The 56,523-nt window shown below is 43.2% G+C and overlaps 2 protein-coding genes across 5 annotated transcripts; both read right to left on the bottom strand.

Annotated features, from left to right (window-relative positions):
• Positions 1-27,808: 27,808 nt before the first annotated feature.
• On the bottom strand, positions 27,809-33,372 carry LOC121564201 (WD repeat-containing protein 20-like). Its single transcript, XM_045215690.1, has 4 exons — positions 32,788-33,372; positions 31,864-32,046; positions 28,935-30,308; positions 27,809-28,727 (listed from the first exon to the last, which is right to left on the bottom strand). Exons 1-4 carry the CDS (start codon positions 33,235-33,237, stop codon positions 28,680-28,682), a joined length of 2,055 nt encoding a protein of 684 aa, XP_045071625.1. The 5' UTR covers positions 33,238-33,372; the 3' UTR covers positions 27,809-28,679.
• Positions 33,373-34,542: 1,170 nt separating this feature from the next.
• LOC121564169 (mitogen-activated protein kinase kinase kinase kinase 5) lies at positions 34,543-56,224 on the bottom strand. Of its 4 annotated transcripts, none has more exons than XM_041875666.2 (32): positions 56,096-56,224; positions 55,885-55,997; positions 50,487-50,544; positions 49,453-49,543; positions 49,213-49,277; positions 47,704-47,759; positions 47,527-47,574; positions 47,187-47,229; positions 47,002-47,074; positions 46,764-46,895; positions 46,258-46,320; positions 46,039-46,120; positions 42,882-42,998; positions 42,615-42,696; positions 40,850-40,902; positions 40,633-40,694; positions 40,422-40,466; positions 40,284-40,304; positions 38,748-38,793; positions 38,480-38,639; positions 38,184-38,284; positions 37,994-38,035; positions 37,541-37,696; positions 37,176-37,236; positions 36,973-37,075; positions 36,657-36,715; positions 36,372-36,475; positions 35,951-36,128; positions 35,741-35,809; positions 35,320-35,412; positions 35,061-35,184; positions 34,543-34,970 (listed from the first exon to the last, which is right to left on the bottom strand). In XM_041875666.2, the coding sequence occupies exons 2-32, from the start codon at positions 55,990-55,992 to the stop codon at positions 34,874-34,876; spliced, it is 2,592 nt and encodes an 863-aa protein (XP_041731600.1). In that variant the 5' UTR covers positions 55,993-55,997; positions 56,096-56,224; the 3' UTR covers positions 34,543-34,873. The 4 variants fall into 4 exon arrangements, with proteins under 4 accessions (XP_041731600.1, XP_041731593.1, XP_041731589.1 ...); XM_041875659.2 differs by having other exon boundaries at positions 56,113-56,224; XM_041875655.1 differs by lacking the exon at positions 56,096-56,224 and having other exon boundaries at positions 55,885-56,083.
• Between the last annotated feature and the right edge of the window lie 299 nt (positions 56,225-56,523).

Genomic DNA, 56,523 nt, shown 5'->3' with positions numbered 1-56,523 from the left:
CACTTCAGAGAACTAAAACATTGTTTCAGATCCAATAGTCAAATACTCTGACAGAGAAAATTTCCCACTTCTCTGCTGGCCAATCAGAGTAAAGGACTGAGTGTGGTTTAAACTTTACTCAGCCAATCCGTTGATGCACCCCTGTTGCCAGCCTCTTCTGTTACCAGGCATACGTTCATCATAACAACCTGTCATAGTGAGAAGAGCCAGCTCCCTTAGACATCATTCCTACGTCCAAGGAAGGTTCACAGATCACAAAGAACCAGTATAGTCTAGCATTTGGAGACACAATCCTTATCTCATTTTACCCCCTAAAACAGCTCTTCACATCAATCACAGCCTGCCAGGTGTCACAACCTACATTAGCCCAGTCAAGAATGCATTCTTTCTAAATTAGTCATCCCATCAATTTAGGAGAATAATAAATCCCCAATAATCCCCCTTTTCACACCTAATAAGGTGTGATTCAAAAATAAGAAAACACAGGGTGTCATTCATTATAATACAATACCAACAAAAATAATCACACTTTTATTAATAGGCCATAATGATACTAAAAATAAAACCCTCAGTCCATCTGCACCCAACTTGCAAATTATTACCAGTCATCAAAGAACATCAAACCATATAACACAGGATTAATAGAACACAAAACATAAAACTATTAACACATAAAACACAAACAAAGAAGTACATTTTGACTCCCTTTTGACACCCTCTAGGGTGTGATTCCAAAAATGTGAAAGGGAAAATTTAAGATTCCCTCTGTTGACACCATTTATGGTGTCACTCCAAATAACAGTTTGAACAGAATATAAACAACCCTGAGTATAACAGGATATGGAAATTAAATCACATCAAAAAATTAATAAACAAAAAATAATAATTCTAACCCTCTATTTCTCCCCTACACCTAACATGTACTGAGTTGGCTACCAGCCACCCAGGAATCATTTACCTTCACCTCAGGAGGAATAAACAATCACAGTGGTTAGTAAAAACACAAGGTAATAAATGAGCAAAAACTGAAATTAAATGCGTCTATATATTTTACTAGGCAAACCATGGATCATCCAACTTGGTCTCAGAGTCAGTGGCAGAGTCACCCGCAACTTCCTGGGCTGGCAACAACGGCATCACTCCTGACACCCGCACCACTCCTACCACTGACTTCCTGAGACAGGGAATGATACAAGCAGCACAACACATCAACAATAAAAACACAATTACTAGGGTCAGAAATCCAGTAACCACCATAGAAGAATACTTACCGAACCAGTCACTTAACCAGGAGAACAGCCCACCACTCCCCACTCCAGCCATGCTCTTCATTTCTGCTGACAACCTATCCAGGCCAACTAGGGCCTTTTGTGATGCTCCCGTCCGGGCTAGTATTGTTAGGAATAAACGTACAGCATTGTTCCCCAAACATCTTACACACACCCCTTGGTTAGCAAGCAACATGTCAAGTGCTAGTCTATTTTGCCTAGTCACCCTAGAGGTGGCCTCTAGTTGTTCCGACATTCCAGTCAGGGCAGTGCGTGTATAGTTAACAAATCGCTGTTGGTTATAATAGATGTAATTTATCCAAGATCGCTGTTTAGCAGCATCTATGGCAGGTCCTATGATTGGCAACAAATGCCACAACCCATCATTCCTGTTGAGTGTCTGGAACTGTAATGGTACTCCCACAGGCACCCCCAACAGGTTAGAGTGGATCTCCTCTCCTGCTGACCATGGGGCACTACGTTTCCCCCTCCTCATTCTCTCTCTGTCTGGGGCTAGCTGGGCGATCCCCAAAAGTTGGTCTGAGGAAACATCAATAATGGTCAGAGGTACAATCAAACTGGCTAATGCACACGTGCCCTGCCAGTCCCCCTTTAGAATCGGGGTTAGTTTTCTATTTGGTCCACAGATCCACCACACATCAGCCACCCCCTTTGTCTGGGTTTTACCCTCTATTGGCCAAGTGCTGTTCATAGTTACACTCACAGCACAGTCCCCTGGTGGTAGCCTACCATAGTTAACACCCTTACCTGTTCCAGTAATGCAACTGTAATTACCTCCATAAGCCTGAACTCCCGCAGGTGCCTTTTGTGGGAGCACCTCAGGGAAAATCAAACTTAGAGCTTTGCACAGGGTGGTGTTTGGCAGTGAATGGTAGAACTCTTCCAATATGCACTGCCATCCTTCCCCTTCTCCTAAAGCGAATGGGTGGGTTGCCAACCCAGGTCTTGCATGCCCACAGATAACACAATTCTTCCTGACCAGTGTCCTAGCCGTATACCTCATGTATGCCAACCACATATTTTCTTTCCCTTCATAACCAGTTTCTGTCCCCAATTGGTCGCTGTCCGTTATATCCCTAACATTAATCACCCGAACGGGGTTTGGTACCTTAGTGGATTGAAGCTGAGCTGGTCCTGGAGTGGTGATGTGGTTCAACTGGGTCTGTCTCTCCCCCAGCTGCAGGTTTGGGTGTGACCGCGATGGTGAACACACCCATGGTGTCTGGTCCGGATCGTACTGCTGCTAAGGTGTCACACACCTGCGTCTGTAAGTTTAATGTCTTGGATGGTTAGTAGGATTTCATCACCTTTACATGCACCCCCTTTTGACCCCTGCACACCCCTTATCATTGAAAACCTAGCTGCTTTAGAAGCATCTCCTATTACATATGGATAGCCTCTACGCCATTCCCAGAAGGTGCCAACATTTGTAATCATAAAATCCCAATATGGACACCACTTTCCCCCACACAGATATGTACCTCTCTTTAACACATGGGGATACATTTTGTTACAGTTTTCCTTCTGGTTCCAATTGCAACCAGTGTCCCCAATTCCACTAGCCCTATTCCTCCATGACCAGATCTTACATGGTTCTAGGGACATCACTTGAGATTCCCCTTCCTGTAAGGTAATGACTATATTATGATACTGACTGGATGTCACTGTTCCCCATAGGGCCAGCCCCGCTAGTAACCATAACATCCTCCCCGTCTGCAGCCAAGTCCTGTTGTACTTGATCTAGAGTTATTCCTGGAACTATATCTTTGGCACAATGTGTTCTGTGGTACCACACGTCCTTCTTACTCGTGTTTACCCTCAGCGAGTGACTTGATACCTCTTTCACCTGAAAAGGCCCTTCCCACCTTGGCTCCGTCCACTTCCTGGAATGCACCCTCACTCTCACCCAATCTCCCACCAGGATGTCTCTGTTCTCGTCCGTGGTTTCAACAGCAGGAGTGCGCACTTCCACCACCTGTTTAGACAATCTTTCAACAAGAGAAATTAGTGCCTGCATGTAGTCTGTATATCTGATTTTTGCAATATCTAGCCTAGGCATACTAAGATTGTCTGCTGGTGGCCCTGGCATTCTGCGTCCTGTCATAAGCTCATGTGGAGTCAAGTGGGTATCAGACCCAGGTGAATTTCTCATTGACATTAGAGCAAGGGGTAGGGCATCTACCCATTTCAGTTTAGTTCCGGCCATGATTTTGGCCATTTTTCGTTTCAGCGATTGGTTAGCTCTTTCTACGAGTCCCTGCGATTGGGGGTGGTATACTGACCCAAACTTGTGGGTGATTCCTAGGGCCTGCTCTACCTCCCTTAGGTGTTTATTCTTGAAATGGGTACCGTTGTCAGAACGGACCATACGCGGGACCCCGAACCTTGGAATAAGGTCTCGCCTCAGCCACTTAATCACGGCCTTTGCGTCTTCTCTTGCTGTGGGGATGGCTTCCACCCATCTGGTGAATCTGTCCACCATTACTAACAGGTACCTTTTTCCTTCCACTTTGTTGTCCTGTCCCATGTCCGTGAAATCTATGCAAATGTCTTGAAATGGTGCATCAGGTATTGGGAAGCTGCCTATCACTGCTCCAAGTGACACTTTGTTGTTGTATTGTTTGCACACTTCACAGCTCTCTGATGTCTCTCTTGCCATGTCCAACATGTGTGGATGCCACCATGCTTTCTCAACTGATTTTGCGACACTTTTCCATCCTCCATGAGCCTTCTCATGCTCTTCCCTTAAGATTGATCTGAGGAGTTTTGCAGGTCCCACTGTTTTTCCTGTGTGAGATCTCCAAATCCCATGATGGTCTTGCCTTGCTCCCTGTCTGCTCCATACGTTCTGTTCGGAGGCGCCTGCTGCTTCTTGCAACTGTCTTACTGTGTCTGTCGTCAACTCCTCCTGTCCTTGAGTGGCTCGTTGCACCATCTGCTGGGCATTGTATCCTCCTGCATCTTTTGCTGCTTGATCAGCCCGATCATTTCCTTCACGCACTCTGGTGCTTTCTCTGCTGTGACCTTTGCACTTCATTATTGCCACTGTTTGGGAAGCTGGATTGCATCAATTAACTTCTGTACTTCAATCTTGTGTTTGATGGGCTCATTTGAGCTGGTCACAAATCCTCTCCTCATCCACTGTGGTCCATCAATGTGTGCAATCCCATGTGCATAGGCAGAGTCTGTGTAGATGTCCACATTCTTTCCTTCACTTAGTTGTAGAGCTCTCCTCAACGCCCTAAGTTCAGCTAGCTGTGCTGAAGCTTCATTGGGACCAAGTTTCTCTGCTTCCATTACTTCATGTCCTCCTTCTGTGTCTTGTTTCACCACTGCATAGGCAGCAGTGTTTCCTTCCTTTGGGTCCTTTGACCTGTAGCAGCATCCATCAGTGAACAGGGTGATTTTGTTCCCCTCCAAGGGTGAGTTTTGCAGGTCCATTCGGACTTTGATCTGTTTGGCTGCTCTATCCTCACAGACATGTGGTTCTCCAAGACCCATACCATCGGTCATATTGGTTGCTGTTGTCACATATGTAATGTGCTTTGCAGTGATGGCCTTTGTTATGCTGGATTTTCTTTTACTGGACAGTGTGAAAAGTTTGGAGCCTATAAAAGCGGTCACCCCATGATCTGTATTGATTTCAAGTGGATGTCTCATCACAATGTGGGCTGTTTTACCTATAGCTTTTGCAATGGCTGCCATGTGTCTGGCACAGTCAGTCTGTCCTGTTTCAATGTTGTCCAGTTTCGCGCTATAGTAGTGTAACACTCTTCTTTCCCCCTTTTGTTTCTGATACAGGATGGAATGTACATAACCATCCTGCTCAGAAACATCCAAACAGAATGGCGTGGTGTAATCGGGTAAGGACAGTGCTTCAGCCTGTGCCAGCGTCTGTTTGAGTTGGATTAAAGCTGCCTCTGCTTCCGGAGTCCACTTAAGGACTGCTGTGAGGTTTCTGTTTCCTGCTTCTCTCAAAATTGCCCGCAGTGGTTCCACTTTAAGGCAGTATTCTGGCACGTGCGTTCTGCTATATCCAGTAAGGCCAAGAAATGACAAAAGGTGTTGTACAGTAGTAGGTTTGGGATGTTCCAAGATGGAGGTCCTCTGAGCCACAGACACAGCTTGTCCCTTCCCTGACAGCACTCTTCCCAGGAACTGGACACTTCTCCGACAACACTGCACTTTCTCTTTCTTTACCTTGTATCCCTTTTTGGCCACCAACAGGAGAAGGGACTTGGTGGCCTGCAAACAAGACTCAGCTGTGGGTGCTGCCAACAGAAGATCATCAACGTATTGGAGTAGTGTCACCCCCTCAGGTAATGTTAGTTCTTCCAAGTGGCTCTTCAGGATAGCATTGAAGATTCCCGGGGAATCACGGTAGCCTTGTGGAAGTCGGGAATACGTAAATTGCTGCCCTCTATAGGTAAATGCAAAAAGTGGCTGGGACTCTGGATGTAATGGGATGCAGAAAAATGCATTGGCAAGATCCACTACTGTAAACCAATCTTGGGTGGGTGAAATGTTCTGTAAGGCCAGATATGGGTCTGGTACAGGTCGAACATCTGGTACAGTTACTTCGTTGATTGGTCTGAAGTCCTGCACCATCCTCCATTTCCCAGTGTCACCTTTCTTTACTGGAAGGATGGGTGTATTCCACACAGAACATGTTGGATATATCACCTGTCCTTTTTGGAGTCCTGATATCGTAGGCTCAATTCCCCTTGTCTTCTCTTCACTGAGAGGGTATTGAGATTTGTGAACTGGGATAGTGAGTTCACTTTCTTCTCGAATGGAGACAACCACTGGTTCTACATCAACCAGCCCCACATCTTCAGCACTTGTTGTCCACAGTTCCTCTGGTAGTTGATTGAAAATGTTAGGAGTATCCGGATGATCAGTCATCTCCCTGCCATGGTAACGTGACCTCCTCACAACCTCTGGTTTTGACACATCATCCACATTGAGTTTAATTCTCCATACTTGATTTCCCTCAAGGAATGCGCTTTCACGTTGTAACAAGAGGTTTTGTTCCACCGTAGGCAACTTGCTGCCTTTACCGCTGGTCCCAGAGATCTTGCCTCATATCCAAATCCCACGAGAAGGGTAACATGCGGCACAGAATCACTAGGAAGAGCAAACCATTTGTCTGTGAGTACCACGTCTCCATCCATGACCATGCAGCTGGTAGCCACTCCTTCTTTGAGTATGTACATATAATTGCTGGTCACAATCGGGCGCCTATCGTCCATTTCCTCCTCCCAGGCTTCATCATATGCTTCATCCAAGTCCCTGGTATAGTTCATTGTCATGTGCGGAGGGTCCTCAGGTGGATAGTATGCATTTAAGGTCTGTATCCAGGCCTTCCATAGTTGGAACTCTCTGCATACTCGGGGAGCATCAGGGTCAGTATCCATGAGTTTCAGCCAGTAAACATATGCTTCCTCCTCATCTTCCTCGTTTAGGTGTGTTCCCACATATAGCATGTGAGGGGGGTCGGAGAGTTTTTTCATGATTACTGGCATGAGATCATCTATGGGCGTGATGGATGCATGTAGACCCTCCTGGTTACAATAGATACTACATCCCAGTTTGGAAAGCAGGTCCCTCCCCATGAGCCCCATTGAGCATTCCGGGTTGTATAGAAACTGATGGGTAACCTGTTGGTCATCCCATACAACCTCCAATGGAACTGTGTATGGCTTTCTCATAATAGCCCCAGAAACCCCAGAGAAAGCTTGTGTTTTGGTAGTGAGTTGATATGTTGCTTGTACAGAAGACCATGTACATCCTGTATCAATCAGCATATTATGTTGTCTTCCTCCAATCGAACATGTCACTATCGGCTCTGAACCTGGTGGGAAAGTGTAAATGTTGGTGGTGGGATCCTTATGGGTTTCTGGGCAGCTTCATTGGTAATTGTGTTCATCACCCAGCCATGACATGCTGGGCAGGAAGGCAGCGTTAGGCACTGCTGGGTCTTGTTTTCGGTTCTGCTGTTGTGGTGGTTGGTGCTGCTGGACTGTCATTCCTCCTCCTTGCCAGTTTCCCCATCCTTGTTGGTATCTCGGTGCTTGTCTTCTGGACTGTCCCATGTAACCCCTCCCTCTTTGTTGTCCCTGTCTTGGGTGATAACAGTGTCTTGCCAGGTGGCCATGCATCCCACAGTTAAAACACCCTTGGTCAGCGTATCTAGGGGTGTATCCCTGTTGTCGTGGTGGTATATAGGATTGCTGGTATGCGGGTGCACCATATCCAGGAGGACCAGAAGGTGCCATCATTCCCGTCATTGCCTGTATTACAGCAGTAACTGCAGCAGTAGTATCATTTCCGGGTGCAGGAGTGGTAGGATTAGATGTTGGGGTACTGGTTACCACCATTTGTTTTCCCGGCTTGTCCTCTGTCAGTTGCTTCTTCAGAACCTTTTTCTGAAGTTGTTTGAGTTCATCCTCTTCCTTTCGCTTACCCTCTCTCCATCGTTCCACATGGTGTTGTGCTATCTCGGTAAATTCCGAATTGATTTTGCGGTGATTGCCACAACTTTTTCACATTCAGCTCGAGCCTGATCCGGGAGTCCCCCAAGCAGTTTGTCAGGAAGAGGTGCTTCATGGTGTCTTTTCCTGGTTCTTCATTCCATGCTTGCCTCCAGAGGCACTTAGCCATCTTCATGTATGCTGGTATGGTTTCATCGTCATTCAATATCAGAGTTCTCATCAGTTCGGGTCTGGCCTGGGTAGGATACTTCCTCCTTATGACATCCCATACGTCACTGCGGTGGGGGTCAAATCTTGTAGCCGACCCCACTTGCCCTCTCAGTCCCCCAGAGGTCATTATCTCTCTGCATTCCTGGTCTCCCATACACCTGTTCATTACAGTAACCATATCACCTATGGTGAGTTCATCCGCTGCTGTGAGACTCTCAAAAGACTTCACCCATCTGTGTCCAGATTCTTCAGGTTGGGGGAGATTGTCCACCAGTGTCTGTATGTCTCTGTGGGACCATGGCTTGTAAACTGAGACCCCCCCTTGGGTCTCCCTCAACGGGTACTGCCCCCCTTTGTGTCCTTCTCTGGACTGGGCCCTGGCTCGGGTATGGTATGCGGGTCCATCATTGTTGTCCCATATGTCTCCATCAAAAGCTCCACATATGAGTTTTTGTTGTTTCCCTCTTTCCTCCTCACTCTCTTCCCCGTCTCTGAGGTCAATACAGTGTCCCCTTACTGGTGAGCGTTCACTTTCACTTCCGTTCTTGTTCGCTTTGAGCTCCATTTTTAACTTTTGCAATTGTGCTTCCTGGTGTCGTACTTCCTCTTTTATCATCTTCAACTCTTCCAGCCGTTCTTCATCTCTGTCTCTCAAGTCTCTCCCTCCTTTCCCCTTCTTCAGCATCCTTGTTTCATTGCCACTCCCCCTGGGCTAGACCACCCTTACGTTTCCTCCAGTTAGGCTCATTCTCTCTCTTCCTTCTCACTCTCACCGTCACCGTCAATACTCCCTCCTCCTTCTGTTCCGCATCTGTTCCCCGTCTCTCCCTCAATTCTACTCAGTTCAAACACTCCTTTTTCTAGCGCTCTTGCAGCTTTTAGAAGTACATCCACTTCTCCCCTTCTGTCAGTCATATCGCTCTTTCTGACCCACATTCCTTCTTCCCCCTCATCTGTCCTTTGTTGATAGTGGACTTTTCCCGCTATATCCAGAACCGGAGCCATTGTTTTTGGGTGGTCTTCATATGGTGGTGGCGCTGTTGGTAAGGGTGGGTATAAACGGGTCCTTTCCTTTTGTCCTGTTTTCTCCGCACACAGTTTCTTCAATTTTCCAAGCATTGCTAGGCCAATCCTCTCCTTTAGCTTTGCTTTCTCCATTGCGTCTTTAATTTTGCCACTGCGGGGCTCTCCTTCACTTTTCCATTCGCCTTCTGCTTTCTGGGTTTTCCGTTTCAACGTCTCCAGTATTCTCCCTGGTTCGCCTTCTACAGGCACTCCATCGGGGGACAGTATACAACCATCGTCTATCCATTCTCTATAAAGTTTTTCTCCTCGCCTGCTCCATTCTTTTCCATCTTTTCAAGTGTGGATTTTAGAGCCTTCAATATTCTTTCCGCTTCTCCGCTGGTAGTCATGTTTTTTTCCGTTTTAATTTGTAATATTCGTCCGCTATTTAGTTATTTAAAGTACATCTACCTATTATTCCCCCCTAATTAGTTAAACTCGGCGCCAGGTTATTTCAACCTTAATTGTTTTAAAGCAGTATTCTTACAGTGCCACACATCAAATGGTAAATTGAAGGAATAAACCCAAGTGTTTCAATTATTTAACCAATGTGGCGATACATCAAATTAAACGCCACACATCAACTGGTAAATTGAACGAATAAACCCAAGTTTTTCAATTATTTAACCAATGGTTGATACATCAAATTAAACGCCACACATCAATTGGTAAATTGAACAAATAAACCCAAGTTTTTCAATTATTTAACCAATGTGGCGATACATCAAATTAAACGCCACACATCAATTGGTAAATTGAACGAATAAACCCAAGTTTTTCAATTATTTAACCAATGTGGCGATACATCAAATTAAACGCCACACATCAATTGGTAAATTTAACGAATAAACCCAAGTTTTTCAATTATTTAAACAATGTGGCGATACATCAAATTAAACGCCACACCATATCACTTCAATTTACTTATTTAAAACCAGTATTACGCTATGTCAAACATCAAATGTTATATTTCAAATATATCAGTTCAAACGTTTTAGTTCAGTCACACTCATTCATCACTTTTCATTTCATGTTTTCGATTGTTACTGACGGGTTATATGGTTTGAGTAACCACAAATCCAATATTTAGTCCCAAATTATACCGTTTGGACAGCCACAAACGTCTTTTGATTCCCAATTTGTTTTCTATCAAGGTATACAGGTTTATCATTCACACTTTCATGCATACGACAACACTCGCACTGTCTAACTTTTATAGTACCTCCTATGGGTGTCTTTTGTTAACGTTTGCACACTTTAAACTTTATTTCCTAATTGTAATTCTCATTATTTACTGTTTTAAAATATTCTTTGTATTCACAGTCAAAAATGGTACACAGTTAAACGTAGTATACAGTTATCACACAGCAAAAATAGTACACAGTTATCGCACTCACTCACAATACACAGTCATAATCCTATCATACAGTCAAATATGTCACACAGTCATAAATGACACACTTATATTCCACACACAATCTATTTGGGCACACAGCCGCGTCTATTTTATTCAAAACACTGTGCTGAACCTAGCCGCAACCCTTAGTTACGGACCTTGCCAGTCACCAGTATTATCTAAAATATGCCGAACCCAGCCATATCCTTAAAGTTATGGACCTTGCCGGTGTAATTATTCGAACCTTAGTCGTACTGTCGTAGTTACGAACCTTGCCGATAGCAATTACTTAAATCAATTATTCCCTATATCTAAAATTTCCAGAACCTTAGCCGTATCCTCGTAGTTACGGACCTTGCCGGTGTAATTCTTCGAACCTTAGTCGTACTGTCGTAGTTACGAACCTTGCCGATAGCAATTACTTAAACCAATTATTCCCTATATCTCCCGAACCTTAGCCGTATTGTCGCAATTACGGACCTTGCCGGTAGATGTCAATATTGTCTCCTGAACCTAGCCGTCTCCCACGGACCTTGCCGGTAGATCAATACTCTCTGGTACCATGGTTTAAACATCACATTTTACCAAAGGTTTGCATGTCACAATATTGTGCTTATCTACTCATAATAGTTTCATAATTTAGTTCACTCACATCAGACAGGTGTTTCACAAAATTAATTTGGATAAAGCCAATGTGCAGATCTTTAGTTATTTAACAATAGGTATCTGCTTACCTTTTTAGAAGCCCGGGCAGTTTGTGAAACACACGGTTCGATGAAAGAGGTGACCAAATGGGCCGGACAGTATCCAGCGAAGTCCCTTCTACCAGATCACGTCGGGGTCACCAATTGTCAAAGTCGCGTCAATTCAAATCTGGTATTAGGAACAAAAGAGGTCAACACGACTTCTAAGATATACTAGTTATTTTAATTAATGCAAAAACCTTCAATGGTAAATATGATGTTTCGTATATACGGGCTCTTTGAAATACCTCGCAGGGCACTTCAGAGAACTAAAACATTGTTTCAGATCCAATACTCAAATACTCTGACAGAGAAAGTTTCCCACTTCTCTGCTGGCCAATCAGAGTAAAGGACTGAGTGTGGTTTAAACTTTACTCAGCCAATCCGTTGATGCACCCCTGTTGCCAGCCTCTTCTGTTACCAGGCATACGTTCATCATAACAACCTGTCATAGTGAGAAGAGCCAGCTCCCTTAGACATCATTCCTACGTCCAAGGAAGGTTCACAGATCACAAAGAACCAGTATAGTCTAGCATTTGGAGACACAATCCTTATCTCATTTTACCCCCTAAAACAGCTCTTCACATCAATCACAGCCTGCCAGGTGTCACAACCTACATTAGCCCAGTCAAGAATGCATTCTTTCTAAGTTAGTCATCCCATCAATTTAGGAGAATAATAAATCCCCAATAATATACAGTTTGTGAGAGTGTGATATGGGTGTTGGAGACATGTTTATTTCGACATTACAAACAAAGAAACACTTTTATAAACAATTAAATCAAATCAAATGTTATTGGTCACATACACATATTTAACAGATGTTATTGTGGGTGTAGCGAAATGCTTGTGTTTCTAGCGCCAACAGTGCAGTAGTATCTAACAATTCACAACAATACACACAAATCTAAAAGTAGAAGAATGGAATTAAGAAATATTAGGATGAGCAATGTCGGAGTGGCATAGACTAAAATACAGTAGAATAGAATACAGTATATACATATGAGATGAGTAAAGCAAAAATGTGTAAACATTATTAAAGTGGCTAGTGTTCCATTATTAAAGTGGCCAGTGATTCCAAGTCTATGTATATAGGGCAACAGCCTCTAAGGTGCAGGGTTGCGTAACCGGGTGGAAGCCGCCTAGTGATGGCTATTTAACAGTCTGATGGCCTTGAGATAGAAGCTGTTTTTCAGTCTCTCGGTCCCAGCTTTGATGCACCTGTACTGACCTCGCCTTCTGGATGATAACGGGGTGAACAGGCCGTGGCTCGGGTGGTTGTTGTTCTTGATGATCTTTTTGGCCTTTCTGTGACATCGAGTGCCATCGGCAACACTGTCATATTGCTAGGAGCATTGCTGTAGGGAAAAGGCTATAGGACACTCCTGACCTGCAAACCGATATTTAATTTCAGAATTGGTAAAAATTAGATTAGGGTTAGGGTCTAAGTCCCAACCTGGCCCTAATTTTAAAACTTTTGGAAGGGGGATCGAAACATAGAACGGTGGCAGCTAGTACTCCGGAGACGACGACCGCCGAAGCCTGCCCGAACAAGGAGGAGAAGCAGCCTCGGCCGAAACCGTGACACTAATTGACATAATTTGAGTCAATTGGAGGTGTACCTGTGGATGTATTTCAAGGCCTACCTTCAAACTCATTGCTTCTTTGCTTGACATCATGGGAAAATGAAAGGAAATCAGCCAAGACCTCAGAAAAAAAATTGTAGACCTCCACAAGTCTGGTTCATCCTTGGGAGCAATTTCCAAACGCCTGAAGGTACCACGTTCATCTGTACAAGCAATAGTACGCAAGCATTAACACAATGGGACCACGCAGCCATCATACCGCTCAGGAAGGAGATGCGTTCTGTCTCCTAGAGATGAACGTACTTTGGTGCGAAAAGTGCATATCAATCCCAGAACAACAGCAAAGGACCTTGTGAAGATGCTAGCGGAAACAGGTACAAAAGTATCTATATCCACAGTAAAACTAGTCCTATATCAACATAACCTGAAAGGCCGCTCAGCAAGGAAGAAGCCACTGCTCCAAAACCGCCATAAAAAAGCCAGGCTACGGTTTGCAACTGCACATGGGGACAAAGATCGTACATTTTGGAGAAATGTCCTCTGGTCTGATGAAACAAAAATATAACTCTTTGGCCATAATGACCATCGTTATGTTTGGAGGAAAAAGGGGGGCAGCTTGCAAGCCGAAGAACACCATCCCAACCGTGAAGCACGGGGGTGGCAGCATCATGCTGTGGGGGTGCTTTGCTGCAGGAGGGACTGGTGCACTTCACAAAATAGATGGCATCATGAGGAAGGAAAATTATGTGGATATATTGAAGCAACATCTCAAGACATCAGTCAGGAAGTTAGAGCTTGGTCGCAAATGGGTCTTCCAAATGGACAATGACCCCAAGCATACTTCCAAAGTTGTGGCAAAATGGCTTAACGACAACAAAGTCAAGGTATTGGAGTGGCCATCACAAAGCCCTGACCCCAATCCTATAGAAAATGTGTGGGCAGAACTGAAAAAGCGTGTACGAGCAAGGAGGCCTACAAACCTGACTCAGTTACACCAGCTCTGTCAGGAGGAATGGGCCAAAATTCACCCAACTTATTGTGGGAAGCTTGTGGAACGCTACCCGAAACGTTTGACCCAAGTTAAACAATTTAAAGGCAATGCTACCAAATACGAATTGAGTGTATGTAAACTTCTGACCCACTGGGAATGTGATGAAAGAAATAAAAACTGAAAGAAATAATTCTCTCTACTATTATTCTGACATTTCACATTCTGAAAATAAAGTGGTGATCCTAACTGACCTAAGACAGGGAATTTTTACTAGGATTAAATGTCAGGAATTGTGAAAAACAGAGTTTAAATGTATTTGGCTAAGGTGTATGTAAACCTCCGACTTCAACTGTATCATCAATGATGCTATTTAGGCCTATATAGCATTTGGGAAGTCATCAACAGCTATTGTTTAAATTCAGCCCAGGATTCAACAAAAAAAAGACAATACATATAGGCCTAGGGTTTCAAGCTTTGGTTGATTGCAAATGGAATCTACAAATTATGGTGGATTCACATCTCCATTGATGGGGAATATATTATCTATTATGCTGTGAGAGAAAGATCACGTATTTACCTGATTTGTTTAATATTAATAGTTAACAATTAATATGCTTGACGATAGTAGAGACATTTCTTAACTACCAATGCTGTGCTTTTCGTAAGGATGGTTCCCTCTAGCTCCCTGCAGCTGGTCTGGGCGTGTAGTCAAGGACATGGGATAGAGATAAACTTGAGGAACAGATAGACCTGTGTTGTTTCAATTTCTCGTTGCTTACACATAGTCACAAGAAGAAAACAAGGTGGCTCCTGATCTGCCAGGGAGGGGCGTGCTTGTATGAAAAGCAGAGATTGTTTTGGATACTTTGCAGAATTTATGAAGAGCTACATTTAGCTGTTGACTCTGTATTAACTTCTGCCTGCAATTGCATAACTAAAGATACATACACTCAGAAGCCGTTGTCTGTGTCATTTTCTAAAGTTTAGAGTTAGTTTAAGAATAAGACAATATCAGCACTGTGCAAAGAACCCTCTACATTTTGGCGAGCTTGCCAGGAGTGAGTGACCACCCACCGTTGGAGTGAACGTCGACCCACTGTGCTGCGCGACTAATTACTTAAAGGTAAGCAGACGCCTGTTATATCTAAAGTCTGTAATTTGAACAAAGCACTTTGTGGTTGATGACTCATTCTGACACGTAAGTGGCGCCTCACTCACAGTATGCTGTTCATTTAAGAGACGAAGCCTACATTGTGGTATATATTGATTTATTACTAAACTCTTAATAGATAAACCTGTTGGAAACTGACACAGACCACCTAGGTGTGAATATGTATATGTTGACTTGGTGATAGGATTTAGGGCAAATTCCAAGTATAAAGCCGACCACCTAGGTGATGGTTAGAAATTCCTAGGTGTGAATATTATTAAAGGCCTGCAATTGTGTACCCCGGAGTGCTAGGACGGTAAACGAGATGTTTGTCCTAGTTGTGTGAGGGACGGTAAACCAGAGGTTTGTCCCGGTTATTTATAGGACGGTAAACAAGATGTTTGTCCTAGTTGTGTGAGGGACGGTAAAGGAGAGGTTTGTCCCGGTTATTTATAGGACGGTAAACAAGATGTTTGTCCTAGTTGTGTAAGGGACGGTAAACGAGAGGTTTGTTCCGGTTATTTATAGGACGGTAAACAAGATTTTTTCCTAGTTGTGTTGTATGTTGTATAAATTGTATATATGATTATGAGTGACTGACTATCGGTGATGGTTAGGCATGTCTTTGTTTGTTGATTAATCATTAATGGCTAGATGGTGGAGCTATATTTCTGGTGTATCTCAATATGTGTTTGAACGAAGGGCATTTGCCTTGGTTGAATGGACATCAGGCAAGATGTGCCGCATTAGATCTTGATTTATATGCTAAAACTGTTATAGAAACTTACGACTTTAGATATAGGTTGTCCTTGTCTGTATTGAGTGGAACCTCTTTTGAAACTGTTTTAGGGCCATTTCCAAATGAGAATTTGCCTGAAGAAGTTAGAATAATAATAATTCAGACTAAACCTATTACTTCCCTAGGCCTAGTTCCTGTGTTTGTTGAACCCTTTACCCTAGCCTGGCTGGCGAACGGTTGTAATACCGTTAAGTTATCAGTTTGCCTGGACTGTATTACATTTAAAGTAATTTATCATCCTGTCTGTGTGGGGTTGATGAGACATAAAGCATTATACTGGTGTATACACTGTATTTCCACCTCACTGTTTTCCCAAACTATGAATAGAGGTAGTAGTAGGTAGATAGCGTTAGGCACCCACTGATATAGGAAATACATTTGCATTTTAGCCCACATTACATGTAGGACGACCCCAATAAAAACTAGCAACCATGGCAGACAACTCAACGGGTCCATCTCACACATCCACTGGACCAATAGCTATGAAATGTGTTACTCCTGTTGAATACCTGGGACAACAGTACCCAGCCTTGATTAAATACATTATATGGATATTCAAGAAATGGCATGATTGGACTATTGCCTCTGGGGAGTTCAGATTTCCAAAGGATGGGTCTTTTGACAAGAATCAATGTAATATCTTCCATGACATCATGGAGAAGAGAAAGGCAGAGAAGAAAAGCCACACTGGTATCTGTAACTGTTTTACAACTACTCCGGTCAGAGGGAACCGTGTTTTGGGTACAATCCAGGATAAACCATCTACAGACTGTAGTCAAAATGGAAGAAGAAAAAATAAAATAAAAACAGAATAAAAATCTGAAAAGAAAAGAATATCCCGCCCTCCCAACAGCACCACCACCACCTCCCCCATATGTTGATTGTTCCGGCTACAAGGGAGGTGAATTCCCTCTGAGACAAGTTGGCTTCGAACCAGAACCAAAAGTAAAAACAGTCATCATTAGGGGCACCCTGGAAGAAACCGAAGAGGGAGAAGAGAGTTCCACAAACCCTGGGTCAGGGCCCTCTGTGGCAACCAGACTATCAGCTGAACTGAATAAACTAAGCCTGGATGCAAGAACCAAGCCACTCACTGCATCCAAGCCTAAATACCCCTATACCAGGACAGGACAATCAGTGATGGAAGAACAACAAAATGAAAGAAAAAGAGAGAAGAGAGAAGAGATGAATCAGGAAAGTGAAGAACGATGGAGAGTGGACCGAGAGAGAGAGGAACAGTGGAGAGCGGACAGAGAACGTGAAGCAAAGTGGCAGAGAGACAAAGAAATGTTTGAGAGAGAGGATGCAAGACAAAGGGATAGAGAGAGAGAGAGGATGAAGAGGAAAGACGGAGAAAAGAAAGCGAATACAAGATATGATGGGAAGGAGACACAGAAGGTGCTTTCTCCCCAGGAGCTAAACAAGACATGGAAGAAAGAATAGCAGCTGAAGAGATGGCGCTCCGACAGAAATACTACGATGATGTGGAGAGAATGAAGAAACAAGAAGAAATGAGACTGGTGAAAGGTATGATAACACCCTAACCACTGAAGAACTATTCTATGACAGAGCCTGCAGGATCCTGCCAGAGTCAGTACAAAAGAAACTGAAAGAAGTAGTTGGCTGGGACCGAAAGGATGGGCCAGAAAAAGAGGACTATATGAGACATCACTGTCAATTCTGGAAGAAGACAAAGGCTGAAGAAAAATCTAAGAAAACAGGCCTGCAGACACAACTCCAGAAGGCCCAACTGGCTGCACTAGAGAAAAGTAGCAAGCCAGACACAAAGTAGCACCCCAGCACCTGCTCCAGCCCTGACACCTGTTCCACAGCCATGGCCTCCTGCAACCCCTCCAGCCCAGCAGGTACAGTTTCCACCACAGCCTTATGGTAATCCACAGCCATTCCAGCCCTATCAAACCTACCAGAGGAGGCACATAGGTGAGCCTTTAGTGTGCTGGGGATGTGGTATAGCTGGACATATGAGACACCAGTTCCCTACTGCCATGGACCAGGGAGGTTGGGCACCACAGCCAGGCTTCAGAAGAGGCCGGGGTGGAACTGGCTAAGGAACCCTACACGTGTGTACTGAACTAATCAAACTTGATGCAAAAGCAAGACCTGACCTATTTGATGAGCCTCTTGAATTGGCTGACATGACACTTTTCGTAGATGGGTCGGCCTATATTGATCAGACACCAGGTAGAAAACATGCAGGTTTTGCTGTTACAACCATAGATAACTACCTACACATAGAGCAGTCCCTCCCTGATCATTTCTCTGCACAACAAGCAGAGTTACAAGCTCTCACCACAGCTTGTGAGGCTGCTAAGGGAAAAACAGCTAACATTTACTCAGACTCTGCCTACGCAATTGGTGTATGTTTATCATGGGCAGGCGTTTGGAAGGCCAGAGGTTTCACCAATGCATCAGGGACTCCTATTAAGAACAAATCATACGTTTTGGCTCTTATTTCGACTATGAAACTTCCTGCTAAATTGGCCATTCTTAATGTCCAGGCCCATATGGGTAACCAAGATGAGGCCAGTAAAGGAAATGACCTTCTTGACATGGCTGCTAAAGCTGCTGCTACAAGGTGTCACACCCATGCTGTGTATCTGGCTTCTGCTGTGGCCTCGCCTGTTGTTGATTTGCAACAACAACAGGCGACTGACCACATGTCTCACTCCCTTTGGAAGGCCAGAAGTTGCTCCCGGGGCCCTGATGGCCTCTGGAGACAACACCTTTCAGGTAAACCTGTGTTGCTAACACAGCTTATCCCGTTGGTTTGCCGAATGGCACATGGGATGTGTCATTCGTCAAGAGGGGATATGGCAACCAAGATTTCACAAGATTGGTTTTGCCCAAATTTAACACATGTGAAACAACACTTTGTTTTATTTTACATTTACGTTTTATGCGTCACGTACATACAATACAACATTGCCAAGGGGACACCACTTAAACATGGTAATTTCCCCTCACCTAGTGGCCCATTTACACACATTGCAATGGATTTTATTGATATGACTGAAAGAGAGGAGAGAAAGCGCTATTATTTAGTAATAATTGACCGATTCACAAGATGGGTAGAGGCATTTTCCTACTACCCGCTGTGATGCTAAAACAGTAACTAAAATTCTGGTAAGGGAAATATTCCCTAGATTCGGAATCCCAGAACCTCTGTCTGCAGACAATGACATCCATTTCACTGGAGATGTCATAGCCCAAATTGCCCTTATGCTGGGGATAGATCAGATGAAAATGCGAAGCAGCCCCAATAGAGGTACTGGCTATAGCCCTCATGAGATGTTAACAGGCTGTCCCATGAAAGTCCCATCTCATAGGCCCATGACTGACAAACAGACTGACCTGACTGGACTAGAAGATGACCTGTTAGGATATATGAAGATACTAACCTCTACTGTTAGGTCTCTGTATTCTCACTCTAGGAAAGCCCAGGAGGTTCCAGACAGAGAGGACAGAGACGAATGAGAAAATACCGTGAGCCACATCCACTGGCCCATGAATGTGCTGTGTTATGTATAATAATCTGTGCTCTGTGCTCTGCTTGCTTCCTCAGTCTCGGGGGTGGAAATACAGAACAACTAATTGAAGTCAACCAATTCCTGGGTTAATATGCTGCAGGGCCTGGGTAGGAGGGCAACACCAAATGGGTCCAGAATAATGATGTTCCAAAAACTTTATCTTCCAGGAGAATGGGGTTTCATTATCTCTCTTTGGAATGTTTCCAGAGTCTGTGGGCTGGTGAGAGCAGTTAGTGAAATTCGGCAGTTTTATAAGTATACGAGTATTCGGATTAGTCCGTAGAAGGGGCGCCCAATTAATTAAGGCCTGGCCATTTTAGTTTGTTTTTACCATATGGTTTGCAAATAACCACACACAACACACTTGTTATGAATATTTGTTAGTGATGTTAATACGTGTTTGACTTACTTAGTGGACTATTTCATTTGGTTTAGTGGGTTTTCACGGGTTAGTGCCAAGGTATCTTAAAGGGGCACACACAGAATTTCTGAAGTTTTTATTTTCTGAGTGAGTTTTAATTAAACACGTAATTTATTTTGATAAGAACTGTACTGAAGACTTACTGTACACCTCGGATACGAAATGTATGAAATGTTTGACTGTTTTTAATGATTAGTCTACTATAGAATAAAACACTTATTTGAAGGGTTTGAATGACCTCTGACCTCTGTCCTGACTTTCTAGTGAGGTTTGATCACCCTCACTGGAAAGCCGAGAGACATTGGATGATGAATTTAAGGTAATTTGTAATACTGATTTAAAGGTCATTTGTAATACTGATAATTATGAAGAAGATTATAGTTCATAGCCATATTTGTAATTCGGACCATGAAAAGGACAGAGAGAGAGCGCTAGCCCTGAATGAGGGAAATTTGTCGCTAGTCAATTTTACTATTCCTTGAATTACCTTATGGGATACAATTAAGTTAAGATGTTATCAAGGGTTGTCATTCTAATTTGATTTGTTATTTTTTTATTTAACAGGCAGTGTTGTTTTGCTTTTTGGGCGCATGAATCACGATGTGAGTTGTGTGTCCAAAGGGGGAATTACCGGTCCCCTGGGGCCTTTTGGTAAATATGCAAATTGTATTAAGAATATGAGCAGTAGTTATGGGTTAGATGGAATGTTTTATGTGCAAATGTATTTGTGGCCGGAGACAAAGTACAAAGGGGGCCTGTCTCTGAAACTAGTGGACTGCAGCAGGCTGCAAGAATGTGCACTTCCTAATTTCAAGGCTTCTCCTGACAGATAAGAAAACATGGTACAGTAGCATACTGTGTCTCACTTAACACTGTTCTTAAGACTCTCTTCATGGGTGAAGGCTTCTCTGCCCAACCTAGCAGGAGAATCTGAGCATTGTCTGCGCCCTGGAGACATTGTGGCGGTAAAAGACTACAGAAGAAAGAGATGGAAAGACCCTAGGTGGAGGGGCACGTACCAGGTGTTGCTGACTACCTCGATGGCGGTGAAAGTAGCAGAGAGAGATACCTGGATCCATGTGTCCCACTGTAGGAGAGTTCCAACCCCAGAAGAGGAAGATGGTCACACCACTGCGTAGCATTGTTTTCTTTTCCTGGCCTAATGGTCCTCCACATAGATCAACAGGTTGAATTACTATGTTGAGACCTCTGGGCCTGTTTTGGTCCCTTCTGCCCACCTCTATGGGGACTAAGATTAATGGTTGTAAATCAACTGATATTTATATGAAATGTTTTCACTGGTTGGTTTTAAAATTCCTAGATTTTGTTGAGACTAGAAGTCTCAAAGAGGGGAATGATGGGGAATATATTATGCTGTGAGAGAAAGATCATGTATTTACCTGATTTGTTTAATATTAATAATTAACAATTAATATGCTTAACAATAGTAGAGACATTTCTTAACTACCAATGCTGTGCTTTTAATAAGGATGGTTCCGTCTAGCTCCCTGCAGCTGGTCTGGGCGTGTAGTCACGGACATGGGATAGAGATAAACTTGAGGAACAGACCTGTGTTGTTTCAATTTCTCGTTGCTTACACATAGCCACAAGAAGAAAACAAGATGGCTCCTGATCGGCCAGGGAGGGCGTGCTTGTATGAAAAGCAGAGATTGTTTAGGATACTTTGCAGAACTTATGAAGAGCTACATTTTGCTGTTGACTCTGTATTAACTTCTGCCTGCAATTGCATAACTAAAGATCTTGTACATATACTCAGAAGCCGTTGTCTGTGTCATTTTCTAAAGTTTAAAGTTTTTTATGAATAAGAGAATATCAGCACTGTGCAAAGAACCCTCTACACCATCTCAACCAAAAATAAAAGTTAAAGAATAGGATTAAATCAATTCAAACGTTATTTAAGTGCATTTAAAGTTTGATTTGATTTAGTCCTATTCCTCAACTTAGATTTTTGGTTGAAATGGAGACTTGAATCCAACATATCAATTATTAATTTGTAGACAAACTGGAATTAAAGCCAGACTCAGTGGCACAGATGGAGCTATCCAAGCAGAAGATACATCTTCTTCAAATGTTTATATTTGATTGAGTGGACAACCAAACACAATTCAATAACTTTTGAGATAGGGTAAATAGCCTATTAACTTGTCGATAAGTAAAAAAATAATATATTGGATTCACATCTCCATCTCAACCAAAAATAAAAGTTAAAGAATAGGATTAAGCCAGTGGCTCAGATGGAACTATCTCCTTTAAATGTTGATATTTTGTTGCGTTCTCAACCAAACACAATTCAATATTACTTGTGTAAGACAGTAAATAGCCTAATGTTAGGGCTAACTTACAAACTAATATAAAAGTATTTATTCAACCTTAAAATTAGGAATTCATCCATGGACACATTTTGAGGTTGCTGTAACAATAAATGCCTTCTTACAGTGGGGGAAAAAAGTATTTAGTCAGCCACCAATTGTGCAAGTTCTCCCACTTAAAAAGATGAGAGAGGCCTGTAATTTTCATCATAGGTACACGTCAACTATGACAGACAAAATGAGATTTTTTTTCTCCAGAAAATCACATTGTAGGATTTTTTATGAATTTATTTGCAAATTATGGTGGAAAATAAGTATTTGGTCAATATCAAAAGTTTCTCAATCCTTTGTTATATACCCTTTGTTGGCAATGACACAGGTCAAACGTTTTCTGTAAGTCTTCACAAGGTTTTCACACACTGTTGCTGGTATTTTGGCCCATTCCTCCATGCAGATCTCCTCTAGAGCAGTGATGTTTTGGGGCTGTCGCTGGGCAACACGGAATTTCAACTCCCTCCAAAGATTTTCTATGGGGTTGAGATCTGGAGACTGGCTAGGCCACTCCAGGACCTTGAAATGCTTCTTACGAAGCCACTCCTTCGTTGCCCGGGCGGTGTGTTTGGGATCATTGTCATGCTGAAAGACCCAGCCACGTTTCATCTTCAATGCCCTTGCTGATGGAAGGAGGTTTTCACTCAAAATCTCACGATACATGGCCCCATTCATTCTTTCCTTTACACGGATCAGTCGTCCTGGTCCCTTTGCAGAAAAACAGCCCCAAAGCATGATGTTTACACCCCCATGCTTCACAGTAGGTATGGTGTTCTTTGGATGCAACTCAGCATTCTTTGTCCTCCAAACACGACAAGTTGAGTTTTTACCAAAAAGTTCTATTTTGGTTTCATCTGACCATATGACATTCTCCCAATCCTCTTCTGGATCATCCAAATGCACTCTAGCAAACTTCAGACGGGCCTGGACATGTACTGGCTTAAGCAGGGGGACACGTCTGGCACTGCAGGATTTGAGTCCCTGGCGGCGTAGTGTGTTACTGATGGTAGGCTTTGTTACTTTGGTCCCAGCTCTCTGCAGGTCATTCACTAGGTCCCCCGTGTGGTTCTGGGATTTTTGCTCATTTCCACCATAATTTGCAAATAAATTCATTAAAAATCCTACAATGTGATTTTCTGGAGAGAAAAAAATCTCAATTTGTCTGTCATAGTTGACGTGTACCTATGATGAAAATTACAGGCCTCTCTCATCTTTTTAAGTGGGAGAACTTGCACAATTGGTGGCTGACTAAATACTTTTTTCCCCCACTGTATGTAATCATAGAACACATTCATGTTCAGGGTCGCAGGTCTGTAGAAATCTTCACAATTGCTATAATAATCTGCACAAAATCTCAAACGGCATTGATCACTAGCAACATGTACTTTAATGTAATCTCAACTAATTGCAATCCAGGTCATTTGGTTGTGCTATTAGATCAAGACCAGTGATAACACATTCAGTTGTACTTAAATAAACATTTCAGACATTAATTTTCCATTGGAATTTGGTTGTGCTTTTAGATGGTTGAAAGCATAGTGATGACACATTGGGAATTCAACAAACTTTTGAGTGAGTGAAAATAGGTTGGAATCTCATTGATCAACGTTTCTACCAAATATTACCCAATTCTCCACGTTGAAATGACGTGTGCCCAGTGCGTATGTATTAATCTTATTTAGGCTACTTCAAAAGTCTCCTGTAGGCTACCTGCGCACGTCCGTCCACTCCACTCTAATATAATTCCAGCATTCAAACTGATGAATATAGAGATATCCGCTACAAAACACCAAAAAGTTTAATAACATTCGGAGATTGTCAAGCCAATCCTTCAATACTTAGTACAAGGCTTGTATTTTCTTTTTGTCGAGATTGACATACAGTAGTCTATTTGATTGTGGTGTTGTAAACGCAAACCATAATTTTGAAGCGCCCAAAGACGGTAATCGGTATGCAGGACTATACTTTGCTTATTGATTGTTTGGTGCATTGGCACAGAAACCAGTTGGTGAAAAATGTGTTGCACATATTTGATATAGCATCAACATTTTGAAAATCAGATTTCCCCCTAGCTGATCATTTGTCTGCAGCCGGATCTGATCGTAGTGTAATGAGCAAGAGATGGTTTTCATGCTATTCAATGTCATTTCTCTGGACTCAATCGTTACAGCCCAGTGAAATAAAAACTCTCAGTGCAGTCTACACTTACAAGCAAACTCAAACGCAAGCATATCGGTCTACATATTGCTCTTTAAATTATAGTTTTTTTCCTACGGGATACCATTCTCTGGTATGTTTTTAATTCAACATTTGTCATGAAAACCAGTCTCTCATGACAGATTTAACAAATACATTGAGTAGCTGGCCAGCACACGTGGAATATTCTGGGTGCCCAAGATGATGAAAATCACAACAGGGTTTCAATGTTAAAGAAACATTTGCATTCTGTCATAAATCTTCACATTTATCAAAGTCATGGAAAAAAAAACTTTTAAAAACTTGGGTACAAAATAATAAATCTTGGATGACAAGATAAACCTATATTTTGTGATTATTAAAGTGCAAGAGCCTGGACAGTTTCTAACTACAAAAAAACAAAAACGGAATTAGATTCAGATATTCCTATTGCAAATCAATGAGAAGGATATAGCCTGAGAATAACAGGTAGCATTTGGGTTTAGAATTTTATTAACAGATCTCCATATACAAACTTGATACTGTGATATCATTTGCCACTAACCTCACCACCTCAGGCATAACTGTAAGTGTGTGTATAATGCACACTGAATTAAAACAACATTACATGCTATGGCTTGCTGTAAATGGTTGAAAATAAAAACAGTCAATGGAATGGATTTTCTTCCCTTGGCATAAAATGGTTAGTTCCCATTCTCTTGCAGTATTGAACAAGGCATTCGATCAGAGGGTAGTCTTCAGTTTACATTAAATTATTTGAGTATTGATGGTTTTAGTGTCACCTTTTGCTATTTCACATAACTGTTTTTAGGACATACACACTAATAAGATGGTAGCCCCTTGAACCTGCCAGAGTAAATGGTTCCGTTATCAACAGTGTTCTTATCTTAACTGGCCAGATCCTAATCACACAACAAAGTCACTTCTCCACAAATTATTTTTGTTGGTCCACCACCATTTCTAGTCTGGTGTTATTACACCGGTAGCTTTGACTCATTTGTCAGTCGAATGCCTTTCAGCATACCGAACCTCAAACCCCACACAAAATAATTTCTAGGTAAAACAATGGTTTGATGCAAGACCCACTGATCATTGTCATTTAACCAGGTTGGTAGAATATCATGGATATCACGTACAGAGAATAATCCACAATTAATACAGCCGAGTTAGAATCAGTAGCTTGAAATGTGTAACCAGAGGAAAAAAAACTCTAGACCACCTTTACTCTACACACAGAGACGCATACAAAGCTGTCCCTCGCCTTCCATTTGGCAAATCTGACCATAACTCTATCCTCCTGCTTATAAGCAAAAACTAAAGCAGGAAGCACCAGTGACTCGGTTAATAAAAAAAGTGGTCAGATGACGCAGATGCTAAGCTACAGGACTGTTTTGCTAGCACAGACTGGAACATGTTCCGGGATTCTTCAGATAGCATTGAGGAGTACACCACATCAGTCACTGGCTTCATCAATAAGTGCATCGATGACGTCGTCCCCACAGTGACCGTACGTACATACCCTAACCAGAAGCCATGGATTACAGGCAACATCTGCACTGAGCTAAAGGGTAGAGCTGCCGCTTTCAAGGAGCGGGACTCTAACCCGGACGCTTATAAGAAATCCCGCTATGCCCTCCGACAAACCATCAAACAGGCAAAGAGTCAATACAGGACTAAGATTGAATTGTACTACACCGGTTCTGATGCTCGTCGGATGTGGCAGGGCTTGAAAACTATTACACACTACAAAGGGAAGCACCGCCGCGAGCTGCCCAGTGACACAAGACTTCCAGACGAGCTAATCCACTTCTATGCTCGTTTCGAGTCAAGCAACACTGAAGCATGCATGAGAGCACCAGCTGTTCCGGATGACTATGTGATCACGCTCTCCGTAGCCAATGTGAGTAAGACTTTTAAGCTGGTCAACATTCACAAGGCCGCAGGGCCAGATGGATTACCAGGACGTGTACTCCGAGCATGTGCTGACCAACTGGCAAGTGTCTTTACTGACATTTTCAACATGTCCCTGACTGAGTCTGTAATACCAACATGTTTCAAGCAGACCACCATAGTCCCCGTGCCCAAGGACACTAAGATAACCTGCCTAAATGACTACCGACCCGTAGCACTGATGTCTGTAGCCATGAAGTGCTTTGAAAGGCTGGTCATGGCTCACATCAACACCATTATCCCAGAAACCCTAGACCCACTCAAATTTGCATACCGCCCCAACAGATCCACAGATGATGCAATCTCTATTGCACTCCACACTGCCCTTTCCCACCTGGACAAGAGAAACACCTACGTGAGAATGCTATTCATTGACTACAGCTCAGCATTCAACACCATAGTGCCCTCAAAGCTCATCACTAAGCTAAGGATCCTGGGACTAAACACCTCCCTCTGCAACTGGATCCTGGACTTCCTGACAGGCCACCCCCAGGTGGTAAGGGTAGGTCACCAACACATCTGCCACACTGATCCTCAACACGGGGCCCCTCAGGGGTGCGTGCTCAGTCCCCTCCTGTACTCCCTGTTCACCCATGACTGCCGACGGCACAACAGTGGTAGGCCTGATCACCGACAACGATGAGACAGCCTATAGGGAGGAGGTCAGAGACCTGGCCGTGTGGTGCCAGGATAACAACCTCTCCCTCAACGTGACCAAGACAAATGAGATGATTGTGGACTACAGGAAAAAAAAAGAGGACTGAGCACGCCCCCATTCTCATCGACGGGGCTGTAGTGGAACAGGTTGAGAGCTTCAAGTTCCTTGGTGTCCACATCACCAACGAACTATCATGGTCCAAATACACCAAGACAGTCGTGAAGAGGGCACAACAAAGCCTATTCCCCCTCAGGAGACTGAAAAGATTTGGCATGGGTCCTCAGATCCTCAAAAGGTTCTACAGCTGCACCATCGAGAGCATCCTGACTGGTTGCATCACTGCCTGGTATGGCAACTGCTCAGCCTCCGACCGCAAGGCACTACAGAGGGTAGTGCGTACGGCCCATTACATCACTGGGGCCAAGCTTCCTGTCATCCAGGATCTCTATACCAGGCGGTGTCAGAGGAAGGCCCTAAAAATTGTCAAAGACTCCAGCCACCCTAGTCATAGACTGTTCTCTCTGCTACCGCATGGCAAGCGGTACCAGAGTGCCAAGTCTAGGTCCAAAAGACTTCTCAACACCTTCTACCCCCAAGCCATAAGACTCCTGAACAGCTAATCATGGCTACCCGGACTATTTGCACTGCCCCCCCACCCCCACCCCATCTTTTTACGCTGCTGCTACTCTGTTAATTATTTATGCATAGTCACTTTAACTCTACCCACATGTACATATTACCTCAACTAGCCGGTGCCCCCACACATTGACTCTGCACCGGTACCCCCCTGTATATATAGCCTCCCTACTGTTATTTTATTTTACTTCTGATCTTTTTTTCTCAACACTTGTTTTTTTATTTATTTTTTACTTTTTTATAAAAAAATAAATGCATTGTTGGTAAGCATTTCACTGTAATGTCTACACCTATTGTATTCGCCGCATGTGGCCAATACAATTTGATTTGATTTGATTTGAAATAAATTAACAAAACAAAATAAAATCACAACAAGACAAACTGCCTCTAGTTTCCTTCTGTGGGCTAAAATGATGACTGTCGAATGTGCAAAATCTTGCAAGAGGCATTGCAGGTGTGAGTGGAATGGAGCTTATTGGATGCTACACTGCTTGAAAGCATACTTGGGTACAGTGTGTCACTCTGTGCAGTAATGTTAGGAACAAGTATACTTGGGAGCGGACAGTCTCAGTTGAAGAGTACAGTAGCAGCCATAGGATGATTGCTCTCCGTACTAATGCTGAAGACCCTAAATGCGTCCGTCTTCATCGACAACCCAAACCAGTTTGCTTCAAGGGACATGACAAATCAAGGACCTCTATCACACAAAAACACTACATCTTCAGGTCCCTAACTGCAGACATTCAATGTTAACTGTGTCGCTATGTACAATATAGGATCTTCATATAATTTAGTAATATTCTTTTTTTACACTCGCTTGAGTCATTCTTTCGATACTCTTTGTCCTCTGTATTTATAGAGTATTCGTATTATTTACAATATAAATTACTTAAGTCTTGTGATAAGGTAAATAAATAAATAAAATGGCCGTGGCTTTCGTAGTGTTTACAGGGTGGATATGAGTCTGTCTTCTCTATGCTTCTGGGAAAAGAGGGACGGTCCCCGTTTTGTTTTGTAGTCTTTCTAAAGAGAAGCGGTGAGAGGCATGGGGATACATCAGGGGTGCAATACTGTGATGATAGGGTGCAGATGCTGGCCCCTCTCCAGCCATGATGGGGGTTTGGTGGGGTGGGGGGGGAGGGGCGAGTGCAAAGTTCCACTTCCAGCTATACCACCGTGCCACTGGGAGAGTTCCCATTCTGTGCTGTCAAGTTCTGGAGGAGGGGGCAGGCAGCATCAGGGAGGGGAAAGAGGGAGAGAGAAAGGAAGAAAGGTTAGAGTAATGGCAAGTAATCCAGAAATACTCTCAAGGGCAGAAGTCCTATAAAACTACTAAAAGCTGATAGGACAGCCTACAGAGCATTATTCATTGATAGATGTTTTGCTGCTGTAACGTTACGGACGCTGGGGGCAGGACTCACCGCTTTACCCGGCCGTGCCCAGGTGCAGATGAGGCCCTCCTGGCACGCGGTGATGATGCAGTCGTCCATGAACACCAGCACGGTCAGCCTCTCGTGGGCGATCTTCTTACACACCAGGGGCTCCAGCAGGGGCACTTCGTGCATCCGCGGGCACAGGGTGGTGCCCAGCACCTTGGCGGCGTCCAGGCGACTGCTGCGTGGCGCTACGTTGATCTTGTCGTTTGTCTTGCTGATGTTGCCCAGGCTATGGTAGCGCTTGTGCTCCTTCTCCCCGCCCACCCCAGACTTGTCCGACTTGCGCTCCTGCAGGGAAAGTGTGGCGAAGCGGCCGATACTGAAGGGGGTGGAGTTGCCCCCTCCGCTCCCTCCCCCGCCCTCCGTCGTGCTCTGGCCCTTAGAGACGTTGGCCACGGCGGGGTGGGGGAGGGAGTTGGAGCGCGACAGGGAGCGGGGGAGTGGCAGGGGCATGGTGGGGGGCTGGTGTGGGTTAGTGGTGGGGTGGTGGTGGCCCTCTACCCCTCCTCCTCCTACGACCCCTCCACTCCCTCCGCCTGTAGTGTTGTTGATGGTGCTGCTGACAGAGGGGGGGATGGTGGGGCCGAAGGTGTTGGTGAGGGCACGGGACAGGGGCAGCCGTGGGTACAGCACGTCATCCGTCAGGTCCCACAGGCAGAACTGGGTGTCCTGGCCCACCGAGCCGAAGCGGTAGGTGACAGAGGGCGAGCCGCCCTTGGAGCTGTGGCGGGAGAGGCGTGACAGCGTGCTGCTGGTGCGCACACGGCCAAAGTGCAGCGGCCCCTGCTGTAGGTCCTCCTCGCTGCCACTCAGCTCCATGGGCTCCTCGTCCTCCAGGCTGGTGGTGAAGGGGTCAAAGGCCACCACGTTCACCCATGACTTGTGACCGTGTCCCCGGGCCACCACGCGGCTCTCCGCGAACGACCACACCGTCACCAGGTCGTCCTCGCCGCCCGTGGCCAGGTATTTGCCGTCGGGGCTCCAGGAGACGCACAGCAGGCCGCCGAAGTAGCTCTTCATCACACCCTGCAGCTCCATGGAGTCAAAGTGGAAGACGCGCAAGCAGCCGTCCTGGCCCACACACGCCATGTGCACGCCGTCCGGCGAGAAGGCAAACTCGTTGAGGCCTCCGTCGCCCACGGCCCAGCGCAGCAGTGGGTTTCGGGGCGTCTTCGTCTTGCAGGCGTAGACGGCAAAGCCCTCGCCTTGGCGGAGCAGGGAGTACTGCGGGGCGGCAGTGCCACACGGGTGCTCCACGTTGTAGAGGTAGAGGTGGCCACTGGCGTAAGAAGCCAGGAACAGATTCTCTGACTTGGGCAGCCATTTCAGACAGGTTACCTTGGACTTGTCTATCATCCTCTGAAAGGCGACATGGGGGTGTGAGGAGAATAAGATTTTGATATTAGCAACACTGGAATATTTGGCACGCTTATATGCTATGTTCAGCGACAATGGTAAGAGATGCATCTGAAAGAGGATGCCAGGTGTCACAACAACTGTAACTAATATCAGAACTGTTAGAGGTTCTAAGACTAAACTACAGTGTTACAAAAGGACAGCCTACATGAAATTATATCTGGAGTGAAAGACTATGGGTCGGCTTCCGAGACATAGATTAAGCCTAGTCCTGGACAAAGAAGCATGTTCAAGGGAGATTCTCCATTCAAAGTGCTTTTAGTCCAGGACTAGGCTTAATCTTTGTCCGGAAAACCAGACCTACAGTGCCCTCTGTAAGTATTGGGACAGTGAAGCATTTTTCCTCTTTTAGCTCTATACTCCAAAGGTTTGGATTTGAAATCAAAATAAACTGAAACACACGCTTGATGTAGTCATTGCATGCTATGAATATGGCACCAAATACGTACGTTTTTACTACTTTAATACACATAAGTGAATTTGTCCCAATACTTTAGCTCGCCTAAAATGGAGGGACTATGTACAAAAAGTGCTGTAATTTCTAAACAGTTCACCTGATATGGATGAAAATACCCTCAAATTAAAGCGGACAGTCTGCACTTTAACCTCAGTCATTGTTTCCAAACATTTTGAGTATAGAGCCAAAAGAAAAAATGCTTCACTGTCCCAATAATTAGAGGGCACAAACCTGTTTCTATGTTATCCTATGATAAAAGTGAGGCATGTTGGTATAAAGCTGAGCTAAGTGACAGAGATAAAACAGCAGTGAGAGGGGATTTAGATCTACTGCTCCGGAGGAGGTTAATTGACTTAGAGAAACCAAGCAAAGGCAAAGAGAAGTACTCTTCATCATCATTCATTCACACTCCATCTTCTGAATTTAATTAAAGGCCCAGTGCAGTCAAAATTCAGCTTTTCCTGTGTTTAATATCATATTGTACAACAGCTGATGAAAAATGTTATCAGTGTTATATCCTGATAGTTGCTGGTTGAAAATATAATCTACACAGGACCTTCTAATCAGCAGGTTTGCATGTGCGGTAGTTTCGGCTTTCCATGGTGACATCAGCATTCGGTAAATTGTTTAATAGGCCAATAACAAATAGAGTGCCAAACCTCTCTGTCAATAACTGCTAGTTTTCAGTTTTCCCCTCCCCACTCAGTCCACTCCCCAGACAGTCCTAGCAACATTCTTGCTTGAGACATTTTTTGTTGCTAAAAAGCTATTTTTTTCCCCATTTTAAGGGGTTCTTAAAAGGTACTTAATTGTTACCCAGAAATTATTTGATATTTATATAAAAACAGCTACATTGGGCCTTTAAGAACATCATTCTCCAAAAAGGCAGGCAGCTCTTTAAAAAAGTATTTGCAGTGTTCCAAATATTCATATGAAATAAAGCAAATGGCAACACAGACATAGGCTATAGCTCAACCCCCCTCCCAACACAGACAAGAAGACAGAGACAGGCGGAAAAACAGACAGACCGACAACACACACCTCCTCATTGAAGAGCTTGCTTGTCTCCTTCTTAATGGGGTCTAGGTATTGAACCTGGCCTGCTGAAAAGCCCACAATGAGGGCCACACTGTCTGCTGTGGCAGAGTACTGGTTGAAGTCATGGCAGGTGGGCTGGGTGCCCTTGTAGATACGCTTGTCTATGGGTTTACTGAGGTCCACAGCCTACACAGACAACACAGAGGGGGAGAGAGTTAGGAGCAAGCAGCTTTTATAAAGAGGGTCATAAGGTAATTCAATAGAGCCTTTTCTGTGTTCTATTTCAGTGTTTGTCCCCTTTGTGGAAGTTCAATTTGGTGCATGTTTAAAATACATTTTATGAGTATATCAGATTAGAGGAAATAAGTGTTTTATATTTAAGCAATAAGGCACGAGGGGGTGTGGTATATGGCCAATATACCACAGCTAAGGGCTGTTCTTAGGCACGACACATGTGGAGGTGTCTTATTGCTATTATAAACTGGTTACCAACGTAATTAGAGCAGTAAAAATACATGTTTTGTCATACCCGTGATATACCATGGCTGTCAGCCAATCAGCATTCAGGGCTCGAACCACCCAGTTTATAATGAGATTTCCTCCACCCCATTGAGGCATTTCTTTCATTAAAAACTACAAAATTGAGGGTTGTGTAAAACCGGATGAAAACATTTGCGGTCACAAAAATGACGCGCTACTTGTAACATCAATGCAGCTACATTCTTGCAACTGTATTTCTGAAATGTTGCAACATTGTTGCATTCCAGCCACACAGTCTACACGCCTTTACGTGCATGCAACATTTTCTATGGTCTACTGATGCTTAGCAAAACAATAATAAATGCCTCAAACGAACGTGGCTAACGTTAGCTTATAATCAATCTCAGTCGTCTATTAATTAATTGCAAACTCCGTTATTCAAATTACCTTCTTGATATTTGTGTAGGTGTAGAAATAAAGCTCTCTTCCGATGTTAAAACACACTCTCTCGGATTCTTCGCTCGGGTCCTCCGGCTGAAGCTTCACCATGGAGACCCTGACAGGAGGTAGGAAGCCCGCCGGAGAAGAGCTGGCTGCGGCATTGGAGGAAGAGGCAGCTCCGGGCCCCTGCACCAGACCTACACCACCCCCGGGACCCACCGTGGTACCTGCGGACAGACCCCGTGGTAGTCCACCTCGTTGTTGTGAATCCGAGAGAGTCAGTAGTTTGTAAAAACCCTCTCTAGTCCTGAACTGGGATTTAATCTCATTGATATCCTTCAGAGCGCCTCCATCACCGGCCATTTTTAGTAGCCTACAAACAAGCCACACAGGAAACTGACATTTTGACCTGGAAATAATACGCGAAACTACAATGGAAATGGAAGCGATGGGCATAGTTAGTGAGCCTGTAGATCCAAGAAACTAATGGGTCTTGAAGCGCATTTTTAAAAGACTGCTATTCAGTGAACAAGCTGAGAGACCATTTTCAAGCGTCATAAATCATTGGTCTGGGTAGCCTTGTTATTACAACCATCTGCAGCACCGGTTGCGCGCACCACTTCTAATAGTGCGAGTGGTGCTGCAAGTTCGTGAGTGTTGGCAAGCTGCGCTGCGCAGTCGCCATACATCTGTAATGAGGAGCTGCAGCTAGGCTACTGATGTTTGGAATTAGTTGATTTCAAGTTTTGGTATTCATCCCTCTGGCTGGCCATCATGAACTAGCAAATAATATTCGACTTGTGTTAAAACTAGGTCAAAACCACATCAGTTTGCAGCAACCTCCTGATATGATTGAAACAACCGTCATTTCCTGTTATCAGGACAACTCACTTACTGAAGGAAGGCTTCACTGCAGTCTTTGCAGACCTCAGAGAAATGGGAGCCTCATTTAGAATAGTGTCTATGGGAAATTAAACTTGATCACTCCAAAAACACTTTCATGCACTGTGAAAACAGTTGGCCATTCCAGTGCTATGAAAAATAAGTCAGACTTGTAAGATCTTTATTGGGTAATGTTCCCCATTTATTGGAATAGATTGTGATGGGAAGTGTAGGCCCCTATGTGTCTGTGAGCCTGTGGATGAAAAAAAGACAGCCTGGTCTCATAGACTAGACGTAACATAGTAAATGTATTCCCGAGACACTTAAATTACATTTACATTTACGTCATTTAGCAGACGCTCGCTCTTATCCAGAGCGACTTACAGTTAGTATGATATGTTACGTTTGGTATGGTTACATAAGACAGATTGTTACTTAAGAAGAAAGGAAAGTGGGGTGGGTGTGTGTGTGTATAACGCTGACGTCTAGCAACCCAAAGGTTGCGAGTTCAAATATCATCACGGACAACTTTAGCATTTTAGCTAATTAGCAACTTTTCAATGACTACTACTTTTGAGCTACTTTACAACTATTTAGCATGTTAGCTAGCCCCTCCCATAACCCTAACCTTAACCATTTTAGCTAACCCTTCCCCTTTAACTTAACTCTTAAACTTAACCCTAACCCATAGCCTAGCTAACATTAGTAAGCTAGCGAATGTTAGCCACATAGCTAGAATCCGTAACATCATACTTTTGTAAATTCGTTACATATTGTACATTTTGCTAATTCGTAATATATAATACGAATTGTAATTCGTAACATATCATACAAATTGGGTGATGGACATCCACAAATTAATACATACCATACCATACGAAAACATATCATACTAATTGGAGTGTCTCTGATTACATACAGAATAATACGAAATGCTCTGAGACCAGGTTGCAGCAGAGGGCAAGTACTGTAGGACTGTTACAGGATAAATAGGTATTTGTGGAGGAATGAATGCACATGTGTGTCTGAGCACACTGCTTGTGTGGGCTGGCAGTGGAAGCTGGTCCCAGATTGTGAGGGATGAATTCAGGCTGTGCTCCTTTAAACCAGCAGCACAGCAGTATTGTTGGGCATGAACACAGTGCCATGGCTGCTGCTTGGAGTGTTCACAGTGGTGCTAATTTGAGCTTGGTCCCATGTGCTAGAGTTCTCAAGGTACTGGGACATAGTTCTCGGCAATCTCCAGGATGTACAGGTTACAGAGCCCCGAATGGTCTTCACTCTGCCGCGTCTCCATGACAACTATCCTGCGGGGGGGTATTAATGGGTCAATCAAAACTATAATTACTTCATTTTGTGTGAGTGTGTATCCCATGAAAGTATACAGGCACACATACCGGTCTGATCCCACTAGGCGGAAGGTCTTCTTGGAGTCTGTGATCTCCTGCAGTATATCTGGGCCCTCTCCTCTCCTCTGCCAGCCATGACGCCACACGGCCAGCAGAGTGTTCTCAAAATACACTGAACCAGACAGACAGACAGACAGAGGGAGAGAATGTGCATTAGGTCCTCCATATCCCAATATTCCCCCCACCCCTCAAACCTCACAATGATTTTATCATGATGACCATGCTCCTCTACTCCTCCCCTTCTTACCTACAGATTCCACATCAAAAGTGAAAGTGATCTCAGTTTGAAGCATCCTATGGCTCCTCTGCGCCCCCTCCAGGCCCACTATGTGTACTGAATCTATTCAGAGGGGAGAGAGGCACACACAAACATTAGCACTTCCTACACATTTCCTTTTCCTTTTATAGACTGATAGAGACACCATCATTCAGGGGTTAAAACAGACTTGGTCTGTAACCAGCCTACTATATGTGGTCCTCTGTAGCTCAATTGGTAGAGCATGGCGCTTGTAACGCCAGGGTAGTGGGTTCGATCCCCGGGACCACCCATACATAAAAATGTATGCGCACATGACTGTAAGTCGCTTTGGATAAAAGCGTCTGCTAAATGGCATATTATTATTATTATTGTTATTCCTGAGGATGCTGATGATAATAACATGACTTACTCTCAATGAGCACCAGCAGAGTGTTACAGTCCAGCTGGTTCACCTGCACTGTGTCAGGACACCGGCTCTCTGGAACACAAACACACAGTTACAACACAACTGTCAGATTGGTCCAAACTAAGATGAAAGCTCACAACTCCATTGAACTGTATGTTCATAGAAACAAGCATGCTATGTGATGTGTTCACTTGAGTGTTCAGTTCATAGTACCTAAGCCAGTGTTGGTGAACCAAGAGGTGTTGGAGTTGAGGTTCATGTTGTTCAGTTGAATGGGCTGCTCAGGACTGGGGCCCCTGTGTACCCCGATACACACTAGAGGGTACTCCTGCTGTGGTGCCACCACCATCTCAAACACACGCAGGGGACTGGGCAGGGGGAAGTCAAAGTGCTGCAGGGGACAAATACACCGTCAGGGACTGTCAGCTGTGACAGTAGATGTGAATACAGGGTTGTGTCTAGTAGGGAGAAAACTATTTGAAACGGCGTGAAACAGGGAAGAACTATCTGAACTTATCCGATAAGATCTTTTGCTAACTGTTTTGCTACGATGTGCCCTACTGAATAGCACCCAGGAAGACAGTGGGCAGCAGGATGATGAGAAGGGATGCTGTGGGATCCTGTGTGTACTCACCTTGATGAGCATGAACTTATGCATGGGCTCGTACCACTGCAGGAGTACCACACTGGCCTCCAGGGCACAGCACAGGAACACACAGCCCCGCTGCACGTTACTGGCTGCAGGGAGCAAGGGGGGGAAAGGAGAGGACCTCAGCATTCTAGTATTTTAACAGTCATTTAGCAGACACTTTTATCTAAATCAACTTTGACTTCAAACCCACTCGTGTTACAAGCACCATACTACAACTGAAGTTCAGTGACTGAACCGCATGAACCATTAAAAAAAATATTTTCTCACCCACTGAGCAGGTCTTGCAGCCTTTGGTGTCCGGTATCTTACATGAGACAGCAAACTTCCTGCAAATAAGAAATAAAATGTATGTTGATACATCATACTAACTACAGGGGGAGAAAATGTTATAATCAACAACAAACACCAGGGTCGTATTCACTAGGAACGAAGCGGAAGGAAACGGGCCGAAACGGGGAGGGACTACCACTGAACTTAAGATAAGAAATGCTTGTTTTGCTTCTCTGTTGGGAAAGGCTTTGCTACGGTGTTCACTAATGAATAAGGCCCAGCACTAGCGTATTTCAATGGATTATAGGGTTACCTAGGCAATAGTCTGTGGGTTGGCAAGGCCACCATCCGCTGCTCCTTTCTGGCCTGCTCATACAACTCCTTCAGTAAGTGAGAATGGAGCTGGGATGACTTACCTGTGGAGGAAAACACAGGCACAGATTATTTCAGTTTATTTTATCAATTTATTTTACAGATGTTAGTATTGTAGAATGTCTATGGCTTGCTGAATCTCACCTGATATTGACATGAGGACATTACTAATGGTGTAAACCCAGCTGCACTTTCCTGGATAGAGCTGCAGGAGAGGGGGAAGAGGACATTTCAAGGGTTTTAGAAGCAAATGATTGAGGCACATGTAGAGTTAAATAGAGATTACAAGCAATATGAAAGCAAAATGCAATACTGTACCTATAACATCAATTTTACTGAATTGTACAGTCATACTGTAGCATGAGCTTCATCTCTAAGACCATACATTTAGCCTCACTGTAGCTCTGGTCCAGAGCGTTAGGACGCATTCAACTCGTTATTGTCATCACGCAATGCGACCAGATCTAGCCTCACTGCAGACACAGAAAGACATTAGAGCAGATTCTCACCAGCTCCATGGTGGCCTCTGAGCTGTTCAGGTTGAGGGTGTAGATCCCCTCCTCTGCTCCCAGGATCAGGTGGTGGTCTTTGGTTGTCGGATGGTCCCATGTCGTTGAACAATTAACTTTCAATGGACAGCCATGGAATACTTTCTTAAAGTACACCTAGACACGAAGTGGAGAACAGGACCCTTATTCATAAAACGTCTCAGTGTAGGAGTGCTGATCTAGGATCATTTCCCTCATGTCTATATAATCGGATTAATTATGATCTAAAAAACTAAAGTGATCCTAGATCAGCACTACTACTTTGAGACGCTTTATGAATACGGACCCAGGAGTCACTCTCATTGTTCATAGTGTGTGTACAGTGTTCCAGATAAAGGTGTGAGCAATACAGAGTTACAGGAACTGTCGTAAGCTGTAGAGCGGCGTACTCGTGAGATTGGTGGACAAACTTACTGGTGGTTTCTTCAGCACAGGGCTGGCACATTCAACTGGATCCTGAAATAGAAAACAGACACATACTCTAAACATGCATATTGGAATCAGTTTATCCACATTTCTGTGAGCCAACAAGTGATGCGTTTTCCTGGTCCTCCTCTCAGAAGGAAAAATGAAATGCTGTTTTAATTCCTGGTCCCATCCATACCTGGGGAGGCTGTCTCCTTCTCCTGTCTTTCTTGGGGGGCAGCTCAGGCGGTTGGAGGCCCGCTGGTCTGTCTGTTATGTGTAATGGGAAGGAGACAGGGTCTACAGTGGACACAATCATGTTGTTACTGTACATTAGAGAGCATGGAGAAGATGTGCTTCAGGGTAAATGTCACAGGTCAAAGGTAATTAATTCACTGTACATGGTATGCAATTCAGAAGGGACAACAGGGTGATCAAATGAAGATCCTATATCTCTAAGTAACAAGTAAGGATAAGAGTGGAGTTGACACTCACCGGAGTTGACGTTTCGCTGGGAGCGCGGACGGGGGACGGGGCGTGTGTGGGTGCCACTAGAGGTCCGGAGGAGGGGCGAGGGGGCGTAGAGGGTGCGCATTGTCCGGCCACGTTCGTCCTCCCCTGTCACAATCTCCTCTGAACTGGTACAAACTTTGGGCTGCATGGGCATACATGAGGTCAGGCACTGGAAATGTGGCCTTTATCAACACCATATTCATAGACACATAACAAATTGACATAGTTTGTGAAAATGTAGTTTGTTTACCTTAGGAGGGAGTGGGGGTGGGGTGTCATCTAGTGGGATTGTTTCGCTGTTCAGGGAGAAACAGAAATAGTTCAGTGTTTCAGATTGTTGTTTTCAGCCAAATCTTTGGATCTATTTTCCCATAAAGCTCTGTTATATAGATGGGTTGGCTGACAACGTCACGAAAATGATGTGCGCATCGATGTGGCCGGAAGGTGGCCGTTGTTATCATTCTGAACGGTCAGATAGTTAGCAACAATGACAAGAAGCTGCCATGTGGGGAATCGTAGGTGACTCGTTTCAGCTCATTGTATCTTGTTATTGATACCATGTCATGTTTTGAGGTGTTTTGACTGATGACATGTCTATACTAATATGGCAAAACATTTGCTAGTTAGCTAACCAACAACTGTAACGATGTATTTGAGAGACATCAAGTGCTCATTGTGCAAAACATTTGGAGCCTAAATATAGTTTACATGTTGTCAACAGTCTAAGCCAACCCTGTCTGTTTTGTCCCATTTGGATTTGTATTTATTAAGGATCCCCATTAGACGGGGTTGGCTTAGACTGTAGACAACATGTCAACAATATTTAGTCTCCAAATGTTTATTGAAAACATAAATACATTTGCACAATGAGCACTTGATGTCTCTCAAATACGTCGTTACTCTTCCTGGGGTCCAGCAACATTAAGGCAGCTATATACAATTAGTAAAATATTACATTTCATAACACTTTACCCAATACACTTAGCCACTACTCCACTATCACATATTTACAATACAACATCCATGTGTATGTGTGTGTAGAGTGCGTGTCTTGTCATGTGTATGTGTGTCTGTGCCTGTGTGTGTCTCTTCACAGCTCCCACTGTTCCATAAGGTGTATTTTTATCTGTTTTTTAATCTGATTCTACTGCTTTCATCAGTTACCTGATGTGGAATAGAGTTCCATGTAGACATGGCTCTATGTAATACTGTGCGCCTCCCATAGTCTGATCTTGACTTGGGGATTGTAAAGAGACCTTTGGTGGCATGTCTTGTGGGGTATGCATGGGTGTCTGAGCTGTGTGCTAGTAGTTTAAACAGACACCTCGGTGCATTCAACATGTCCCATAGTTGCACACGCTTCAGTTTTGTTGCTAAACAACCAACCTGTCTATGCTACAAGCATGGTAAAGACAATGATGTTGAGAGCAGTCCATTGACTCCATCCCGTCCGAAAAATACAATACTCTTAGAAAAAAAGGCTTCTTCGTCATAGGAAAACCCTTTTTGGTTCCACGTAGAAGCCTTTACAAAAAGGGTTATCCTATGGGAACAGCCGAAGAACCCTTTTGGAACACTTCTTTCTAAGAGTGTACACCCGGACCTGTATTCACAAAGTGTATCAGAGTAGGAGTGCTAATCTAGGATCAGTTTTATCATAATGGATAAGAGAGGGGGTGCTGATCCATCAGCACTCCTATTCTGGGACGCTTTATGATTATGGGCCCAGAAAGATAGATCAGAGTGAATCGGTGAAGTACGTCTATGTCTCAGTAGGATTGCTTACCTTCTGGTGTAGATGGTGGGACTGTGGAGAGAGTATAGAGAGAAGGAAGAGAGGGTTGTCAAACAAATCAGACAAATGTACAACTGAAGAAATGTCAATAAACTGATGAATGAATAATCAAGTGTGCATTATGATTACATGTCCACGTCATCATAGTCATCATCTGAGTCCATGCATTGGTCTCTATGGGAAAGAGAGAAAGGGAAAGAGATCAACACAGTGCCAGATAAAATCGGTAGTCAACAGTAGTCTTCTCATTACTCATTGGATCATTTGTCCTGTAAGTGGAAGACTTGGAGATGATGGAGCCATCAGTCAGTGTGTGATTGTTTTGCAGTAATCCGCTTACCTGATTAGGCTGTTGTTGCTGCCAGTGGATCCCAGTGTGCGCCACTGTACTGTAGGTCGTTCCTGAAGTACAGAAAGACAATGACAGAAGACTCTGATCAATAAAGTACGCAGGCCAACATTTGTATCCACACTAGGAAGCACAGTGGTACACAGGCATGGATATCACCACAGGTACACACATGGACACACACACACACGCTTACACACACACTTACTGTTGCTTCTGGTGAGGCTGTCTTTACTGGCCTCCTGGTGTAGAGCTGCTCCACTGATAACACACACATACCAATCCAATGATTAGTTGCACATGTATACAACATATACAGTGGGGGAAAAAAGTATTTAGTCAGGCACCAATTGTGCAAGTTCTCCCACTTAAAAAGATGAGAGAGGCCTGTCATTTTTATCATAGGTACACGTCAACTATGACAGACAAATTGAGAAAAAAAATCCAGAAAATCACATTGTAGGATTTTTAATGAATTTATTTGCAAATTATGGTGGAAAATAAGTATTTGGTCACCTACAAACAAGCAAGATTTCTGGCTCTCACAGACCTGTAACTTCTTCTTTAAGAGGCTCCTCTGTCCTCCACTCGTTACCTGTATTAATGGCACCTGTTTGAACTTGTTATCAGTATAAAAGACACCTGTCCACAACCTCAAACAGTCACACTCCAAACTCCACTATGGCCAAGACCAAAGAGCTGTCAAAGGACACTAGAAACAAAATTGTAGACCTGCACCAGGCTGGGAAGACTGAATCTGCAATAGGTAAGCAGCTTGGTTTGAATAAATCAACTGTGGGAGCAATTATTAGGAAATGGAAGACATACAAGACCACTGATAATCTCCCTCGATCTGGGGCTCCACGCAAGATCTCACCCCGTGTGGTCAAAATGATCACAAGAACGGTGAGCAAAAATCCCAGAACCACATGGGGGGACCTAGTGAATGACCTGCAGAGAGCTGGGACCAAAGTAACAAAGCCTACCATCAGTAACACACTACGCCGCCAGGGACTCAAATTCTGCAGTGCCAGACGTGTCCCCCTACTTAAGCCAGTACATGTCCAGGCCCGTCTGAAGTTTGCTAGTGTGCATTTGGATGATCCAGAAGAGGATTGGGAGAATGTCATATGGTCAGATGAAACCAAAATAGAACTTTTTGGTAAAAACTCAACTTGTCGTGTTTGGAGGACAAAGAATGCTGAGTTGCATCCAAAGAACACCATACCTACTGTGAAGCATGGGGGTGGAAACATCATGCTTTGGGGCTGTTTTTCTGCAAAGGGACCAGGACGACTGATCCGTGTAAAGGAAAGAATGAATGGGGCCATGTATCGTGAGATTTTGAGTGAAAACCTCCTTCCATCAGCAAGGGCATTGAAGATGAAACGTGGCTGGGTCTTTCAGCATGACAATGATCCCAAACACACCGCCCGGGCAACGAAGGAGTGGCTTCGTAAGAAGCATTTCAAGGTCCTGGAGTGGCCTAGCCAGTCTCCAGATCTCAACCCCATAGAACATCTTTGGAGGGAGTTGAAAGTCTGTGTTGCCCAGCGACAGCCCCAAAACATCACTGCTCTAGAGGAGATCTGCATGGAGGAATGGGCCAAAAATACCAGCAACAGTGAGTGAAAACCTTGTGAAGACTTACAGAAAACGTTTGACCTGTGTCATTGCCAACAAAGGGTATATAACAAAGTATTGAGAAACTTTTGTTATTGACCAAATACTTATTTTCCACCATATTTTGCAAATAAATTCATTAAAAATCCTACAATGTGATTTTCTGGATTTTTTTTCTCTCATTTTGTCTGTCATAGTTGACGTGTACCTATGATGAAAATTACAGGCCTCTCTCATCTTTTTAAGTGGGAGAACTTGCACAATTGGTGGCTGATTAAATACTTTTTTCCCCCACTGTAACATTTCCTGGACAGGTTCACAAAGAAAATAAAAAACTAAATATATCTCACAGCTGATGTCAGAGTTGGTTCTCTGTGCCTGGTTGTGTCTGTTAATGGAGTGAATCCTTCTCAAGGAGCCAGGTACCACAACCTATAGGAAATACCATCATATAGCCATGAGTACTGCATTCTTACATTTTACATATATTTTACAATGTGTGATCATGTGTATTGACATGTATCATTCATGTGTATTGTGTATACAAGGTCTATTAATATATGATATTATGGTGTGTGTGTGTTTGATTGTGGAAGGTATGTGTGTGATGCTCTGACCTCCACATCCTCCTCCTCAGACGGCAGGCAGGGCTTCAGTTTCTCAGGGTGACGCAGCTTCTCCAGCAGATCCAAGATCAGATCCTGTCTCAGACACGGCTGGGTCAGAAACAGGTGCTGCAGGACAGAGAGAGAGAGAGAGATCGAGGCAGAGACAGACAGAGAGACAAAGAGAGAGAGAGAGAGAGAGAGAGAGAGAGAGAGAGAGAGAGAGAGAGAGAGAGAGAGAGAGAGAGAGAGAGAGAGAGAGAGAGAGAGAAATCAGGGAGAGAAAAAGGAATACAGGAATTACAAGAGATGAATAGAGGAACTCAAGTTTCAACTTTATTTGTCCCAGACTGGGCAAGAAGGCAATTGGAGCATAAAAATAACATTGAACATATAAAATCCACTTGGATCACAGTGACACACAGTTGTAGTAAATACAATGGGCTAGTACATCAAGTCATAGGGCTGACAGCCATCAATAGACACATACACTGAGTGTACATAGGCTGACTAGGTGAATCCAGGTGAAAGCTATGATCCCTTATAGATATCACATGTTAAATCCACTTCAATCAGTGTAGATGAAGGGGAGGAGACAGGTTTAAGAAGGATTTTTAGGCCTTGAGACAATTGAGACATGGATTGTGTACAGTGAGTGATCCCCTGCTGATTTTGTAAGTTTGCCCACTGACAAAGAAATGATCAGTCTATAATTTTAATGGTAGGTTTATTTGAACAGTGAGAGACAGAATAACAACAAAAAAATCCAGAAAAACGCATGTCAAAAATGTTATAAATAGATTTGGATTTTAATGAGGGAAATAAGTATTTGACCCCCTCTCAATCAGAAAGATTTCTGGCTCCCAGGTGTCTTTTATACAGGTAACGAGCTGAGATTAGGAGCACACTCTTAAAGGGAGTGCTCCTAATCTCAGCTTGTTACCTGTATAAAAGACATATGTCCACAGAAGCAATCAATAAATCAGATTCCAAACTCTCCACCATGGCCAAGACCAAAGAGCTCTCCAAGGATGTCAGGGACAAGATTGTAGACCTACACAAGGCTGGAATGGGCTACAAGACCATCGCCAAGCAGCTTGGTGAGAAGGTGACAACAGTTGGTGCGATTATTCGCAAATGGAAGAAACACAAAATAACTGTCAATCTCCCTCGGCCTGGGGCTCCATGCAAGATCTCACCTCGTGGAGTTGCAATGATCATGAGAACGGTGAGGAATCAGCCCAGAACTACACGGGAGGATCTTGTCAATGATTTCAAGGCAGCTGGGACCATAGTCACCAAGAAAACAATTGGTAACACACTACGCCGTGAAGGACTGAAATCCTGCAGCGCCCACAAGGTCCCCCTGCTCAAGAAAGCACATATACATGCCCGTCTGAAGTTTGCCAGTGAACATCTGAATGGTTCAGAGGAGAACTGGGTGAAAGTGTTGTGGTCAGATGAGACCAAAATGGAGTTCTTTGGCATCAACTCAACTCGCCGTGTTTGGAGGAGGAGGAATGCTGCCTATGACCCCAAGAACACCATCCCCACCGTCAAACATGGAGGTGGAAACATTATGCTTTGGGGGTGTTTTTCTGCTAAGGAGACAGGACAACTTCACCGCATCAAAGGGACGATGGACGGGGCCATGTACCGTCAAATCTTGGAAGAGAACCTCCTTCCCTCAGCCAGGGCATTGAAAATGGGTCGTGGATGGGTATTCCAGCATGACAATGACCCAAAACACATGGCCAAGGCAACAAAGGAGTGGCTCAAGAATAAGCACATTAAGGTCCTGGAGTGGCCTAGCTAGTCTCCAGACCTTAATCCCATAGAACATCTGTGGAGGGAGCTGAAGGTTCGAGTTGCCAAACGTCAGCCTCGAAACCTTAATGACTTGGAGAAGATCTGCAAAGAGGAGTGGGACAAAATCCCTCCTGAGATGTGTGCAAACCTGGTGGCCAACTACAAGAAATATCTGACCTCTGTGATTGCCAACAAGGGTTTTGCCACCAAGTACTAAGTCATGTTTTGCAGAGGGGTCAAATACTTATTTCCCTCATTAAAATGCAAATCAATATATAACATTTTTGACATGCGTTTTTTTCTGGATTTTTTTGTTGTTATTCTGTCTCTCACTGTTCAAATAAACCTACCATTAAAATTATAGACTGATAATTTCTTTGTCAGTGGGCAAACGTACAAAATCAGCAGGGGATCAAATACTTTTTTCCCTCACTGTATGTGTGCCATTCAGAGGGTGAATGGGCAAGACTATTTAAGTGTCTTTGAACTGGGTATGGTAGTGGGTGCCGGGTGCACCAGTTTGTATCAAGAACTGCAATGCTGCTGGGGTTTTCAAGCTGAACAGTTTCCTGTGTGTATCAAGAATGGTCCACCACCCAAAGGACATCCAGCCAACTTGACACAACTGTGGGAAGCATTGGAGTCAACATGGGCCAGCACCCCTGTGGAATGCTTTCGACACCTTGTAGAGTCCATGCCCTGAATAATTGAGGCTGTTCTGAGGGCAAAAGGGGGTGCAACTGAATATTAGGAAGCTGTTCATAATCTTTGGTATAGTCAGTGTATACAGTAGTCCTACTAGTGATTGATGTTAGCATCAGCACAAAAGTAGAGCAAGCCAAAGTTGCCTAATAAGTAAAGTGCTCAGTGCATTCTTAGATCATCTCATCAACAACATATCAACAATGAGCTGAAAAAAACTAAAAAACATCACCAACGTCAACACCACCATCATCAACAACATATTACTGTCGTCATCCTCAAAATCATCATCATCCCTAGCCTATCTCCTTCTTTTCCCTGTATTGAAAAGGGCAATGGCCATAGCGGTGAAGGAGTGCTTGTACCTGTTAGTCTTAACAGTGGGGAATCTACACTGGGAGCCAGAGGGTAGGACCTGGAACTCATGGTGTAGGGGGTGGACACAGTCAGACAGGATGGATTCTGCCTTCCTCACCGCTTGTCTGCTGTACAGGTCAGACAGACTACTCTGCTGGACTCCCGTGATCTTACTGCCCACTTTCACTATTCTAGCTAGGGCATTTTTAGGAAAGGTGAGGGAAGGAGAAAGAGGAGAGGTGGGTGAGTGAGATCTAGCAGAGAAGAGAGATATTCTCTGTGTTTCTTGAGGTTTACTCACTGTCAGCATCTTTGAGGCACTGGGTCTCTTCTTAGTGTTCCTGATCAGCATCGCCTTGACAAAGTTATAGAAAATCGAGGACCTAACATGAAAGTGGTAGAAGAAAATACTGTTATTTTAACCAACTGCATATTACAGACTGTAGATGAATTGACTGAATTAAATAATACAGGTATCATTGCCACAGCTCAAGTGGGTAGTAATGGTCTTACTGCATACCATTTGGCCTTTTCCTTTAGTTTAGGAGGCTGGTAGCCACTTTTGGACATGAGGAACAGCACCCTGAGAAAAGACAAGACTTTGATGTGAGGTTTGTGTGTGTCTGCCTGTCTGTGTGTGTGTGTTTGTGTGTGTGGGTGTCTGTGTCGTCACAGGTCGGTATTGTAAATGAGAATTAGTTCTTAATTGACTTACCGGTATAAATAAAGGTGAAATAAAAAATAAAAAGTGGGGGTAGGCATGTGGTTAACAGCATGCATCAATGTACATACAACTGGAACATGAGGGGGTGTGGAAGGAGGAAAGTCTTGATTCTTTCTGCGGGAAGTGTGAATGTAAGAAATAATGTTTTGTGTGTGTGTGTGTGTGTGTGTATGTGTGTGAGTGTGTGTGTGTGTGTGTGTGTGTGTGTGTGTGTGTGTGTGTGTGTGTGTGTGTGTGTGTGTGTGTGTGTGTGTGTGTGTGTGTGTGTGGGTGAGAGGAATGATTTGTGTGTTTGTGATTACCGTAGTGGGTGCACATCGAACAAGGGGGGCTGCAGCTCAGCCAGCTCGATGGCAGTGATTCCCACAGACCACACGTCACACAGCTCGTTGTAACCCCCCTTTATCTCCACGGCAGCCACCTCTGGCGCCATCCTGGAAGACAACAGCAACCGCTACTATCAACATCAAGACCATCTGATATCAGATACAACCTCAAGAAGAGCCACAGGGAGGGAACTCATTTGACCTTCAACCTCACCAGTAAGGAGTCCCGATGAAGGACATCCGCCGTGCCAGAGTAGCCGTGATCTGTGCCGAAATCCCAAAGTCCGCTAAACAGCCAGATAATAAATATGTCACATTTAATAAGTGGGGACAAAAATCAATGATTTAAGTGTCACTTTTACAGCCTGATGAGTGTATTAGGGCTTCACAGTCACAAACCTAGCTTCACCTCTCCTTGGTCATTCAGGAGGATGTTGGCACCCTGGACAACAGAAAGATGAGACACAAGTGATCACGACAGAGCAATGTGTACAGTATATGCTGTTTGGACAGCATGAAAACACAACAAACATTGTATCCTAACTTAAAGCAAACCTTGTCTGAGCCAGAACAGCCCTTAGCGACAGACTAACGTCCTGTCTAGGAGGTGTACTAGTACATCAAGTTGCCTCATGCTACTGAAACAGGAGATAGGCTCCTGCCCCTATGGGCCATTCATAACCGTTATAGAGGCATAACTCATCCCAGCAGATTAGGGAGTCAACCCTGGTCATCTCACCTTTATATCTCTGTGAATCTTCTTCTGGCCATGTAAGTAATCCAGACCCTGCAGGTAGACAGTTAGTACACTGTTACGTGTTGATATCAAAGCTGGAGAAATCACAACTATTACCTATAACAGCCAAGTGACATGTTATACATGCTATATTGTAATGTGTGATATGACTGGTCTTACCTGAAACATCTCCCTGCAGACAAATGCAATCTGAAGCTCAGAGAGAGGCCCAGTCACTTGAGGGAGAGAAGAGGGGGTGTGAAGTTGGACACTGTTTTATAAACTCTGTTACAGTTGTAGATCGTAATCTGCTCCAGTTGACCCCCCCACACACACACACACACAGACACACACACAAAAAACACCTGTATTCAACATCTGATCAAACCCCTCATTTCTCTAGAGGACGAAGTGACAAATGTACAGCAGTCGATAATGATGAGTAACTCACTCAAATTAAATCTATAAAAATATGCGAATGCAAAATATTTTTTGGGCGGAGGGGTTTTGCTGTGTAATGGTAAATGGTGATTCACTCTTAGAAAAAATGGTTCCAAAAGGGTTCTTCGGCTGTCCCCATAGGATAACCATTTTTGGTTCCAGGTAGAACCCTGTTTGAGAAACAGATGCCTCACAGGTCCTCAACTGGCAGCTTCATTAAATAGTACCCGCAAAACACCAGTCTCAACGTCAACAGTGAAGAGGCGACTCCGGGATGCTGACCTAGGCAGAGTTGCAAAGAAAAAGTCTCGTGTCTGTGTTCTTTTGCCCATCTTAATCTTTTCTTTTTATTGGCCAGTCTGAGATATGGCTTTTTCTTTGCAACTCTGCCTAGGTCGGCATCCCGGAGTCGCCTCTTCACTGTTGACGTTGAGACTGGTGTTTTGCGGGTACTATTTAATGAAGCTGCCAGTTGAGGACCTGTGAGGCGTCTGTTTCTCAAACTAGACACTCTAATGTATTTGTCCTCTTGCTCAGTTGTGCACTGGGGCCTCCCACTCCTCTTTCTATTCTGGTTAGAGCCAGTTTGCGGCTGTTCTGTGAAGGGAGTAGTACACAGCGTTGTACGAGATCTTCAGTTTCTTGGCAATTTCTCGCATGGAATAGCCTTCATTTCTCAGAACAAGAATAGACTGACGAGTTTCATAAGAAAGTAATTTGTTTCTGGCCATTTTGAGCCTGTAATCGAACCCACAATTGCTAATGCTCCAGATACTCAACTAGTCTCAAGAAGGCCAGTTTTATTGCTTCTTTAATCAGCACAACAGTTTTCAGCTGTGCTAACATAATTGCAAAAGTTTTTTTTAATGATCAATTAGCCTTTTAAAATTATAAACTTGGATTAGCAAACACAATGTGCCATTGGAACACAGGACTGATGGTTGCTGATAATGGGCCTCTGTACGCCTATGTAGATATTTCATTAAAAATCAGCCATTTCCAGCTACAATAGCCAATTTACAACATTAACAATGTCTACACTGTATTTCTGATCAATTTGATGTTATTTTAATGGACAAAAAAATTTGCTTTTCTTTCGAAAACAAGGACATTTCTATGTGACCCCAAACTTTTGACCGGTAGTGTACTTTAGATCACCTCTCACTTTTTGTTTGTCTGAAATGTTCACTTTCCTCATCAGAGTTTTCTCAGTTAAAGAGATAAATCAACCTAAGCTGACACACACACCATGGTAGACATCGTGGAGAGAGCCTCCTCCACAGAACTCCATGCAGATTGACAGCTTGTTGGCCCTGGAAACACACGCATGTCACACACACATATGTCATATTAAAGGGTTATACTCCCAGTAATTTTATCATGATCACAACTGATAATATTATATATACAATTAGTCTGTATCATCCCATTCCAACCAAAGTATGATATGTGGCTGTGTATGGTAGGGCCTGCTCAGTGCCCACTCACCGTATATAGCTGCCATAATAGGCCACAATGTTGCGGTGCTTGCAGCTCTTCACGATGACAATCTCCTGCTGGATTACTGAGAAGTCCTCCTCTGTGTGGTAAAAGGTAGTATCATCTCATATAATTTTATACCATGTACCACACTGCAATGTATGTGGATGCCAGATGATGTCACAATATAGCACCACAACATCATCTTGGTTTGTAACCAACTGCTTTTGTGGAATGGTAACATTTGACACCGGCATTACTGCAGAAATCTGATACCAATGTGGATTGAAAGGTTTGTTTCTTTCAGACCTGTGTTCAAATACTACTTGAAATCATTTCAAATACTATATTTGTGCTCGATTGAGCTTGCCTGTTGTAATGGAACCAATATAAATGTATAGAATGACCAAACCCCGCCCACCTGGCACTCCAGACAGGTTCAAGCAAGTATTTGAAAGATATCATATAGTATTTAAACCAATGATGTATATAAACCCTGGATTGCTGATGCTATGTATTGGCCATTGAGAGGATTCTAAGCCACCGGTTAGCCATATTGGCACGCCCCAGTAGGAGCAGTCCTCCATAGGAATGAATGGAATTCTACAGTATTTCAATAAAATGTTTCAAGGACAAAATTATTTAAGTATTTTTTGTAGTTGCAGTGGGGACAGTAACATTAGTAATCTCAAAAAAGTATACTTATATATATATATATATATATATATATATATATATATATATTACATAAGGCAAATGTTTTAATATGATTATTTATTTGTATGTTTAGCTCACATAATATAATTGAAAATTATGCATAAAGGTGTCTGTAATAGAATGAATGTGGCAAAAACTAAATGTAGACATTAATAAATGCATTTCTATAGCTTCCAAAATATTTTTACACCGGTGGGGGAGTGCCAAGATGGAGGCACGGTGGCTTCAACACAGCGCCCTCTATTAGTCATCTAGTGTATATATATCATTGATTTGAACCCATGTGTGGTCTCTAGTATCTGTAGTAACAGAGGGGACTTCTTTACCTGGCTCCATCTTGATGACCTTGATGGCCGCCAGCTCCCCGTTCTGCTTGTTCCGAGCCTGAGTAACAGACAGCTGCATCAGTCAGTGGGCTTGTTTTGAAATGGGGAGTATAACCTGATTCACTGACCTCAGGACAGATCATGTTGGGTCTATGAGTTTATGCTACAATTACTTTCCATTGAAAAAGTGTGTTCATTATCTGTTGAGAGTTGAGATGGTGTAGCTTTACTGTGGCGTTCACTGTTTTGTTTACTATGCTAAAAATGTATGTGGTCTGCTGTGAGGCAACACCTACCAGGACTGCCCAGACTGTGCTAATAACTTCTGCATTGCCTAATTACACAGCCTACATACACTAGAGCACACCAATGAGAGACCCTGTTTGTTGGTTGACACAACAACACTAAGCACAGTGGAAAGTAGACAGGCAATAGGGTAGGTTTAGCCGGCAGGGGGCTGGGTTGAGTGGAGAGAGATGGTCACTGAAGGAAAGCCACAAAACAAACAGTGCTCATCTCACAGACCACTGGAAACATTGTGATTAAAGCCAGGCAGTTTCCATGGTGACGTCACTGTCCTTATTGACAGATTGACACCACACAGATAGACATACAGACACATTCACGAGCTCTTACGACGTGACAAATGTCTTAAGAAGCACAGCAGTCGATAACGATGAGTAACTAATGATCACTCAAATTAAATTTATAAAAATAGGCGAATGCAGAAGATGTTTAGGGAGAAGGAGGGATTTTGCAGTGTAATGGTAAATGGTGATAGGTGACCTTTATGAGTATCCCTGTGTTTGAACTTTAGGCACATCATAACATAACTTCCTCCCAGTGGTACTTCACCAAGTAGAACTGTAGATCACCTCTCACATTTTGTTTCTCCCTTCCTTTTTCTCAGAGTTTTCCCAGTTAAAGAGATAAATCACAAATCAACCTAACCTACACACACACACACACACTCTTGTACAGCTAACCTTGTGGGGACACACAATTCAGTCCCATTCTAAATCCTATTTTCCCTAACCCTAAACCTAACCCTAATCCATACTCTTACTCTTACCCTAACCCAAAAACCTAACCTTAACCCTAAACCTAACCCTAACCATAAACTAACACTAACTCCTAACCCTATCTCTAAACCTAATTCTAACCCTAACACTAATTCTAACCTTAACCCTAAACCCCCTAGAAAAAGCATTTGACCTTGTGGGGACTAACAAAATGTCCCCAGTTGGTCAAATTTTTGTTCGTTTACTATTCTTGTGGGGACTTCTGGTCCCCACAAGTATAGTTAAACATCCACACACACACACACACACACACACACACACACACACACACACACACACACACAGACAGACACACAGACACACTCTATTTCTTGTGAAGTGTAAATTCTGTAAATACCAATGACTCTCTCACTTCTTTATTTTCACTTTCTGGCCTGGTATCAAAGATTGCACCTGGTCCAAAATGTCATCACATTTTATTGGCAGAGACACATTACAGTAACCCACTGTTTTCAGTATTATAAGTATTGTGGCTCGGCTGAAACTCAACCTTATACTGTCCTTCTGACTTTGGTACATAAGGAGTCAATGCCTATGAGCCTGTGGGATAGATTCTATTGCATCGAAAACTTGAGAATTGTGTAAGTAGTTCTTCTGAATGTCACGTTAGTATGATCCCTGCCTACAAATGTAACAAGTCTACTTCCATAGAGGGTAAATCCATTTGAATTCAATCACTTTTTGAAAGTATCCATAACTGTTTGCCCGTGGAAGAAGTGGCTTTTTGGACCTGAATTCCAAAACGTTCAGGAGATAGAGGTGCTGAAATTTGACCCATTTTCCATACCTAAGCATACTATGAGACATCTATGTCTTCATCAATGGAAAAGATAAACGGTTGAAAGCTTACAAACAGGGTTTTTCCATTCAAAAACATTTTGATTGAAAATTATGACACATTTTTACCTTTAACGTAAATGATCTAAAAACATGTAAAGTCAAATTTGTTTCATATTCACATATGTTGTAGTTTAGACCCTACTTTACATCATCTGAGGTTTTTCTGTTGTTCCCACCATCGGTTGAGAAACAACATGCTGTTGAATACAGGGAGGGTATCATTTAAATCATATAAATATATTTCATAGAATGGACCTATCCCTTCAGACCCCTGCAATTTAGCTGGTACACCATTGAAATTTAAATTGAATTGACATTTATACTTCTAATTACTACCACAAAGATGGCCGCCGGTCCACCCACCGTCGAATGTCAACTTAAATGTCTATTCTATTATCTATATTTCTATGATTTCAATAAGTTTCCTATGGAGGATGACAGTATTATTTAAAACAACAGATATTAACATTCACGTCAACATTCTATGATGTGTGGATATCCAACCATCTTTGTGGTACCATTTGAAAGTAGAAATGTCTATTTGATTCCCATTTTAGTACATTTATCAGACAAAACATGACACCCACCATGTATTCTAACCAATTGTACTATTATGTGTGTTTTTTCACGTTATTTGTAATTTATTCTGTACATAATGTTTCTGCCACCGTCTCTTATAAACAAAAAGAGCTTACTGTTATTTTATTTTACTGCTGCTCTTTAATTATTTGCTATTTTTATTTTCTACTTCTCTTTTTTACTGAACACTTTTTTTTCTTTTCTTAAAACTGCATTGAGGGCTTGTAAGCATTTCACTGTTGTATTCGGTGCATGTGGCAAATAAAATTTGATTTGATTTGAATCAAGAGCATGTTGTGTCTCAACTGATGGCGGGCACAGCAACAAAACCTCAGATGATGTAAAGTAGGGTCTAAGCTACAACATATGTGAATATGAGAAGGAAAAAATGAGTTTACGTGTTTTTAGATAATTGACATTTAAGGTTATAAAAAAATTACATTGTATTTAAAAATACAACCCTGTTTGTAAGCTTTTAAATTATATAAATCTCAACCGTTTATCTTTCCAGTGATCACTGTCTCATGGTATGGTGGGGTATGCAAAATAGGTCAACGTTGAGCACCTTTATTTCTTGAATGTTTTGACATTCAGGTCCAAAAAGTCACTTTCTGACCACTTATACAATGGGCAAATACTGTATGTATGGAAGTCTTAGTTCAAATCAAAAGGGGTGCTATCAAAAAGTGATTGAATTCAAATGGATTTACACTAGATAGAGGATAGGAGTTGAAGTTGAAAAAAGGAGTCTTAGTTCAATGTGTACCAAAAAAAGTATTCTGCTTTCATGGAACAGTGTGCCGAAGCAGACTTGTCTGTTTGTATTTACAGTAGGCCTAGGGAAAGTTGGGAGGCCTGATAACAATGTAGTTAAACAGAAATGTACCCACAGTGATGTTGAGGCTACACAGAGTTCAAAGTTACCAGCCTATAAAAACCCACAGCTCTTTCAATCACTGAGAAGCTTCATGTTGTTGCCCAACAAGAACATTAGCCCCCATAATGAACATATGAGCCATTGACTAATATTGGCAGAAGTCCAGGTATTTTCCTGGTGTTTATTTTTGTTTCCTTGACCCCCCACCCCCCTCCAGACACTGTTGACGTAGACAGCATGCTAACCAAACCTGTTCTCCCTCTCCCACACATGCTCACTCAAGGCTGGCCTATTTCCTTGACACTGTGGGTAAGCAAAGTGCCGCATCTGCAGGTCTCCATCAGTATTCAGTCTGCTCGTTGAATCAAGGCCTTAGAGGGTGGATGAGTGTGTGTGTGTGTGTCTATGTGTGTGTGTGTGTCAGCTTGTGTGTATGCCCCCTGTGTGTGAGTGTATGTATGTGAAGGCCCCTGTGGCTTCAGTGCTTTGAATGTGTATATATCCACTTTGCAGAAAAAACAGTTTGTTTGCAGATATTGCTACCATAAGTTGTTGAATAAATGCAAAGTACTGTGAAAATAGAGCAGAATCTATTGATGGCCTCCGTTTCTCTCTGGAGAGGAAGTGCGCTCCATATCCCCCACCACTTTGCATCAGTCACATGTACAGTGGACAAGCTCCTGAACACAGCAGCTTGCAAACTCTGCCAATGCTCGTCCATTAAGGTCATTTATGACATTGTAAAATCTTTGTAATTTTTCTACAATACCATTTTTGACATTGTAGAGTGTACCAGGATTCTGGTAAGGGTATAAATACCACATTAGATACACCATTTACATAAAATGTTCCTTATGGAATAATGGAATAAAAGTGAAAATGGTGTGCTCCACATTGAATTCATGCTATACTGTAGCTTTAACGTCCAACACAGAGAAGGCACATAGCAACTAAACTAAATTATGATGGCTGGTGCTGAATAGCACACTCATCATGTGGTGTTCAAACAGGTGCAAAACACACTGCATTTCTGCAAAGTTCTGTGACAGGCGACAATATGACTTATTCAGAGATAGAATGTGTCCTTGCAACTTGTAGGTAACAAGTGTTACTGGAAGATACAGTTTGATATTGCCTCCCAACAACCATGCATATCAATGATAAGCTTATGTATTTGTTTGAATGGATGTGATGTGATGTTCCAACTCACTTATTGGTCACATCCTAATGCCCTATCCTGATTAGAGGTAAACACATTGTGTACCTAATGTGGTCATAATAAATGTGTCTTTAGGACAGTGAATTCTCCAGAGCAGTGACAGGTTGTCTTGTTCCAACACAGTTACGGACTGAGAAGACATTCTGCCATGAACAAAACTGCTACATACAAAGCCACAGTGTAACTGACTGGGGTTGAGCTGTCAGCGGTAAACACAACTGACCTCATGGTAAGAGTATAGGACTCAGTTACCTCAAGAAAGACAACATAGATTAACCTCTATTCCCTGGTGAGCTATGAGCCAATCCTTCACTACTTGAGGAAACATATTCCACAGAATTTAGATAAAGCAGGAGTGAAACAAGTGTGTTTTAATGTAATACACTTTCATGTAATACAAAGGGACATATTCACTAACCAAAAGTGAAAGATGAAGAGACAAAGGAAACCCGTGTATGAAAAAAATCTAAAATATCTGATCATAAATTATTTTTTCTAAAGCCACTTCCTTTTTTGAAACAGGAATTACAAAAAACTGAAGTCTAAACTCCCTGAGAATGTGAATGAAATAATCCAACAAGGTTAATTTACTTGAGACATCATTTAGGCCTACATGAAATCAAACCATAGCCTGCACCCACAAATAAAATCTTTAATGGAATATTTTACTGTAAATCAGACTATTGACATTCGAAACACAGGCCACCATGAGAAACATCACAAAAAAGTAAAAAGCACAGCAACAAGGTAGCATAAAACTCTCTGAAAATGTCCTGGTTGTGAGTTGTTTTAATCTCTGACCTTGTAAACCTCGCCATAGGTGCCTCCACCGACACGGAGCAGAATCTCAAAGTCCTCCTGGGGGTTCCGGGTGGAGATGTCCAGGGCAGCCCGGTTCTGGGAGTCCATTACTCCTGGAGCATGGCACAAACACACACACACAGAAGTAAACTCCCTCCACTGACTACTGTTCCTGCTGCAGGCGCACAAACACCACACCACACCCTCTCACCTTCCTTCTTCACTCACCACTCTCTCTCGTCTCTTTTCTCTCTCTTTGTTGCCTGGACTAAATTATCTGTAATGTTCAGTGAAGCTCATTTACATTTACTCTGGTTTTATTTCCTGTTGGGTGTAAGTCTGTAAAGGTGTGAGTGTATCAGAGAGAGAGAGAGAGAGAGACTTAGTTTCACCATTTTTGACATTCTTTGTAGTGTGTGTGTGTGTGTGTGTGTGTGTGTGTGTGTGTGTGTGTGTGTGTGTGTGTGTGTGTGTGTGTGTGTGTGTGTGTGTGTGTGTGTGTGTGTGTGCAGCTGCGTTACTCTGTTTTCTGTGTGGGTTTTCTCTTGTCACTTGGGCATGCCTGCAGAGGTGTGAGCTACAAATCTGCAATGCTGCTCTCGTTTGGAACCATTTATAATGGCCTGACTTCCTGTAGAG

The sequence above is a fragment of the Coregonus clupeaformis genome, chromosome 5 (genome assembly GCF_020615455.1).
Source record: "Coregonus clupeaformis isolate EN_2021a chromosome 5, ASM2061545v1, whole genome shotgun sequence".
In the NCBI taxonomy this organism is placed as follows: domain Eukaryota; kingdom Metazoa; phylum Chordata; class Actinopteri; order Salmoniformes; family Salmonidae; genus Coregonus; species Coregonus clupeaformis.
This window is presented reverse-complemented; position numbering and strand designations above follow the sequence as displayed.

What these genes read in the sequence shown, in the direction of transcription:
- LOC121564201 (XM_045215690.1), bottom strand. Translation starts at nt 33,237, where the DNA reads ATGCCCATCGCTTCCATTTCCATTGTAGTTTCGCGTATTATTTCCAGG. An exon ending in CCTACACAAATATCAAGAAG is followed by an intron (nt 32,047 to 32,787) that starts GTAATTTGAATA and finishes TTGTCTGTGTAG; the next exon opens with GCTGTGGACCTCAGTAAACC. An exon ending in GGGCACGGCCGGGTAAAGCG is followed by an intron (nt 28,728 to 28,934) that starts GTGAGTCCTGCC and finishes CCCCTCCTCCAG; the next exon opens with AACTTGACAGCACAGAATGG.
- LOC121564169 (XM_041875666.2), bottom strand. Translation starts at nt 55,992, where the DNA reads ATGGACTCCCAGAACCGGGCTGCCCTGGACATCTCCACCCGGAACCCC. An exon ending in TTCATCGGGACTCCTTACTG is followed by an intron (nt 46,896 to 47,001) that starts GTGAGGTTGAAG and finishes GTTGTCTTCCAG; the next exon opens with GATGGCGCCAGAGGTGGCTG. An exon ending in CAGAGGCCACCATGGAGCTG is followed by an intron (nt 37,237 to 37,540) that starts GTGAGAATCTGC and finishes CCTCTCCTGCAG; the next exon opens with CTCTATCCAGGAAAGTGCAG.